This window comes from Lygodium microphyllum, chromosome 15 (assembly GCF_053477565.2).
Source record: "Lygodium microphyllum isolate KBCC chromosome 15, Lygodium_microphyllum_v1.1.10, whole genome shotgun sequence".
In the NCBI taxonomy this organism is placed as follows: domain Eukaryota; kingdom Viridiplantae; phylum Streptophyta; class Polypodiopsida; order Schizaeales; family Lygodiaceae; genus Lygodium; species Lygodium microphyllum.
Window position 1 is genome coordinate 20,146,994 of NC_141149.1, and position 72,089 is coordinate 20,219,082.

Consider the following 72,089-nt stretch of genomic DNA (forward strand, 5'->3'; position numbering starts at 1 on the left):
AATGATAAAAAAAGGTTCTACTAAATTTAGAAGTGTGATGTCTTAGGAAATCCTAGCTGATATGTTTTACTTTAGAACTTATAGGAAATGGACAAGAAGGAAGATTAACTGTAAGAAAGTGCATATGCAATTATAGGTGTTCTCGTACTTTGAAGGGTTGGTAGATGGTTAGCCAAAGTGCTCACTATGAACACTACCAACATGACTTGAGGAATGAGATTCATCCTTCATGTGTGCCAAGGTTTGCACCTATGGTAGTATTGCATACTTGTTCTCCAACTAGGAGCCCTCCTGAAGAAAATAAAATGTGGTGTGATTGTGTATCTTTTTGTCAAGGGGGACAATCTGTAGCTACCCGAACCTTTTACAAACACAAGAAGTTAAAAGAGAAATTTGAGAATCTTACTATTTATCTTGGTCTCAATGTTATAGATGGAGATGAAGAAGACTTGCAAGCTTAAAGTGTTGTGACATTATCAAGTAAAATAGTTAATACACATAAGATGATGATTTGGTATATTTTGAAGGTTGGAAAAAGTAGTAAGGTGCCTCCGAATTGTCATCATAAGATAAATACATATTGTTCAAATGTAAGTTTATTTTTTATTTTATACCTATTTCTTATAGCAATATATTAGTTTTGTTTAATTTAATAATTTTTCATACATAATACTATTTTGTATTCTAGGTTTGTGCAACCTCAAAGATTGGAGTCAATATAGATTATGAGTCTAAAAAAGTAAAGTGACCACGCAAAGTAAGTATCTCATTTTCAATATTTATAGTAAAATATATTTGATATACATTATAAGACAAAAGACATTTCAAATGATTGTAAAGATGCAACAGTGTTTGTTACAATCGACTTCTACAAATCAAAAAGTAAAGAAGTTCAAGGTATGATTTGAAGAATTTTTTTGGTTAAAATAATATTAATAATTATATTTTTGAATACAAATAAATGGCTATTTACTGCAACACCAGCAATAGGAAAAAAGCGAGAAAATAGAAAAATCTGAGAAGCAAGAAAAGGCATAAGGTAGACATGGAGAAGGTGCGCAGAAGAATAATAAGTCCGAAAAATATCCAAAAGCATGGAAACAATTGCCAAAAGTCCAAGGTGCATTGCCAAAGTCTGGAGGAGTTAAAAGCAAGATACTGCAACAGTAGCAATAGGAAAAAAGCAGGAAAATAGAAAAATTTGAGAAGCAGAAAAGGCATAGGGCAGGCATGGAGAAGGCGCCCAGAAGAATAATAAGCCCGGGATAAATCCAAAAGCATGGGAACAACCGCCAAAAGTCCAAGGCACAGCCACCGAATTTTGGAGGAGTTAAAAGCAAGAAAGTGCACCTTTAAATGCAAAGGCGGTCTCAAATCCTTGTAAAAGAGCGCCAGGCTCCCTCCTATGCAAATTGTAAACTTAGAAGGGTGGCAAGACTAGCTAGGAAGTGAAAGAATGGAGAAAAAGGGCCTAGGCCATAGTCGGCCATTTAAAAATTGAGGATGACCGCCCGTGGGAAGTAGGGCATGTATATAAACTTGAAAAGTGAATGAGAAGCTCATTCTTGTGTGTGGCAAAAAGCTTCTTCTTCCTCTTCTCTTCTTCTTGCCTTCTTACTTGTGCTTGAGAGAGGACGTGAGTGAGTGTGTGAGAGTGAGGGATTGAGGAGAAGAAGCTCCCCATCTCCTCTTTTCATCTTCTTCTCTTCTCTACTCTTCTCTTGTCTCACGCGGCTATGGAGGATGGAGCTTGTTGCAGAGTGATTAAGGTTGCTTGAGCTTTCCTCAAGCATCATGGAGCTACCGGCATGCACGGGAGAGGAGGGTACTCGATCGGGCATCAACGTAAGCTCACTACACCCCCTAGGTAGGGAGGGTGTGTCGACTATGTGAGAGGTAGCCATGACCGCTCGACTTGAAATGCTTGACCAATAAGTGGTCCATAGGTCTCGGGGGTTGAGCTTGTAGCTCCCTTCATTTTGGTTCCATTGATGGGACCGATGGAATCAAGCCTTGAGTGCCGCGCACTTGGAATCGAGCATAGAGTAGGGTTTTGAGCCCGAACCGATGCTTGAGATAGATAGGAGATTTAGGTGGTTTGATCTTTGGAACAAGTAAGTATTTTGGTTTGTTGTTGAGTAGACAAGTAGGTAAACCAACCTCAGCCACTATTTTTTATTTTTATTACACTTGGATAGGATAACAACCAAGGAAATAGGAAAAACATGAGGATTTTTTACTGCTGAAAAGAGGCTGAAAACTGGGAGAAAGGGGCATAAAATCTAAATCTTGAGTAGGTGGGTGCAAGAGGGGTAACCATAAGGTTGAAGGATACTTGAGCAAGGCAATAAGAGGCTCAAAAGGTCAGGGGAGGCCTCATTTTGCAGTCAGACATCAAGAGAGAGAGAGCTTGAGAGTGTGTGTGTGAGTGCAAGTATAAAAGGGGTTCGATCTAGTTGTTTTGCTATTGCCCAGTCATTCCAGGTATTCCTTGACCTTCTCTGAGTTGTGCTTGTTTGATCTGGAAAGTTGGAGCTTTTACCAAGACCCCCACGCATAGCATTCATCACTCCTATCCTCGCAACTGCGTCGCAACAAACATAGTCGGACCAGGCTACAAGTGTTTGAGTCCTAGAATCAGACACTCAGACTGTCCAACTCTACCAGTTGGACCACTTGTGGTCCGATCAGAAAACTCATCCGATCAAACACACCACCTTAGACTCGGACCACCAAATCGGATCGGACCAACTATGCGATTGGATTATCCAACTCTGCGAGTCGGACCTTGTCGCATGGCAGTAGGACCCATTTTTAGACTCGCACCCACCTGTCGGATAGGATCAAGACTTAGAGCTGAAACTAACCCTCAGATTCCAATCCGGCCTTGATAGAGTGTAGAGTGTGTATCACAGACCCTAGACAATACGAGAGGACAGCTAGGAAATGTGCTTAGAGCCATATTAGGCTACAAACAAAAGGGGAAAAGAGGGAACTGCATTGTTCATTTTACATTCGCATCCCACGCTGATTTCATAATTTAAAGTGAACTAAAAGGGAGAAAGCCTAATTTGGCACTATGCACTGAAAAGCACTAACCACAAGTGTGAATAAAATTGACAGCTGCTTTCAATAACAAAGAACTCACATAGAATCATAATAATTCAAAGAACCCACCAGTAGGAGCAGACCCTAAGACGTAGTTGGGTGCCACAAAGCCTCGCTTATAGGACCTTGAAGAGCCCAAAGAGTTCAAAGACGACATGATTGAGGGCAAGTCGTTACCCAAGCTGATTGGAATGATCGACAACTTGGTGGAGAGAGAGGCTACAAAAATGCCAAGAGCAGACGTGGACCAAGAGGATGACTAGTTGGGCGTGTTCCCACCAATCGAATTGCAGCGTATGGTCGACCAATACGATTGGCTAACAAGGACCGTGATCCACAGTAGACTGATCAAGGAAGTAGTTATGAGCCTTGAGAAAGAGAGAAAGGCAAATAGGAAAGCGTTGCAGAGCATCATGGTGTATAACTGCGAACAAAGGACGAGGAAATTGCAGCAAGACTTAGAGGTGTACGAGACATGACGCATTCTAGCCTTAGTTGGTAAGGCAATGACACAAACACAGAGAGGGAGAGGGAGCTAGAGGCAAACCTTACCTTGAGCGAGCTTGTCACCAAGCGGCTCATAGACAACACATCAGAACAGAGTGCAACTGCACTAGCCACCTCTTTGCTCATAGGCTTAGGAGTCACGTAGAGGGCGAAGAGCCACAACAAGATCCCTGCAATGGCCAAGCAGCTGGACAAGTACCAACAATGAACCCTATAGCTTCGTGGAGTAGTTCGAGCAGGTTTGTGAAGCCAACAGTCTCAGGAACCTCGGACAACACTCACAGGATTTCAAGTTTTGCTTGGTGATAAGGGAAGGATGTGGTACACTTGCCTAGATGCAGCAAAGCAAATGAACTTCAATCACCTGAAGGATCTCTTCATTAAGAGATTTTCAGAGACAAGATATTCAGGCAACCTCATAGTCCGACTGATGAATGTCAATCATAAGGACAAAGAGGAGATTAGAGACTATGTCACTCATGTATGTAGCCTATTTAAGAGAACCCCTACCAAGGAATGACCAAACAAGAGAGCGGTCTCTACCATTTTTATAAATGGAATTCGCAATGAGGAACTTTACAAGACACTGGCAAGCAACTCAAGCTTGCAGAGAGATGTGCTCGCTAGGGTTTTCGATGAGGCAATAAGGGTAGATGATGAGGCTAGGGAGAGAAGTGCTAGAAGCTCGAATCGAGATGGCTGTAGCCAAAGAACCATAGAGAAAGCGACAACCTATAGCAAGAGATTAACCCCTGACATGCAGGATAAGGACAAGAGCACGGCACAAGACCAAAAGCTAGCGAAGTTAAAATGAAGCTAGCACGATTGCAGGAATTGGTAAAGAGACCCACTAGACTGCATGTCCAATGTGTGCACTATGGAGGCAACCACATCCCTACCGAGTGCCAAGATCCAAGATCCAGGCTTTGTGCAAATTGCAAAAGGTTTGGCCACAACACAATGCATTGTCGATTCCCAAGAAGGTTTCCTTACCCACAATATACAACTCACCATACTATGGGAATAGGCTGCCTAACTTCTTTGGAAAAGAAGCCCCATTGGCCCTTCTAGCACCTAATGATTCAAAGCTGGCAGTTCCTAGATTAGAGATCAATCCCACAAGCATACCTAGACCTCCTGGACCCTTCGTGACACATCCATTGAGTGACGCTCCCATCCACTATGTGGAAGAGACCAGTGTGACGAGGAGTCATATGTGAACCCTTACATCTCTATGATGAAGAGGGTAATCTAGTCCTCATGGACTATCGGCTAGTGCCAGTGATGGCGTTAGGAAGGGGAAGAGGTAGAGGTTTTTGAGGGCCAACCCAAGACCTCGTCACATACTGGACTTGTGGTCACCCTGGTCACATATCGACACAATGCCTAGAAAAAGAGTAGGCTAATAGGGAGAGAGCTGATCTCAGGTGTGCCGAGTGCGACATCACTCATCTCTTCAGGGAATGCCCTAGACAAAATCCATCCTCGAGCTTAGCCGTCAATACCTTTGGGGTTGCTTAGTATTGAGACATTCGACAGCGAGGATATACCCATCCCCCTGCATGTCATGACATGTGCACAAATGTGGCAGGCCGACTGCCTGGGCCTAGCAACTTAGATGTTGCCTCAGTAAGGAAGAAGAGTCGTAGGCAGAGAAAGAAGAAAACCAATGCTAAGATCACTCTCAAAACTAACGGAGAGATGACGTTAGTGAGTGCTGGTAGGAAGGTAAGTAATGCTGAGGCTGAAACCATTGCTCGGAAAATAGTAGAGAAAGGGAGTGCTAAGGTAGGGGACTACAATTGCCCAAAGCGCCAATTAGAAGCGATTGAAAAGGTCAAGGAGTGGGTAAAGGAAGCCCAAGAGAACCTAAAGGATGTTGAGGCCATCATAGAAGATGGAACTAAGTACTTCTCTAGTGTGAGCACCCTAGTCTCACCCTCTCGATCAAGGTCAAGAGATGCGCCTATGCCACGGGTAGCACCATCCGAGAGAAGCTTAGGAGCCACGGGCCAGCAGAACACCCAAGGCCAATGGCCTAGAGGTGTGGTAATGGAAGAGAGACAAATGATGAATAACCTCCTCACGACATTAGTAACCACCCCAGTAACCCTGAGCCTAGGAGACCCACTTAGGCAGCATCTGATGCTTTGGCTGGAACTGAAGCATTGGGTGGAGGAACCAACTAAGCAGATTGTTGCTAACCTACATGAGCATGATGCAGTCACACAGATACTGATCTTGACGCTGCACTCAGTGCCTAAATATCTGCATGTAAATGCTTTTTGGAAGGGTACCGAGATGCACATTGTGCTATCTATCTTGGCCCTAGGAGACATGACGTGGAAAGGAATCGTAGACATGGGTGTAGGGGTTAGTGTCTTGAGCCACATAGTCTTGCAGGCTCGGGGAAACCCTCTCCTCGAGACTGCTAGGTTCAATGTCACACTAGCAAATGGAATGAAGGTAAGGCCATTCGAAGTTTTAAAGAATTGGGCAGTGAAGATTGCAGGTGTCCAGTTCTCTATACACTTCATTGTTATGTAGGGAGTGGACTACAACATCCTGCTAGGATGACCCTGGATGAGAAATGCACAAGTCATCGAGGACTGGGGAAACAGTCTAATCTTCTTAGGAAATCAGAAGGAAGCAATAAGGTTGGAGATGGATATCTGGAAGGCAACACTTGTTGATCTAGATGCCATCTCAGTCACATTGAGGGGTAACACCCAACCAACCACATCATATGGGCCGCTGACCAAGTATATCCCCTACCTTGAGGATGAGCAATATTGGATGCATGTCCTTGCAACCATCGATCTCCCATTCTCAGACGATGAGGAGAAGTATAAGTAAGCTGCACAAGCCATGTGGACACCAAATGAGGAACAATCAATACCACTCTACATGATGGCAAGGAGTGCGTGTGGTCGGCCCAAACCTATCATTGTCCATGTCCCAAATAATAAACTTGAACTCTAGGAAACCCTAGAGTATTTGACAGGCATATTGGAGGGCAATCCTTCCGCTAATCTCTTGCCCCTCAAGGACCTCCTAGGTGAGCAGAAGTGGAAGCGGACCAAAGTTCATGACTTGAACTTGCTATACAATTAGGCTTTAGTCACAGAGGCTAGAAAGGAGGACCCAAGCGACAACGAGCAGTCAAGGAGTGATGGTTCTGGAAATGAATATGAGGATTGTTCCTCCATCAATGAGGAGAGAGAGGAGGAAATGGATACCGTGGAGTACAATATTGATGGAAGGGTGATAGAGCAGAGCAAACTCCAGGCCCCAAGAAAGGAATGCATATGAGATCAAGAGAGGAGTTATGATATTGGATTGCGATCGCTCTTGTTTGGAACGCATAGGGGCATTGGATTATGAGCAGGCTGTAATTTCCCAACCACTAGTGGTACCTGTGTTTAGGACAAATGCACCTACTGAACTACGACCACCCGGGGAGACTCCTTCCTCCAATGAGGGCTATGATTTCAACTTGGAGTTTGAAGTTGGTATGGAGAGCGACCCTGAAATACCCATGCCATCCAAAACCAAATGCACCAGGGGGGACTTGCCAGTCCACCTAAGGCACAATCAGCTAAAGGAGGAAAGAAAGAAAAGAACAAAAGAGTTAGATGCAGAATGACAAAAGAAACTGCAGGACCTACCCAAACACTTAACTAAGTTCAAGAAGGGTGATAAAGTGGTGGTCATGCTAGGAGCAAAGAGGTAGGGCCAAACCAGCGAGCCTATTGAAGGACCCGCCAAGGTCAAGGAAGCCAACCTAGTAGGGGAAGGTGAGAAGCTTCAACCTATATTCATAGCAGATGACCTGACCAAGGATGAGGAGGCTAGCCTTGTTGCTCTCCTATGAGAGTATGTGGATGTGTTTTCATGGTCTCTGGATGAACTTAAGGGAGTCAACCCTAGGGTTGTGACCCACAACATCCCTATGGTCCCTGACAGTGTCCCTGTAAAACAATGCCCTTATCCCATGAATCTAGAGCATGCCCATGAAGTAAAAGAGGAGATTGATAAACTCATGAGAGAAGGATTCATCTACAAAATAGAGCAGATGGACTAGGTATCACCAATAGTAATTGTTATGAAGAAAAACAAAAAGATCCGAGTGTGCGTCAACTACAAGAAAGTCAATGCCACTACAAAGAGAGATAACTACCCATTTCCATACACTGAGCACATGCTTGAGAGGGTGCTAGGTAAAGAAACCTACAATTTTTTGGACGGCTTCTTGCACTACAATCAAGTGTGAGTACACCCCGACGGCACACACAAGACTGCCTTCACTACAGAGGGGGGGGTATTCGCCTATATCGTTATGCCCTTTGGGCTAATGAACGCACCCACAACCTTCCAATGCCTGATGTGCACGATCTTCAAAGACATCCTCAGACGTGAGCTAGAGGTGTTTGTGGATGATCTATGCATACACTCTAACTAGGTGAAACACGTAGAGAAACTATGGGCAGTCTTTGAGCAGTGTTGACTTAATAATCTCTCATCAAGCCCCCTAAAGTACCAATTTTGGGTGAAACACGAATGCATCCTAGGGCATGTGGTATCCAAGAATGGCATCGCCTGATTTCTCAAAGATTAGGGTTATTGTCAACTTGCCACCACCCAACAATTATAAGGGTGTTCAGTGCTTCTTAGGTCACACAAGGTATTATCGACGCTTTGTATTGAATTATGCACTAATCACAAGACCATTGTACAAGATGATAATTGTATTTGAGTGGACTGAAGAATGCCAACATGCTTACAAAGAATTGAAAAAGGCTCTTACCACTGCACTCATCTTACGAGCCCCAGATTGGACCAGAACGTTCCATATGCATATAGATGCATCTAAGTTTGCCATCGGAGCTGTTCTGTGCCAACTTGGCAAACACAACCTTGATTACCCAGTGAGATTTGCTAGAAGGCACAGCTCACTTACATGGAGATGAACTATTCCACAACGGAAGGGAGGGGCTGGCCATGGTGTTTGCCATTAAGAAATTTAGACTTTATCTTTTGGTCACACCCTTTGCCTTTCTTGTTGACCATCAAGCATTGCTCTATCTAGTGAACAAGCCTTGCACTACAAGACACATTGCACGATGGTTGTTGCTTCTTCTAGAGTTTGAATTCTCTGTGGTTGTACACAAAGGGAAACAATATTACATGGCAGATCACATGTCCCGCATACCCACAGGTGAAGCCGCTAGACAAGGCATAACATACAACCTTCCAGATGCACATCTCTTTGGCCTATCTAGTGACAAGGAATTATTCAAGACTGATTTAATGCCATACTAGGCTGACGATGTCATCCATGAGCTTGAACACTATCTGCCCGAGAGACCTATCGAGAAGGCCAAGCTTAGGATGCTTATTGTGAAGATCCAACCCTATCAGCTGATTGCCGACCAACTCTATCAGTTAGGGCAAGACGAGTTGCTACGCAGGTGTGTGTGAGAATATGAGATGCATGACATGTTGAGAGAGGCACACGTCGGAATTGCTAGGGGGAATTTTAGTGGAGACATGACAGTTCGCAAGGTGCTACAATCTCAACTATGGTGTGTGTGAGAATATGAGATGCATTACACTTTGAGAGAGGCACACGTTGGAATCGTTGGGGGGCATTTTAGTGGAGACACGATAGTCTACAAGGTGCTGCAGTCTCAATTGTGGTGGCCCACATTATTTCGTGATGTAGCTAGATTTGTCAAGCATTGTGATGAGTGCCAAAGGACCAAGGTCCCCATGCAGAAGGACAAAATGGAATTGACCCATGTAATAGCACGACAACCTTTTGAGAAATGAGGCATTGACTTCATCAGACCCATTAGTCCTGTGGCCCAGTATTCACAGGCTCGACATATCATTGTAGCAACTGACTATTTGATGAAATGGGATGAAGCAAGAGCCACAAGGAAGAACGACGCAATGACCACATCAAAGTTCTTATCGGAGCAGGTTATCTTGAGATTTGGTTGCCCTATTGAGATAGTGAGCGACCAGGGCACCAGCTTCATCAATGAGGTGATTGCCCTCCTGCTCTCAACCTTCTTGATCATCCATAGAAATTCTTCACCATACTATCCTCAAGACAATGGCCAGATAGAATCAACGAATAAGATCCTGGTCAACGTGCTCACAAAGGTGGTTTCCACTTCTTGGAGCAACTGGGATAACAAGCTCATGGCAGCTTTATGGGCCTATCGAACAGCCTATAAAATGATTGTGTGACAAACGCCCTTTAGACTGACGCATGGAACCAAGGCTATCTTGCCGTTAGAATATTTCATCCCTAGCTTGAGGATAGCAATGCAGGAGTGTTGGGAAGGGAAAGAGGCTTGGACTAACTGTCTTATTGAGTTGGAATGCCTCACTGAAACTAGACTCATCGCCACCCATACTCTAATTTGTGAAAAGGCACAAAGAAAGATGTGGTTTGACAAGCATGTCAAACAACGTGATTTTGATCAGGGTGACCTCGTGTTCTATGTACTTTGTGAAGGGCCATAAGCAGAAAATGAAGTTCCGAGGGTTAGGACCTTTTAGAGTGCGTGCCATTAGTAGAATGGGCAATGTCGAACTTGAAACACTGGAAGGTGAGAGCATAGGATTTTTCAATGGCAATCGCATGAAGAAGTACTACCCTCCCACACATCCTTTACATGAGCCCCCTATGATAGAGGCCCCTGCCAATGTCTACGTCACAACCATCAGTGAGATAAAGGACGATGAGGAATCCGTTGCTCCAACTTATTTACGAATCACGGCCACAGCCCAAAAGACACATTCTTTTGATGCTTTGATCGATAAGGGAGTTGACTTCAATATCCTAACCCATGCTCATTGGACCCTCATTGGTCAACCCCAGTTGCAACCAACTAACGCTTAAGTTAGCCCATTTGGGGAAAAATCCTATGCACTCCTTGGGAAGTGCAAAGTCGTTGTCTCTATTGAGTCTGAAAGTTTGCCAATCATCTTCTATGTGTTGCCCAACACGAAGGAGATAGGCAAGGTGTTGCTATTAGGGTACATTTTCAAAAAAATAACCCATTGTTACGTCAATTACGACCTGCAGAGTATCCATCTCGCCATAGGAAATGTGCGCATCGTGATAACTTTCAACAAGGGCAGTGCGGGTCCCTCTAAGACCGCCACTCCACCAATAGACAAGACCATGCCTAAGGCTAAGGAGGGGGGTCGTGATGTGTCACACCCCACTCGGCCCAAGAAACACCACCCCACCAAACTCACTCCTAAGGTTAAGCAACCTACATTTCAATGGGTACCTAAACATCAACGCAAGCCTTCCCAGAATAAGCAAATGCGATCCCGCAGACCTAGGAACTCTCATGCAAAGCCTAGAAAGCAGCTAGATGCCAAAGCCATAAACACACCCTTAAGCAGCGATGGGTCCCCATAACCCTATTACGTGCTCAAGGATACTATGAGGCAATAGATGGATCTGGGTGCCCAAGACATCAGTCCTTAAGAACAAACCCCTTACACAGCTTGTGGCCACACCTACTTCAACCAGCATGTTCACTAAACAACCAGTCATACCTAAGACCCAAGCTATCAAATCTATGACAACCACAAAGGTCAAAGCCCCAAAACCTAAGCAATCTATTAGCCAAAGCCGCAACCCGCTGGCTCTAAACTAGCCACTAGTGATGCCAGAGCAAAGTATCTAGAGACTCGACCAATCAGTCCCATGCAGCTAAACCCACTATGTCTCTTGAGATCTCACAAACCCATCAACTTACGCAATAGCTAGATGTCTAGTAATCATCTAATGCAACTAACTCTTGCATGGTCAAAGTAGCTCATGATGAAGGTTGCACGTCTTCCAAGCTGCAGGACACATGACTAACCTTCCAAGCGGATGCTCATCCCAAGGAGCAATCTAGTGGAACATCATCACTAATGCATCCATCTAGTTATGATCCACCGCAGCCACCACTAGCAAGTCTTAGGCCTTCATATGAGCAACATTCATTTCTTGCTATGGCAAAGGACCTTGCTGTCAATTCAGGTGATGACTTGGTTACTTGCATTAAAATGCCAGATAGCACATTCACGACCTTCGCTCGAAGTTATGAGCGGCTAGACCTTGGCCTTCTTGATGAGCCACTTGCTTCTGAAGTCCGTGCTTTACCATGCACCTGGGAAGAGTACAAGCTCATAACCATCAAATTCCCCAAGGTTGCAGCTGAGATTATCGCTAGCAGTGAAGTCTCAAAGGTGCAAGCAATCATCGGCAGGATGCTGACCTCATACCGAAAGCTTGCCAGCTCTACACCAATCCAAGAGCTTGAAGAGCTCGTGTTTCTTGCAAACTCTACCTCTTTATTCTTATAGCAATGGTATGCCTTACACCTCCAATGGGAGCGAAAACATTGCCAAATTATGACGAATGACAAGTAGAGACACACAAGCAAGGCTGCGGAATATGACCCCACGTACGTAGCTCCTACTTCTTTTAGGGTTATGGCCATCCTGCGTAACAAACAACTTGACAACCATTTATTGCCCCATCCTTACATCGACTAAGTCCTTACAAAAGAAGAGCTACACGTTGCTAACCACCTCAAATCTGGTGATGTGCTACATGATGTCCTAACATACATCATACAAGCATCCATTAGACCACATGAACTTGACTGTCATACCCAATTGGAATACAACCCAAATTTCTACTAGTGGCTTTTGTCAAATTAAACACACCATGTTGTGCTTTAACACCCTTGCCTTGTCATATTCAATCCTAGGAAGGATTTTCATCTTTCCAAGAGGGGGAGGGGGTAAGGTGATCAGGAAAACATAACACAAAAGAAAAACATAATGAAGAGTTGAACTACACATAAAAACTTAAGAGCAAAGCGCACTTGGAAAATTCATGTCTTTTCTTTTAGTTTTTTATTTCTCAAATTTCACGTTCTCACGTAGCTTTTCTAATTGTTCAATTCTTTCATAATGCCACAATTCAGTTTTGCCTACCCCATCAATACTAATTATGGGTACTATTGCATGGCGTATAGCCACAATGGCAGGTAGCCAGGTACGGGATAGGTGTGGAGACACGAGGATTTAATCAGTTCACCTTCAAGCACACTCTAAACTTGGACAAAGCCATCCTAGAGGAGCCAACAGCAAAGTAGCTAGTGGACAAGTGTACTCTCTGGAAGTATGTGGAGAAAGTGGGACAAGTAGTGGATTACAGTGCTTGCATAGAGTTCCTAAGAAGTTTTGATGATCGTAGGAACTATGACAGTAAGAAGAGGGGATGTTGCCCACCAGGTGGAAGTACCACCTAACGCTGAAGTGGTGGAGAAGGCCCTTGGCTTGGCCCCCAAGGCTGTGAAGCATCATAGAAGAGACGTATATGCCATGCTCGGGATGAATAGGAGTGATGTATGCACAGTGGGATGGAGTAAGTGTGGCAGACATCCCAAACCTGGAAGTAAAGATGCAAGCAAAGATGGTCCACGCCCTCTTCTTAGGATAGAGATATAATGCTTTGATGAACATGATCAGTGTCCTGTTGTTGGAAAGCATAGCGGCAAGGTCCCCTAAGGAAGTGGATTAGAATGGGTTCGTCATAAAGACCATCAAGTTAGTAGCAAAGGCCCTTGCTACGAGTGTAGCAGCAGTTGGAGGAGAGTCCCCAGCCTCTATAGTAAGATCAGCCTGTAAGAAGTCCTCTGCCAAGGCTTCTACCATTAGATACAGTGGTGTACTAACAGCTATTATTCACGAGGCCACCAAGGAAGCAGGGGGAATAGAAGAGATAGTAGCACCCTCCTATCCACTACACCATGAGGAAGACAAATCCAGTGAATGCACCATTAGTGACAGAGAAGAGCCTGAAGCACCATCCACTCAAGCTGAAGCTAGGGCATAAGGAAAAGCAAAGACTACAAAGATCCAAAAACAAAAAAAAGAAAATTTAAGCAAGGAAGAGAAAGCTTAGTTGAAAAGAGCATAAGAAGAAGAGAATGGAGGAGGGACAAAGGAGAAAAGAAGAGGAAGAATTTGAAAGGATCAGAGAAGAGTCAAGAAGAGCTGAGGAGGAGAGGAAGAGAAGATTTGAAGATGAAGCTGAAGAAATGAGGAGGAAGGAAGCTGCGGATTTGGCAAAGGCAACTCACAGGTCCATGGAAGAGACCCATGGAGGGGGAGAGATGAGGAGTGTAGAAACAACCCCAGTGGTTGCCTCTACCAAATCTGCAGCTTCCTTCCTCATAGGTCCATGGAAGTGGGACCTGTGCAGTGCATCCCTCCCCTCTTTCCTTATGCCACTACCAGCTGAAACCACACCCACCATGACACAGGAGTTGGTGCCAGCTATGGACATGGCTCAATTAATGGCAATGATACATCTTGTGGCTAACAAAGTGGCAGAGATTTCCCCCGAAGCAGGAACAAAGAGGCTAGCCGCAACAGATGTAGAATCATAGCAAGACCCTAAGCAAAAAAAGCTAGAAGCATCAACCACTACGGCCCCTCTCACAATGTCACCAGCAGACTACAATGCATATGTGGCTGAACTCCTCATTCGGTTGAGCAAGGCCGCCAAAGAGGAAAAGAAAGCGGCCTTGGAAGAGCTGGACGTTGAAAAGGAAACCCCAATAGCTTTGAGGCTCAACATGTCCAAGCAAGCTACTGATCTCAAAAAGAGCTTAAGGCCCTAAAAGAGTAGTTGGATGCCAAGACCAAGGAATCTCAAGAGAATGAGGATCATTTGAGGTGAAGATTAGAGGAGGAAGAACAAGATGTACTAGCTCTTCTAAAGAGTCAGAAAATGTTAATTCAGTAGTATGATGAGCTAATGGAAAGGACCGCTCGCTTGGAGAAGCACTAGCAGGAAGAAATCTAGGAGTCGAAAGAGCAACGTCAAGAGAAAGAGGACGCCCTGGCATTCCAGCTGTGGTATGAAATAGAGGAGCAAGGAAGACTAGAAAGAGAGATCCAAGTTCTAGAGCTAGAAAGGCAGGATGCCATAGGAAGAAGCACATAGGAGCTGAAAGATGACTTGGAAAATGCAAAAAGAGATGTGGAAGCTCTCATGGCTATGGCAATAATAGAAAGAAGACTGTATTTTGCAGAGTTAGAAATCCGTGAGTAGTTATGGGAAGAACTGTCAGAGAGATTCGCAGAGGCAGAACTACAGTTTACCATTGTGGAACAAGGAAGGAAAACATTAGAAGAGCAGCTGAACTGACACAATAAGGAGAAGACGCAGATGCTAGACATAGCGAATGAGTAGCAACAGGTGGTAGTGATGCTATCTCGAGAAATGGAGGAGGGAAGGAAAAAGATGGAAGAGAAGGCACAGCAATGGGAGAGGCATAACTTTGAAAGAGTGCGTGGACTAACAGAACGCCTAGCAAGAGTGAATGCGAAAGAGTGTTCATGGAATCAAGAGAGCAGAGGCTACTGAAGTGTGCTCAGACACTCAAAGACAAGCCTTCTTGAGCACGGTGATGAATGTCACCCAAGTTGAAGGCGAGCACTCAATGGAATTGACATCTCGTGCCTTGAGGATTTGAAGGACAAGTCTATTCTTGAAACTAGGATTTGAAGGACAAGTGCAATAGCCACCAGCTAAAGACTAGCCAGTGGTAGAGCAAGCCACGGAAGAGGGGCTAGAATTTGAGCAAGAATTTGAGGAAGAACAACACAGAGAGCCTAGTTTGCCCTGCTTGAGTTGCCACCGGAAGAGCTAGAAGGGGCACAAATTCCTGAACACATGGTAGCAGTCCAAAGAAGAAGGAAAGATCTTGTGGAGCAAGCCTAAAGAAAAGCGAGAGTATGGCCACGACAACTCCCTGAAGAGCCCATGTTGATACGCAAGGATCCCCATCCCCTCAACTGGTCTAAAGAGTTGACTATATGGCAGCAGGAGTTCTAGACACAACCATTTGAGCTATCCTTTTCTTATCCATGAGCTTTGGATCCTATTCTACCCTTGGAGATGATGGCAAGAATCAATAGAATGGGTAATGACCTCGCCAATAGATGGATAGAGGAGAGAAACATTATAGTTACTAGATGGAGGCAGGAACCAACAAATTATTGGCAGGACAAGGTGAACCGAGTTCCCAAGACCATCCAAGGCTATGAGGCACAGCCGAAGTGGAGGAGGGGTATTTGGGATGCCAACTTTGATGCCTAGACTGCTTTCTGTAGCTCATTGCCTAAAGAGCGGAAGGACCCCATCTACATGCCTTACCCCTGCAGACATGGAGTCAACCATGACATGACTTGCATGGTCCTCTTGACTTTCAAACAATCTACAATGTCAATGCACATACTCCTTAGGGATGCTTGGTTTTTAGATTGGAGGATATCCTTCCATCCATCAATCGCTTCCTCAAGGATTTCTCCTCGTGTCCAGACCCGGCATTTATAGTAACATGTAATTAACTTAGGCTCATTAAGTTCTTGCTTAAGCAAAAGCTTGCAGCTGAGGATGCCCACCTTCCCCCGCTCTTTTTTTATATCAACTTAGGCATTGATAGTCGCACCATGGCTAGGCTCATGATGAGCATGACCTTACTTCCCTCCTACACGAAAATCCTAGAGGACATGAGCGATACTCGCTTCACAAGGTATAACCATCCCTTTTTGTCATCAACACCTTTGAAGGTAAGAGCTAGCATCAAAGAATATCTACAAAGCCGCACATTTTTGACTAAGTGCCAGAGGCTACCTCGTGGACTATCCAGAGGATGATAGGAATACAACATAAGAACTCTTTTTGTATTCCAGTGGCACAATCATGATCAATAAGTCATGCAAAAAAAAGAGAAAATGAAAAAGAGAGAGAGAGAAAGAAAGAGAAAAAAGAAAAAGAAAAGAGACTAGTACCAGGAATGAAAAGAAAAAGGGCACTAGAGGACAAAAAGGTACAAGAAAAAGAAAAACAAAGGTTTGAGCTCCCCATGAAACATCTTGAGTGCCACATTCACTGCACCTAGGGTTTCCACCTAGCCCCTTCCCCACCTCACGCTTAGGGCACATCAAGGGTAGGACTACCAAATTTGTCACCCTAAGCTCTGCATCGCACCCATGACAATGCATGAACTAGGTCCTCAAGTGTGGAACAACATCGTGGGCTTGCCCAAGGCCTTGCCCAAGGCCCAACTTCCAGTTCTAGCGCCACATGCACTGCATGCACCATGGAGAGGCAGATATACCCCTTAGGAAGTGCACAAATTTTCCTTGCAGGTTAAGATCATGCAATATCAAGGAAAAAGCACATCAACCAATAGATCTGCCCCAACACCATTTTCAATTTCAAGGGCAGAACTTTGTCAAGACAAAGTAGATCTTTGTCAAGACACCTTTCCGGAGGGACCCAATTCAACACCATTTTCAATTTCAAGGATGAATCCCTCCAACACCATCCTTGATAAGGGCATGTATACAAACTCAAAAGGCCACCCAGCCACCAACACTACAATCTTCCAAGCTACCACCCATCAGTGCCATGGGACTGACACTTGACTAGGAGAGGGGTAATGTTACTGCAACACCAGCAACATGAAAAAAATGGGAAAATAGAAAAATCTGAGAAGCAGGAAAAGGCGTAGGGCAGGCATGGAGAAGGCGCCTAGAAGAATAATGAGTCCAGAAAAAATCCAAATTTAAAGCAAGGGAACAACCGCCAAAAGTCCAAGGCACAGCCGTCGAAGTCTAGAGTAGTTAAAATCAAGAAAGTGCACCTTTAAATGCAAACGCGCTCTCAAATCCTTGTAAAAGAGAGCCACGCTTCCTCTTATGCAAATTGTAAACTTAGAAGAGTGATATGCATAGCTAGGAAGTGAAAGAATGGAGAAAAAGGGCCTAGGCCATGGCCGGCCATGTAAAAATTGAGGATGACTGCCCGTGGGAAGTAGGGCATGTATATAAACTTGAAAAGTGAATGAGAAGCTCATTCTTATGTGTGGAAAAAATCTTCTTCTTCCTCTTCTCTTCTTCTTGCCTTCTTACTTGTGCTTGAGAGAGGGAGTGAGTGATTGTGAGGGAGTGAGGGAGTGAGAGTGAGGGATCGAGGAGAAGAAGCTCCCCATCTCCTCTCTTCATCTTCCTCTCTTCTCTAATCTTCTCTTGTCTCACGCGGCTATGGAGGATGGAGCTTATTAGAGAGGGATTGAGGTTGCTTGAGCTTTCCTCAAGGATCGTGGAGCTACTGGCATGCACGGGAGAGGAGGGTACTCTCAACCTAAGCTCACTATACCCCATAGGTAGGGAGGGCGCATCGGCTATGTGAGAGGTAGCCATGGCTGCTCGACTTGAAACGCTTGACCAATAAGCGGTCCGTAGGTCTCGAGCGTTGAGCTTGTAGCTCCCTTCAATGGCTTCATGAAGATATTTACTTTTACATTTTTTAAAGGCTCTTGATGATATATGTCATGGAGGCGATGAAAAGGTTCTCACTCCTATGCAAAAAGTAATATTTTTTCTATAAGTTTATTCTTTTAATATTCTAATAATCCAAATAGTTGATAGCATGATTCGGTTATGTTTTTAGGTGTTCAATAAACATGATCAAGAAACCATTTATAAAATTCTTCAAAGTCCATACAGTATTAGAGATGTACATACAGTTGAAGTTGCAATATCTTGGTTTGAGGAAGGAGATGTGTGCTTTTTATCAAAAATGCACTCAAACTAACATGAATACATTTAGAGAGGACTTCATTAATTTTTGCTAGCTAGAAATAAAGTATGTGTGAGAAAAAGTGGAAGCTAAGTTCTCATACTTCATAATGTCAATATATTTGAGTGATTTATTACATTACAACGTATGTCAATTTATGATAATTGATTTTTATCTCAATTTTATCTTTATTTACTCTTGAATTTTTATATTTTTGAGTTCTAAATAAAAATGTGATTTATACTCTTTATCAAAATTGACATGCCATTGAGCTTATGATAAATTTATTATAGTGTATGTGATATATTTATCGAAAGTTAGATGCTCTATAAAGCAAGACTAAGATTTACTAGAATGCACACTCATTTACCTTTCTAGTAAGATTTTGTCAATATTAAAAAAGTACATCTATATAGTGAGATCTCCATATAGCAAAATTTTACATGTATAGAAAAAGTATATTATCTATATAGTGATATACATCTATATGGTGAAATCCCTATATAAGAAAACATTATCTATCTAAGATATTTTTCTTGGCATAGGAAATAAAAGCCTATATAGGAAAATATTACCTATGTAGGCACTTTTGCTAGACATAGGAAAAAAAGGCCTATGTAGAAAAATATTACCCATCTAGGAATTTTTTCTAGACATAAGAAAAAAATGCATATGTAGTGCAAATTTTCCTATCTAATTTATATAGGAAAAGTGTCATCTTCCCTAGTCCAAAAAATCCCTAGATGTGTGTATTTTTGTCTACTAAATTAGGTAGGAAATCTCATTTTTTTCCTATCTAGTTATTCGTCAAAAGCTCCTTGTGGCACTCTACATTTGTTGCTCTAAATCTCAGCAATGTAGTAGCTTTAGTTTGTAGGTTAGTCGAATTGCCATCAACACATTGATCAACAATATCTAGTAAGGAAGAAAAAGTCGATTGATCATCATCATTGCTAAGGTTGATGAGCTCCTCCAAGATTGGCATCTTTCCTTTACCTTTAGCAATTTTTTGAGATGCCTTAGTAGTAGTTGGATCCATCACAATGGTTTGAATGTGCTCAAGTCATGAAATGAACCTAAAAAATTAGAGTAGTCCAGAGATGAGCCATGGATCTTGTAATGGAGTTGTACTTGGTGATGATATTGAAGTTGTTGTAAATGTAGAAGCCAAAACTAGTGGAGAAGAACAAGGAAGGCCAAGCTCTCTAGAAAGTCGATACTAGGAATGCATATTAGCATATATGTCATTGTTGTCAGTACGAATGGGAGGGAGTGTGGAATATGGATCACGAAGACCGCCCAAAAGCAATGCATTGCCTCATCCAAGTCCTCTGAAACTTGCTCTCGGCATGATTTGTGAAGGCCTTCCAAAGTGTTAGGCTTGACAAGCACTAAGCCATCTTTTGCTTCAAAACCAAAGCATACAAGATAATAGTCTCCTCCAAGCCACATGTTGGGACTCCTTAGCCCCACGCATACGAAATAAAAAGGTGAAGTGCTAACCCCAGATTGCGCACATGGTTTTGATGGAAATGGACCAATTTTCCATCTGCTTGCACTCATGGAGCACCCTCTCTAGTAGTAGGTCTAACCATCTCATGTGTGGCTCATCCTCAAAGAAGAACATGGATGCCACCTTCTTGGAGGGGTTGAAGGTCTTGGCCTACAGGGATAGTGCCTCCAAGAAAATTTTGAAAATCTCAAGCTTGGCTTTGTCGATTTCCTACATCGCACTCATGAGCCTCTACTCTCCCAACACACATGAGCCACCTTCTTGGAGGGGTTGAAGGTCTTGGCCTTCAGGGATAGTGCCTCCAAGAAAATTTTGAAAATCTCAAGCTTGGCTTTGTTGATTTCCTACATCGCACTCATGAGCCTGTACTCTCCCAACACACAAGGGCCAAACAAGGCATCCATCTATTGGATGCTAAGAACAATGGAAGGTTACTTGTCACCACTAGTAGGCAACATCAATCATTCTTGGAGACATTGCACAATAAGCTCATAGTGAGCTCAAGCTTGTTGCAGCATAGGGACCTAATGTAGTTGTGCAATGATGACCTCAACCTCTCGATACACAAGCACCATGCCCACAACAAGGAGATGAAGGTCTCTAACTACAAACACGCCCATGGATGGATGCCATCAAGGCACTCAAGAAGCATAGGGGCCACCTTGTCAAATGTGACTGAGTTGCCCACCATGGCATCATAGAAGATCATGTAGAAGAAAGGCACATGAGAAAAGAGGAAAAATAGCAATAAGGGAGTGATGACAAAGTTAAAAAAGGCAAATGAGTGAAAATGTGAGTGAATTTGGCATTTAATTGTTGCTCGACCAACAATCAAGAGTTAAAAAGTATTCAACAATGCATATCGACCACATCAGCCACCCACCCCGCGAGGTGTCATAAGTACCATTTGCAATGTGAAGACTCATATTGCTACCAAAAGGAGTGATTACCCAAAGTAATGAGTAAGCATTAATGCATGCCACGTAGGCTACTTAAGCTACAAGCAGGATCCATCTAGACTTGAATTGCCACACCCAAATAGAAGTATAGAAGAGAGTTGAAAGACTAGAGGAAATCCTCTAACAAGGGAAAAGGGCACACCAAGTCCTCGGCTTGATGATGCCACATCTAGAACCCATTGAAAATATACATGAGGATATTTCCTTGAAGATCTATAAGGTAAAAGGCATTAGAACTGGTGCTATAGAATACTAAGAATGGTATGCTCCAATGGACTTTGACAATTTTCCCATTCAAGTATTAAAAACCAAGACTACATGTCCAAATTTGAAGAGCTGCTTCTTTGACAAGAGGTCCATTTGGTACTTTTATCCTACTTGCACCTCGAAATGGATATATGAACTCTAAAATTGGTCCTCATCTAGCTAGGCCAAAACTTGCAATAGAATGGGAGAGACTCCTCCAAAAGAAGCTGATCCAAGACCGCAATCCACATCTTGGGAACCAAAAATTCTAGATGAGTGATTTCTTCCAACCTAAAAGCCAATTTATATAGAGAAAGAAGCGGCCACTTTATAATAAATACATTAAAGCCTAAAATTTTGTATCCCAATCCTTCCGATGATGCTCCACCATCTTGGTCAGAATCTTATACAAGACTTTATTGCTGGAATTGGCCAATCCATTCAACTAAGGATAGTAAGGTGAAGATTTGTTATGGATCACCAAGAAGGTGGTCAATCATTTAATTATATTATTCATTGTGTAACTATTATGGGGGTATTAAGTGTAGCCAAGTATGTTATTCATCGATCAATTGCTATAGGGGTCAGTAATTGTGCCAAACATGATGTTGATCTTGTGAAGGAGATAGGAAAAATGATGTGGATGAGCTCTTGTGAGGAAGGCAATGAAAATGTTGATGTTGTTCATGTGAGGAAGATCTTGATTCTATTTTGAAGATGCTAAATCATTTATCTTCCTTTTCTTTCAATAATTGGTTGTTCCTTCTACAAAAGGCACTCTCTTTCCTTGCAAAAGAACTCTCTCTATATGCATTCCTACTACTCCTCTTTTGGTGCAACACATTATCACTACCGTACCACACTCTTACATATTTTTTAATTCTTTTGCCACTCACAAATATGCTTGCAATATCCTTGGCCAATTCTTTACCACTTGTAGTGATAGAATAAAGAAATGTGCTTGGTTGATCCAAGGGTCACATCTTTGTTTCTTTTCCATAAGCACAAATAAACCCTCTCACTACCTAATTTACACTAGGTTACATAATCATCAAAGCTCAATCTCGATGGTGAGCATGCCCATGAATTGAAAATTCTCTACTCCTCTCAATTCCCTTGAAGCTTTATTTTTGTGGGTGAGTGTGTTTTGAAAATGATAGCAACATGAAGTTTTCAAAATTTGTTTTTCTTTTTTGTGTTTTTTGTGTTTTTAATTTTCATAAGTTTTCTTGATGTGCTTTTGTCTTTCCCATCTAGTACTATCCTACAGCTCTAAGTATTTCAATCATAAACATAATTTTTTTTCACAATCCATAAATTAGACAAATGAAATTTTCTCACAATCCACAACCTACAGAGCCACATGCATTTTAAAGTTGTATGTGATGATGGACTTCTATTCTCTAATGCATTGAGATGAGTGAGAGTAACCTAATGGTTGAAATATTATTGCTCTTGCATAATAGAACCAAGATATTATGCACAACATGGGGGCCTTAAGGATGTACTCTTATTCCTTCAAGAGTTTGATGCATGAATGTTGGCGACTACCTCTCACATAACCATGATATGTAGTCTTCTCAAACTTGATCTAGCATATACCCTTCCTATTTAAAAAAATATAGACATATTTTGATATTGACTAGTTAATGACTTACTATATCATTCTGTTGGGGGTTCAAGGCTACTTGTTCCTAGCCACCTACATTTACTTGTATGTACACCCACACACCTACACACTATGGGTGGTAGGCACCCATCACTATCACTATATTCTTTATTCTCTCAATGACAAATAAAATAAGACAAGGTAGACTCTTCTTGGTTCCTCTTATGCTTCCATCTTCTGCCTCTCTTTCAACTGGTATCAAAGTGGACATTCGAGGAGCTTTAGTGACATTAGATTCAGTCCAAGAAGAGAGCTTGGCTTACAGCTTTCATGGCAGTGCCATTTTAGTCCATTTGAGATATGCATTGGCTTACCTACCTTCAATAGTTGTTTCAAGCTCATTCAGGAGCTTCGCTAGGCTTAGCTAAGCCTTGTTGAGTGTGTATATAGAGCATGCTATAGAAGTTATGGAGAACTATGGTAGCTTATAGCACTTTCATATTTTGGCCATAACTTTTGTATAGAATATCGGATTAAGGTGTCTCTATAGCTAGAAAAAAATATCACTCAAATACAAGTTTTGAGGCCTCATAAATTGAGTTTTTCCTTGTGGCCTTTAATTAAATAGAGTAGGAAAATATCTTTCTCATTAGGGCCAAAAACGCTTCAAAAATGGCACTTGTAAGAAAGTGATTAAGTTGCTAATTAGTTGAGGTTTAGGAAGAATAAAACCTCTAAATTTGGTTGTCCAGATGTGATTAATGAGAGAATATTTGGTTCATTGAAGAGGTCGGCCATTAATTGCCCTCATCTTTTAATCCAGGTCAGGGGTCACCTTTTCGGCCATTTATTGTCTTGGAACTCGAGAGATTTTGTATTTTCAAGATTTTCGTACGAACTTCGCATTTGTTTGCTCCCTCATTTTCTTTCTACACACTATTCTCTTTTACCATTCCTTTTGTTGCACTTGCTTCCTATCACTGTGAGATTCTTGCTCGGTTCATTTGCTAGAATGTCTAGCAATACTACTTCAAATAACACAGGCGCAAGCACACGTAAATACAAGCTATCTATTCAGCTAGATCAGACTTATACATCTTGGAGAAGTATACATCATCGAGTATTGATAGATGAGATTGAAGCCAACAGGTTGCGAACACAAGGAATGAAGCATATAGATTTGTGGGTGGATGGAAATATTTATCCCAGGGATCCTTCTACAAGTAAACCACCTCCTTTTTTGAATGTCCATGACTATATAAGATATGCTGGAGAAGGTTACAATGGAATGCTTGGCTACTATATGAGGTTATACTCTGCATCTTACACATATATAGCTCAAATGCACGAAATGAAAAAAGCACTAGAAACTACACAAACAATATTTTAGAGTTGAGAAGTCAGATTGATATTTTGAAAAATGTGAACAAGTCATTGCAGGATAAGCTAACACGCTTGAGAGAAACTCCAGTAGGATTTAGAGAGAGGAAGAGACCATTAAAAAATATAACCAGCTTATGTGAGAGAGCAAAGAAAAGGAGACTAAATCTTACAAAGAAATATGTCTCTAACATACTAGGCATAAATATCCGAGAGAATGAGGAAAGAATCAAACTTTTGAAGAAAACCATGAATAAGAAAGATATTTTGAGGATTCTTAAGTTGAGAGCGGAATTTAGGTACTGGGAAGTGCTTAAAAATAGCTAAAAATTATGAATATAAAGGGAAAAATATTCAACGTCGAAGGCGGCGGCTCGATCTAGGACAATTTTAAGCGCCAAAGTGCTTTAAAGGCGCCCGAGCGACGCTTGTTGATTTTTCATAATTTTTCAGATAGTCGTGCAGGTTGGCAAGAGTTATTGGCCAATGCGGGATGCCAAGCCAGACGCCCAGGATTTTTCAGAGCTCAATTCGGAGTCTGGACGGGGAAATGGCCAAGGAAACGGTCAAGATATGAAAAGGTGGACATTTGAGAGGCCAAATTGGGTGTGCCCTTTGGGAGTTAGACCCCCCCACTAAAAATTTTATGCAACATTGATCAAAAAACGTGGAGAGAGAAAGGAGAAGAGAGTGTGGGAAAAATGGCGCCTATTTTTGTGCCCAATTCTTGGAGATGGAGGATGGAGCCTGCAACAACCCCCACCACTGATCATTGCCCTTGCTTCCCTCCTGGATGATGCCTCTCACCTGTCAAATGATGGTCTCTTTGAAGGTCTCTGATTTCAGTCTTTCTCTCTTCTCCCTCTCTCTCTTCTAAAGGCAAGTTCATGTGGGAAGAGGAAGGAAGAAGAAAGAATGGTGGAGGCTTGTCCGGCATGGATCGGATTGCTCCACGGGCTGGAAATGGTGACTTGTGATCGACATGAGCATGAAGTGCTGCTGATTTTTAGATTTGCAGCCATGGACATGAAACCCGAAACACGCAAATAAGCGGTAATTCAATTTTTTTCAAAGAAAATTTGAGATTTTATGGCTTTTGATTAATAAAATGTTATTCATGTGGGCTAAAAATTGTTTATGTTACTTTTTTCCATGAGTACTTGCTGTTCATAATTAAAAAATCAGAAAAATATGCATCTTGTGGCTCAAAATAATACTCTAAAACACGTAAAATATGGAAAATCAAGGGAAAATGATGGTTTTGGGCATAAAAATGGAAGAATGGATAGGAACACCAACTAAATGTTCATTTTTGTTGCAAGAAGGAACTAAGGGCCACAGCCCACAATCTATTTTGAATTTTTAGTAATAAAATAATGCAAAAAATAAGGAAAAATACAAGGAAAATAGAGAAAAACCATAAAAAATAGGGAAAAAATGCATTTTGGGTGCGGAAAATTAATGAAAATTAAGAACAATGTTTTTGAATGTTTGTGGGGACTGAAGCATGAGGATTTGCCTCAGTTCAACCCCACCTTCTTGTCCTAGTGTGTTTTTCCCGCTTTTTACACATAAAATGATGGCAAAATGCCCTATAAATCCATACAACAATGCAACATTTGATCGATGGGAGGGTAGAGTGGTCAAAATGTGTCTAAATGTGGAGTAAAATGATGAAAAGATTGTTGTTTTTGTTTGCATGCCATATAGGTCGGTGAATAATTATAAAATAAGAGCCTAGTAGCATGAGGGTTTCCTCGTGCTAGGTTTGTGCAATGCCGCATAAGAACGGTGGTTGAAAATCATTGAAAGGATGTTTTGCACATGTGCATAATATTGATTTCATAACTGTTTGAGCACTTGGCATCCACAATATGCATAAATCATGGAAATATTTAAAGGTATCAGAAATCCTGGATGCACAGCAATTGCTTTCATTAGGATCTTGACCCACGTTGAGTGAGAGACAGGACACCCTAAGCCATAGGCTAGTTGTGGGGTCTAGGAAAAAGAGAAGTAAGGACAATGGTACATTCCTGTATACGATTAAATGGTACCTTGAGTGGATTTTGTGCGAAACGTTTATATGTTGAGCAACGCATCGAGGGGCTAATCCCCAAGGTATAGGAGAGTCGCAGAGGGGTGGCGGCACTCAGCCGTTGGAGGATCCCCTATGTCTGTGCTTCGTGCCATTAGGCAATGTGTAAGGGACTCCCTCTGAGGAGTAGTGGGTGAGAGAAGAGTGGACTACAAACGACGTAATACAAACGCAAGACATTTAGGAAGGCAGTGTATGTGTCATCAACGCTCCTGGCCGCGAGGCCGTGGGGTTGTTGAGCGCGTGAGATAGAGGTCTGGCTAGTGCATGAGCCAGTGCCGGCCCGTTCTAGGTTCCATCATAAGTCACCAGAAAATGTGGATTTGAGAGGTCCAACTCTCAGAGAGTTAGTGAAGGATTTAAAAGGCACAGTGAAAGCAAATGAAATCGTAGAGACATGTGATACTGTGGGTATAAGTCGAAAAGGTTATCATGCTATCTCTGGATTATGGTTTAAAAATCTTAAACGTAATAGGGTAACTATATTTGGATTTCCCCGAGCCCTTGTAGTTTCGACTGCAAGAATTTCCATGAATCGCAAGATTCCACATGTTTTTGGAGATTACATTCACATCGAAAGGTCTATGTCCTATGAAAAACAAAAAAAAACTGGCAATTTTTTTATTACAATGAGTTTAATAATATATGAGTTGATCTAAAAAAGGTGCAAATTGCAATGGTTCACATGTATAAAATCACAGTAGAAGAAAGTTATGGTGTTCTAAAGTTTGCCTTGAAGTTGGATGAAGCACAGATTCAAAAGGGACAGAAGATGGAAAGAATTAGCATTTGCCTCATGAACATGGCATTGGACCATGGCAATGGTGAGGGCCAAGCTCCATTGCATAAGATCCAATCCGAGATGGAGATTTGGTGGATTGGTGCAGCCCAGGTACCTATTGAAAATCATCAAACGTTGAAATGGTTGTTCAACCATACAGGTATTCCAAATATCATTAAGTCTCAAAGTGAAGGCGAAATGTTGGTAGTTGATGGGGTTGGTAAATTTAATGTGGAATGGCATATGAGTGCTGATTTGAAAACTATCAAATGTATGCTTGGAATATGTAATGGTGCAAATGCAAAATATCCTTGCATTTATTGCATGGAAAGTATTGGATCCAAAGATTGGAGTAGTTTGTGACCAATAAGAAGAGCCCCAAATAGAGACTCTATAGATTTGAGTAAATTTAAAAACATAGAAAATGGGATTTCATGGGGGCCAAGTTCACTTGAGAAAGGATCCAATACTTTCAGGGAAAACAAGAGATATCTTGGCCGATGTCTCTATGGGAGGCTCAAAAGCTAGACGATTCTTAGGAAACCATTCAGGAAGGCAGGTGAATGCGGCTTGGGAGTGTTGGAGAGAGCTATGTGAGATCACAACAAATGTTGCAAGCACGCCGAGGCTTGCGTTTCTTAGAATGGAGGTCTGGATACACCTTGATGTTTTTCTGAAACTCCTCAGGCAACATAAGACAACATATACATATGCGGAAGAGTTCAAAAGATCAATCACAAAGCTTGTTCAGGCGATAAAAGAGGCATGGGGAGAAAAAGATATCACTTTTTATCTGGTAAAGTAATAATTATTTAATATGGGCTTATTTTGATAGGTTTTTCAATTGGTATAAAATTAGTGTTACTTTATATTGCAGCATATTCTTCATATTCATGGACCTTTCTTTGTGGAGGAGCATGGCCCCTTAGCAACTTATAGTAACCAAGGCATGGAAAAATCCCACTATCAAGCACGCACAAGTTATTTTTGAAGCACAAGGCATGGGGGAGGAGTTACAAAAAGCAATGCTTTGGACGAGCTATTCAACTGGTTTTTTCGACGACAACTTCAAAGAATGCAGATAAAAGACGGCAATGACACATGAGCAATCACACTTTTATATATAAGAAAGAATATATACAAAGCTAGTTTTCCAAAACTCTCACATTCTCTTCCTCCTCAGGAATCTTTCCTCTATAACGTAGAATTTTTTTTCTCTTGTAGCCAACTATAGATTTTACATTACTTCGGTTTGCAGCTAAGGCGTAGAATGAAAACGCCAAAAAGTATCCTGCTCTAGAAGCAGAGTAACCTGGATCGTAGCCAAAAATCCTAATTGCTGCAGTCTTTTCCAAAAACATTACTTTGTGGGCATTATATTGTAATCCTGAGAAACCTAGAAGCCTTGTAAGAGCTTTAATACAAAGTATGGGCCATGCTGCATCCTCTGAGAAACTACTATGAAGTACAAAAAAGGAATCATGGTCAATCCTAGCCAAGTAGTGGCCGAGTGCAATGTCTTTGAATGTGTTACTAGCAGCTCTCGATCCTTTGCCACGCCCCAAGAAGTTATCTGTATCAGCAATCTCCAACTGCAAATAAAACCCATACTGAATGAGCATGAAATGTAAACCTACCAATGTGTAAAAGCAAATTCAAAATTATCTTACCACTTGATTTTCATCGTACTCCAATTTAAATGGATTCCATAAATTAATTGATGATGCTGTCTCATTGGTGTTAGTCAATTCTTTAACATATTCAGACTCCTCTCTTCCAAAATTGGAAATCCCAAGTTCGCTTTGAATGCGATTGAAGTCCTCATCAGTAATACTCAACTCTTTCTCAGCTTCTTTGGCCTTTTCAAAACAAAGAGAGAGGGCCTCACCAGCATCAATAAACTTATCGTCTAGAGTTTCTTTATCAAGTTTGAGAATCTCTTCCTTTGATTCATTTTCTGTGTCAATTATCCCATTTGCAACATCAGAAGCCTTTGCAATAATTGCTAGACAATAATCTTCCCTGAGATTAAAAAGTTTTTGAATATCTGACAGTAAAATGTACTCCTTGTCCTTGAAAGGTATAGATGGTAGAGAAGGAACAATATGGTGAGAACTCTCATCAGGTTGAGGATTTGTATCTCCTTGGCTCTCCTCAATGATAGTCTCAGCTTTGAAGTGAGCAACATCCAAATTCTCAGCAATAGAAGCCTCAAAATCTGCATCTACAACCTCCTCTGTTTCCTTTTCATCTAGCAGATCATCTAACATGCAAAAGCTGGCAGACTTTGCTCCTTCCAACTGTTGCTCCTCAGCTTTCACAAGGTATTTGACAAGGGTGAAAACAATAAAAGCAACAGATTTTCTCATCATCTTGTAGTTTTTGGAATGAGTGGAGCAAAATATATCTCTTGAATAAAAGCAAAATATGTCTCTTGAATAAAACCTCTCCAGAGAGTGGGCACCACACTTTTTAGTAAATACTGACTTTTCATTTCCTGTTGACCCAATGGGAACATGGACATATTCAATTGTGCCAACTTCAACAGAAGGACCTGCAAGATTTTCAAACTCCAAAAAGTCCTCCAAAATATATTTTTCATAAGATTTCAGAACTTTGTCAAGGTCCCAATCAAGATTAAAGACATTTTTCACAACTCCATAGAATGAGAGATCCATTCCATTCTGAAGGATAAAATCAAGTAGCCTCTCTGATGGAGTGATATCAGTGAGCTCTGATACTCCTTGACCTCTCATTACCGACGTTCGCTTCCTTGGAGATGTACTTGGCATTCTCACACTGGTGGCAGAGGATGGAGAAGAAAAAGAATGCACAGGCTCATCACATGTTGATGTCCTTGAGCCTTTTGAAAGCCTTCTTCTTTTACCAATTCCTGGAGAAACCTTGGATCCTAGGAATTCTACGGGTTCAGACATGTTTATAGCTTCTGTCGATACAGCACGATAAGAGAGAAACGATTCAGACAGATGTGCCCCCTCGCGCCGTATCGGTGATTCCAGCAAGAAGTGAAAGAGCCACAACGGTGGTCACACGAGCTTGGGCACTATGAGCTTGGGAGGAAAGTTGAAAGAAGACTTTGCAGAACCTCCAAAACGACGCGAAGAGACGAAAGCAAAGAAGGCAAACAGTCGCTCTTGCGCCGTATTAGGATAAGAGACAGAGGTCCCGAAAAAACCGAAAAAATCCGTACGGATTAGGGACACACCCTTATGTAGGCGCGGGATTATGCCACCTGGCACTATCCGTTGGTCTTCGACACGTGGCAGTAGTCGTTGGCCAACACGTGGCCGATAACCACGTGGCAAACACGTGGACCGGTCGTTAGTTGACAGGTAGCATACGGATGATATGTGCAGACACATGGCACAATCAGCGTCAGACACGTGTCCGACACGTGTCATGATTGACGTGGGTATATAAGGGGTTATTTTTCCTACGTGTACACTTTTCATTTCTCGAGCTCTCCCGCCTTGCTTGCCGATACGGTGCGATACAAGTCTTGTGTCTTCTCCGTTTCTAATCTCTCGCGTTGTATCAGTGGGCCTTTTGCTGAGTCCTTTGCTTCACTGGTCAAAACGAGGTGTGCCGATACGGAGCGAGTACGATCATTCAAGGCTTTCGTAACCTCCCCCTCGCATCATATCGGCCTTGTGTCATTGCCAATACGGAGCGAGGGCGTCTCTACGCTGTCTTCATTTCCTCTGTATTGCCTCGTATCAGCATTGTCGTCTCCAATACGGAGCGAGGGAGTGGTTCCTCCGTCTACGCATTCCTCCTATCACCCCATTTTGGCATCTCTCCTCTTGTAATCTCCAATACGGAGCGAGGGCGGTGTTCCATTCTCATCATTTTGTTCATATCGCGCCGTATCGGAATTGCTCATTTCGTCCCTTTTCGTGCCAATTAGCCTGTTGGGTTTACAAATTTTTGCTATTTCAGTTATTGTCCTTCTGGTTGTTGTATTTGCTTTTCTAGATGGCAAGGACAAAGCAAACTGCAAGAAGAGTGTATCTGGATGGGAAGGACAGTGGGGGTAGAAGAAAGTTACAATTTGATGAATCTGAGGAGGAGCCCTCTTCCAAGTTTCCTGAAGCTGGGCCATCACAGGCCCCAGAGAATTTTACCACAGAAACCCCCCCTACACCAGGTGTTGGCCTAACATCTTCCATGGAGTTAAAGAATTTGAGTGCAGTGAATGTTTCTTCTCCTGAAGTTGAGGAAGCAAAGGGTGAGGCTTGCCCTGTGAAAGATTCATCCCCTACAATTGCACCTGAGCCTACATCTGTTGAAGCCACTGAACCTCCCAAGCCACAAAAGAGAAAGAGGAAGTCCAGGTTCTTCTATATGCAAAGATGTTTCAGTGAGATCACGAAAGCCCAGAGAGCTACACAGCATGTCATTCCAAAGGCTGCTTTTATAAGGGTCGTTAAAGAGATCTCTGATAGATTGTCTCAAGTGGCAACTGTCTCTGGTCTAAATAAGAAGTGGCAACTCTCAGCCATTCTTGCCCTCCAAGAGGCCGTAGAAGATTTTGTTATTGATTTCATGAATGATGCTTACATTGCTACCGCCCATGCTCATAGAATCACCCTTATGAATAAAGATTTCAGCATCATCAGCAGAGTCAGGTATAGGTTTGACAAAGTGCTGAGGCCCTTGCCTTCCAACGATCAAAAAGCCCTTGAAATCCTTAACATTCCCCCAAAATTGTCCAGGAAAGAGAAAAAGCTAAAGGTTGAGGATGTTACTCACCTTTACTCTACAAGGGGTGCCACCCAGCAGGAGTCTTTCTTGAGTGAAAAAAATCAGGAGGTGTTTGAACCTAAAGACGATGTTTACAAGAGGAAAGCTGCATCACTTGCTCCCGTCAACAGTGAGAGGATGGGCAAAGTGTATGGGCAGATTCTTGTGAATGTTTCTGTGGAACCTGAGGGGGAATATCTTAGTATATCTCCCGAGGACAAGCCCATGTTGGAAAAAAGGGATGTCCAATTATCTGACTCCGTTGTTTTTTGTTGCATAAGGTAAGGCTTATATTTTTTGTTTTTTTTTGCATAAGTTAAGTCTTATAGGTTCAAGTATATTTTGGATGAAATTTGTATTGAATAGCTTTTGCTATTGACTGTAGGGCATTGGTCTCCTCTCTCACTCTCGATATCCGAAGAACCATATATATTGTTGATCCACTTCTCTCTGTGGAACTATTTGCAAAATCTGGTTCTAATATTTTACCGTTTTTTCATAGCTTCGATAGTGTGACAAATTACCACATCTTTTTCCCTTATGTAGAAAGGTATTTTTCTTTTTCTGTAGAGGAAATTTTATATTCATTTGCTTTCACCCTTCTACTCACCTCTTTTATGAATTTGCAGAGGGCATTGGAGTCTCATCTACATTAATTGTCTTTCAAGAGAAATTATCTTTATGAATTCTCTCAGTGGTGTTCATGGTCAAGCACGAATGTATGTTGAAAGAAAATTACTTACTTTGATTTTATTTATAAAAAATATTTTGAACTTACAAAGCTTCCTTTTGCAGTGCTGGTAGACTCGTTTCTACATTTTTGGATACAACATACGAGGATCTTGCTGATCCTCAAAGGCCTTACACTTTTCTTCTACAAGAAGTTCCATTGCAAAGCGATGCGCATTCTTGTGGATGGAGAGTTATCTCAAACATTTGCAGAACAGTGGATTCAAAGTTGTTACAAATAGAAGGATTGAATGTAAGTTAATTTCATTTGATGTTTGTGTAACCCTTATCATGATTTCTTTTCACTAACTTATAACATTTATTCTTACAGTGTAGAGACTATCCTGACTCATATGTTTGGTGGATAAGGGAGAGATGCATTGAGCTGATTCTAGACAAGGCAATCACACCATATGATCCTGACTCCCCTCTTCCTCCCAAAACTTCAATGGCCAAGGGCACAAGGAAGGGAAAGGGCAAGGGAAAGGGTAAGGACAATGGCAATGGTAAAGGCAAGGGCAAGGGCAAAGGCAATGGGACCACTGCTGCAGAGTCTAAGAAAAAAGGAATGCCAATGTTCTCTCCTCTGAAATTTGATCCATCCCCTCTTAAGCCCCAAGAAAAGAGACTACTTGTAAATGTGAAATTTTTTCGACAATCAAAGAAAGGCCCTGTGAGAAAAAATATCTTTGAAGAAATCGATAAAGAATCAAAATAGCAAACATAAGCATACATGAGCCTTATTATTTTGGCTTTGTACATTTATATGAAATTTTTGTACCTCATTGTGTAATGAAAATTTTCACTTATAAATCGAATGTAATGTACATTTTATTTATATACATTCGAAAGGCAACTTGCTTCATGATAGCTTATGAGTTCCCATTTAAAAATATCTTAAGGACAGTCTATTAAGATAAATTCCTGCAAAGTTTTCATTCTCAAGGCTCAAAACTCACAATTGTGGGAGACAAACAACTCGTACAAGAGAAAGAGCGCTCGGCACTTTTACCAATTGTTACACCATTCACTTTGAACTTATATCTAGGGGATGTATTGTCTAGCAATTCCAAGGTATCCCTCACATCTTTCAGACTCCAATTGGAAGTAACATTCACCTTCTTTACTTCTTCATGTGGCAAAACGTGCACCGCAAGTTTATATGGTGTGTAATCTGTATCGGAATCCAAGGGAACCCAAATACCCAATCTTAGTTTGTATCTCCTGTAATCAAAGCCCAAAGCAAGAGTTTGGCAAGGAATACTGTAAGCCAAAGCCAAGGATTGAGGGCATGCACTGCACCTCAAGATATCACCCTTATGGTCGCACTCTCTAGATTTCCAATGCGTCCCTATAGTGTTGTCCAAATCCTCTTCCGAAAAGTTTCTACTTAGCCAGGATACCTTCGTTCTTTGTAAATTTGCTGTTTTGAAGCAAGCCACGAAGATATGGAGGGGTACAAAGCATGATAAACGTATTCTTCTTGAGATCCTTCCAGCTGCCATGGACTTTTTAATATCCTGAGATATTTTGAATTTGAAACTCTGCACCATTACCTTGTCAGGAATCTCCCAGTTTAGAGATGAAAGACTTGGCAATGGCAAATCTTCGATATTCCCATACCTATCCGCTTTAGAGGGAACCACATACTGTGCATAATATATAAAAACCTTGCATTCACTAAAAAAAGACACAGTTTGATCGGCATAAATAATGTCTACCAATACCTTATGAATGGCATGGAAAGTCCCACTTAGGCTTTCCACAGGTTGCCATTCAATACTTGTTGACGGAAAGATATCTACAATGACGAACCATTTGTTAGAACTTGCATAAATGGAAAAGAATTATATACGTTATTCAACTTATAACTTACAATGTGTTTGTTGGGGAACACGTTCATTTGGAGGCAAGTGCATATCCTTGGCCATGTAAACATGTTGCACCTTGACAAACCAGCCTTCGGGCATAATTTTGAAGGCAATGATACGCCCCTTCCAGTGATGTTTTATATCATCTCGTTTTCTTCTTTTCACCTTATGAGAGCCCTTGCAAGATGGCAGCATGGTAACCCAATCGTTTACAGTAAAGGTTTTGGGCTCAAAATTTCCATCTATTCCCTGGCTATAGACTATGCAAGAGTGTATTAAACGAGAAGGGCGCCTGGAGGAAGCCATGAAAAGAATGAAAGCGCAGAGAAAGAAGCTCAAAGAGGGGGTGAATGAACTAAAAAGTAGCGCCAAGAACCCAAATGAGTATGTATTGGGCGCCAAAAACAATATTGAAAGATCTCTCGACTTTCAAAAAACTCATTATTAATTTCATCACATCTCTGTCACGTATTTTGTCAAATTTCTAAGTAAATAATGTCTTTGGGACTCCAAAACATGTCAGACTTTAGAGGTTTTGGCTAAAAAAGAAGAGAGAATCACGAAATGGACTCCACTATCTCTAAAAAAGAGGAGACAAGAATACCATATTCTTGCACATGTGGCGAACTCTCTTTGGCCCTTTCCTTAATCCCATGATTAACAAAAGTGCATTTTTTGAAGCGTTTTTGGCCCTAATGTTGTTGAAGGAGTATTGCTTGACACACTTGTCAAACTAGGCCTTTTGTTTGGCCTTCTCGAATAGTCAGGTATGAGTAGCTAGTAGTCGTATTTCAATCAGGAACTCTAGCTCAAGCAACCAATCTTGTCATGCTTTAGTGCCTTCTGACTCCTCTTAAATGGTGTTGTGCATACTAAGGATCCACAATTCCACATGAATAAGGGGATAAGGGCCATATGTCAAACATAATGGAGTTTGTCTCATGTTGTTTTATAGGCCATTTGATAGGCTCAGAGTGCTACCATAAGCTTATGATCCTAGTTAGATGATGATGCAGCTAAGACTAATTTGGTTAGGACACTAATAAGGATTTTTTTGGTAGGTTATGCTTGGCCTTTTGCTTGGGGATAGTATGGGCTAGATTTTGGTGGATGACTAGGAATGTGGATAGAAGGTGATGGATCATGTCATTTGGGAAATGTGTCCCTTAATCACTGATGATCTCTATGGGGCATCCAAATTGTGAAATGACTTACTCCAAAAGAAACCAAGCACTGGTTCGTGCATCATTTTTTACAGGTTACCCTTGCTTATGCCCTCTTTGTCATGTAATCAGTGGCTATGATATCGAGCCTATGAGTACTGAGTGGCTAGGCTAATTGGTCCCATGAAATCTAGAACCCACTTTTCAAAAGGTTGGCACACAATGACTATTATAAGCTCCATTTTGTCCTTACAAATAGGTAATTTAGTGTGATGGTACTCATCACAATGTTTGACAAACAAACTAGCATCCTTGAATAGAGTAGGCCACCGGAGTTGGACTTGAAGCACTTTTTGGACGTGGAAGTTGCATAAAAGTGTTCTCTAGCAATACCACCATGTGTTGTTTGAGCACAACTTTGATTTCATGATCACACATGCATCTTTTGAGAAGATAGATGTGTCATCTTAACTAGTACAATTGGCCCGCAATCAATTGGTATGGTCTAGTTTTTATTAAAAGGTGGGTGAGTTAAGCTTTCTCGATAGGTGCTCTAGGAGGCTTGTTCAATATCAGCACAATGTCATCAACCCAATGGGGCATAAGGTCGACTTTGAAGAGTTGGCTCTCTTGGACAATATTGAGTTGATTAGCATCAAGGAGTTGGTCATCAACTCTTGTAGCCTTTTTTCCACTAGTTACTATGAAAGATGATTAGCAATAAAATGTTGTTTTCCCTTCCACACAACAATTGAAAAATCAAACTCTAACAATGAAAGAAGCCATCTAGTAATGCATCCGATAGCATGGGCTTATTTTCATAAGATACAACAAGGCTTGATGGTCCACAAAGAAAATGAAGGGCATAGTCAATAAATAATTGTGAAACTTCCTAATAGCATATACAACAAGGCTTGATGGTCCACAAAGAAAGTGGTTATGGTCAATACATAATTGTGAAACTTATTAATAGAGTATAGCATGGCTAAGCCTTCTCTTTTGGTGGTGGAATAATTAGTTTCTACCTCATTGAGCTATTGGCTAGTAAAGGTTAGTGGAAAGTCCATATTGTGTTCATTGGGTTAGCATAATATTGCCCCAATTGCAACTTTGGAGGCATCTATATGTACATGGAAGGTGATTGACTAGTTCGCAGCTCTTAGGATAGGTGCTAGCCTTTTTTAATGCTTCATAGGAGGCCTCAAACTCCTCAGACCACTCCCAAGTAACTAGTAGCTTGATGCATAATTAAGCATAAAGCACTAATAGTACTGAGTGTGTCCGAGGAAACACTACACTCCTTGTGGATGGTGGCGGTAAGTTTATGATAACCTTAATCTTAGAAGTGTATATTGCAATGTCATTTTTGGATACAACATTGCTGAGAATGATGGCATGCTTAACCCAAAAATTGGCACTCAAGTGGATTTAGGGACAGGTAATATTGGTGACATCTTTCAAATACAAGTTGGATTCTCTTGAGGTGATCCTCCCAAGTAGAATGGATGCAAAAATCATCAACAAACACCTCAAGCCATTTTCTAAGCATGTCCTTGAAAATGTTTCACATGAATCTTTTTAATGTTGTAGGTGCATTTGTTAGTTCAAACGGTATGACTATATAGATAAAGACTCCCATTCTATCGTGAAGGTAGTTTTCAGTCTATCATTTGGATGAACTTGCACTTGTTTGTACACCAAAAATCCATCTACAAAGCTATTCGCCTCCTTCCTTCCTACTTTCTCTATCATATGGTTAGTGTATGGCAAGGGCTAGTAATCTCTTAGTGTAGCTATGTTTAGTTTCTTATAGTTGAAGGATACTCACATTTTACCATTTTTCTTGAGTACTAGGACAATTGGGAATACCCATTTGGTATTCTTGACTTCATAAATGAATCTGGGCTCTTGGAGTTTCTCAATTTCTTCTTTCACATAATGTGTGTAGCAAGGATTCATTAGGTAGTGCCTCTGCTTCATAGACTTAGCATGTGGCTTGAGTGGAATTGTGTGAGTAAGGAATTGTGATGGAACACCTTTTAGATCCAAGTAGTTTCTATGTAAAAACATCCATATATTCCTAGAGTAGTTCTACAAGTCATGCAGCCTCATCCTCCTTACTGAGGCCTTTAGCAATGTATATGGGCTTGGGGAGTTCCTAGCCTCAACAATACTCACTTCCTTGACTTTCGGTGGTCCCTCACAATAGATTCATTGGATGCATCTTCTCTTAAGGCTCTAAGCAATACAACAACTCTATCTGTTTTCTTAAACTTGGTGAATCAAAGTGGTAAGTCTTGTGGTTTTTTTCAACAATAATAATCTAACTCAATGTGGCACACATTCTTTTCTAAGTGCTTGCTTCTTAGATAGATTAGAAGTTATTCATCATTTTTGGATTAGAATAATTGAGATATTTCAGGATCAAAGTTCTTTTCCTACTCTTAATCAAAGCTAGAACTTGTTGTAGTATCCTCTTGGAGATTATCTTGATTGTGTTGGGCTAGGAGTAACTTAGGGCCAAGACCTAGATCCTCATTTGGAGATCGACTTTGATCGTGATCTAGAATCTGGAGATAGTTTGACCATTCCAACTCAAATGTAATTCTTACCATCCAAGAATCAACGAGCAATGGCTTAGGTTGAGATGGCCTAGGGTCCAATTGAATGTACTCAATAGTGTAGACATCAGTGTCATAATCCACTAAGTCTAAATCAATATCCTCTTTGTGATGCTCCTCCTCAAAGTCACTAAGCTCTTTAGCTTCTACACCTTGCTTGTGCATTAGGGAGATGTAGAGGTTGTTGTGGAAGTCAAATAAGACTTGATGCAGATTTGTGGAACCACTTTTTTGGTAGAAGAGTGGCTCTAGATACTAGACTTCAGACAAGGGGTCTCCTAGCTCTCTTTTTTTTGTTTGCAAAAAAAAAATTGGTGCTCTTGGTGTCGGGACCCAAAATGGTCCCGACACTAACCCTCTAGGCACTAGCCGAGCCTTTTTGCACTCAAAGAACACACCCTCTCGGCCTCGCGGCTAGGAGCATCTAAGGGACACACTGCCCTAACTTCTATCTTAAATTTTGCATTTGTTTTGGAATGTAATCCAATTGTTAAGCCTTCCCCACACTCCTCAAAGGGATTCCCTACACATATCGGTGTAAAACACCATGTAAGCATAGACAGAGGAGGCACCCCTCGGCTGAATGCCACGGCCCCACTACAACTCTCCTACACCTCGGGGATTGGTCCCTCAATGTGCCACTAACACAAATAGCACGTACATCACAAACTCCACTCTTGTTTTCAAACATTAGAGGAGATATATATATATTTTCCTCACTAAATAATCTCCAAGGAAACTGATCGTCTAAACCTATAGCTTAGGATATCTCACATACTCAACGTAGGTCATATGCATGAATATAATTGCAATGTATCTAATAATGATACCATGGGTTGCGTGCAATGCAATTGTGTATGAACCATAGTACTCAATCAATTTATCATTTAGAAATCAGCATTGTGAGGTGTAAAGACATTTCTTTCAATGATTTTAATCTACACGTAATGCTGCATTGTTGAGGATCAACCACTGAGCGTTCTCGTGCTACTAGACCCTCTTAAATTTAAACCATAAACATCCTATGTGCCATACATCAGAAAAATATTAGAATTTAGAATTTTATAAGTGATTAGTTACCCTCAAAACCCCTCCTTCTCCCTACCGCTTAGTTTATGCATGCGTTGATAGGTGTAGGAAGCATTTTTAATGTATTTTTCTTTATAAAAGTAATAAAGACTCCACTTTAACAAAAAGATAAGGATGAAATGAGGCTCATTTCTCATGCTCTAGTCATGTCACACATCCACACATATGAATCTTTTTTTAAAAAAAATCGAATGTAAAAACTTATATTTTTTTATTTTTTCTTATTTATTTATTCATAAAATATGATATTTTATTATTTTTTTGATTTGGACTATTCATGTGTATTGAGAATTAATTTTAAATCATTTTTAATTCCACACGAACCCCATAAACACCACAAAAACCCCAAATTTGTCAATTTTCCTTAAAATAGCGTAATCACGGGTTTATGTTTAAATTATTATGTGACTGATTTTTCTTATTTTCTTTAGCACCTCTGATAGATTACTACATTAACAACCAAAGACAACCATTTCCAAACAATTTCAACCAAAATCTATCATAAAACAATCAAAACGATTACTTACGCATAAAAACACACTTTTTGAGACTCGTATTTCTAGGTTGGGAGGCCATTGATACTCTTTCTTGGCCCCATTGACACTCTTCAAAAGCTTGATCTATGATCCTTTTGCTCCAACACCATCACTCCATTAGCATCTTTCATCAAACCCCACCCCCTTCTCTCATACAATCAAGCATATGAATAGGCAGTACGAGGAGAGAGGAGAGAGGAGAGAGAAAGACTTAAAAATCTTAATTTCATCTCCTTGATCATATTTCACTTGCTTACAATCAAAATCTTGCTCTTGGCATATAGATCAAGCTTCCATCTCTCTCTCTCTCTTCTTGTTCTTCGGGGTGTATTGAAGATGCACAAATCCATCCAAAAATGGGATGCAAAACAAAAAACGCCCCCTCCTCCTATTGGGCAAGAATTTGCATGTGTTTTCTTCATTTACATTTCATTTCATGTCATTTATTAAATATCCACTTTAAAAAAACCACTTTCACACTTCGTGGCATGTTTGGAGGGGCAAACAGACTCAAGATTGCGATTCCACTGGATGGCTAGCTCCCTGACATCGAAATCTATTAACGTTGACCCCATTGCACACTTTTAGGCTCCTCACATAGCTGCTTTAGAGCATTAAACCTTGTGGGGATTAAATGGGGGGTCAAACGACCTTCGATCAACAAACGGAGACTTGCATTGGACTCCTGGCATCGAAATCCACTTGGGAAAACTCTAGCTTGTTGACCATCCGCCACTGTTTAATTTTTCATGAAAATTTGGTCCTTGACGCCTCGTGGCTACTTTTCTACTCTAAGAATGGGCTCAAGCGCTTCAAAAATGGGTCCCAAAATACAACTCTCACTTGGCCACCCAATGGGTTCATTTGTGAAGTTTTATCACATTGTGATAAAAGGTTTTGGGTTCATGGTCACAAGATCAACAATGCGTATGAACTTACATTAATCCATTTTTGGGCTTAAATGGATACAAGTTATGTTATTTGCCTATGCATGATCACTAGTATATGTACTACATGTTGACATAATTAAATCAAATTACATTAACATATGGGAATGTGTAATTAATATACCACACATTATCATCACACTTACACAAACCACATATTTATTCAATGAATATTTATTCATACAGACAAAGAAAAATGTCTTATTTTTATCAATAAAATATATGTGATGGGGTTGATAGTGATGAGAACTACAAAGAGATTATAGCCAACAAGAACACTCATTCAATCCTTGGCTTTTTCATTGGAGGAGAGGAGGGGTCAACTTCTGAGATGAAAATAGAAGTTCCTCCTTTGCTTAAAAAATAATACACTTCCCCTTCAACTCTTCCTCTAAAACAAGAGAAGTATATCTAAAACTTTTGCAAGCTCACCTGCTATGGCAAGCATATACATTATTGCATCATATGCTTGGTCAAACAAGTAGACAATCTTTGATCGCTTCACTAGCACAATCTTTGCTAAGCTAGATATCAAAGGTATTGCTTGAAAGGTCAACGCTTAGTTAGGTCCTGAATTTTCATGATTGTTTCATCCCTTCTTGGTGATCACTCTTGTGGAAGACCATCAAGTCAGCAACAAGGTTGCCAATGTATTCCTTCATAGCTAAAATCTTCTATCGATCCACATGACGAGATTCTCCTTGCCTCCATGACAACGTATCCATATATAGTATATCGTAAATGACATAATCAAATCAAAGAACATGATTAGTAACTTACCTAGAGTTATCACAATGTAAAGAAACTTGAGTATAGGGTGCATTGGATCCGTAGGAGTCCACTGATGAAATATTGGCATAGAATATCCCTCTAGTTTCCCTATCCAAAGTCTATCATATGGTAGTTAGAAATCTCAACTTTTTCATATCATCTTGTATCTTCATTTCCTCGTGTGTTGACGAGACACCTCTCTCTACTGAGTGATTCACAAACTTCTTAGTAGGAACCTAGGGCCTTGGTCCAAATACATCATGTTATAGTGCTTCAAACTCAGCACCTAACACAAGGTAATCTTCTTTAGCCAAGGTAATTGGCTCCTATGTTGCTATGGTGGCACTCACTATATCTAAGCTTGTGCCATTATATCCTCCAACCTCTGCCATTGTCAAATGCACATCCATGTTATCATAATCAATTAAGTCTCTCATTGGATCCCTAACCAACATGGAAAATAACTCTTCTTTCTTTGTTTCCAAGTATTTTAGCACATTCAATAGAAGCAAGTACTATGCACCATCCACTTCAATGGGCATCAAGGATACCAGGTTGGTTTTATTGACTTATGGCTCTTTCAAAGAGGATAGAACTATGAGAGCCAATCCTTTCTCCCTCACCATTTGATGTTCCTCTTGACTAATTATTAGCTCTTGAATTAGCTTTTCTCCCCTATATTTGATAGCAATAACCTGTGGAGTTGTATCTTATTTTCTCTTGTCCTCTATAGATGTATCCAACACAAGGAGGTAAATCCTAATGCACAATCATAGTCCATGAGCTCCAAAAGTGTTGTATGCACTATCCATGGGAAAAATACATACTCTATGCAAAGGATCCACATGGACTAAACACCTATTCACCAGTTTTAGGTGGTTCTTCCCTACTTGAAATTCTCCCTTGGCATGCAATCAAGTGCATGCATCTTATCTCAAAATTTAAAGTATATGTATACATGTTTCTATAGTTTTGAATATAATTACATAAATATACGACAAGTTAAAAAATAATAATAAGTTAAAATATTACAAGTGTTTGATTTTGCACAATGAAAATATTCCATTAACTTAAAAAAATTGAAAGTTTACAATAAGTATTGGATATTACAACTTGTGGAGTTGTAATTTTAAAGAAGGATCTACAATTTCTAAAATATGTAGATCCATACACTTTCCACTCATAATAGTACCCTCAACTTGGCTTCAAATCTTGTTGCCATCTAATTTAAAATAGAAACTAGGTGGATTCTCCATTAACAACGTGATTTCATGGTGCATTATAATCAAGGACCAATCATCCTCCATTTGTAGCACTTGGGGATCACGAGCCTCATAGATGATAGTAACATTCACAACTATATTTACATACATGTCTTAATCAAAGCACAATCATTCAGCCTTGAGCATCCTTTATCTCAGTACTTGAACACTAGACATAAAGTCTATCATGTGAGAAAGTACTTGCAATTGGGAAGAAAAGTTAGTTGGTTCATCCCAAAGCAATAAAATTTCCAACTAAGAGAGTAAAATTTTACGTGAAAGCCATGTCCCTTGTTGTGACTCAACACTCTATTGTGTCAGAACTAAGAGTGATTTTTTATATCTAATTTTTGCCTAAAATCCTTATTACATAATAATTTGATGTAATTTTTATAATTTACGTGCTTTTGGTGCATCTCAAAACCTCACATTCCTTAAGCATATGTACAAGGAAATCTTTGTGCTACACGTGCAAAATATCACTACTATAGAATAGCCATTTTAGGCTAATCAGATTTGATGCATGCATACATTCAAGGATTCCATATTCTCAATCCCCCTTGGGAAATATGTACTTGGAGTCATTGAAGAATAAAAGATCCTCCTTGCTTGGTTGTACACCCCTCAAAGAGCAATCTACCAATTTTAAGGTGGTAACACTTATAAGAAGTGAAATTCTTGATGTTTTTCTACTCAGAGTAATCTGAAGGGTATACTTCTGTAAATACAAAAAAAATAGTTACATTTACTTCCATGATATTGCTCATTCTCAATGTGTTGTAAAGACTTATTGTTTGCAATGTTTTGTTGAATGGTTACAATGGATGCAATATGTTTTTTTTTTTTTGGCTTTAATACATATTGTATCAATGCCTTTTTTACAAAAAGTGAGAATCAACCTTTCTTTGTTTAAGAGCTAAAATTTTACCATTTTAGTGCTTTGATAGATTTCTAATTGCAATTTTTTCACCTTGAAATCTCCCTTCATACTTGGATACATATGTATGTAGTCGGATCTATGAACTATTGCCACATAATGGGGTGTCTTCATACTTAGAGTCAATTTAGGTGGACAACAATATCCTACTCTACAATTAGTATGTCCAGAGTTTGGAGCTCGACATAGTTACAACAATGAAATCAAATACCAAAGTGTTCTCAATCGATCAAACCAAAATATATATTGATATATGAAAGGAATAATACAATTGTCTCAATAGAGATGGAAAGTAATATTGACACAATAATCAGGGAACAACTAGTAAAGAATCACAGAACCTTCATGAATTTAAGGCAAATAAGGAATACACAACAATGGTAGTACTTCTATCAAATGTTGTGACTGAGGGCAAAACAAGAGCTAGCTTTGCTACTAGATAGTCTCAAGATTCCAATCAAAGGATTGACCAAAGGGACTCACGAAAGGTCTAATAATTGAGCATGGGATCCCTTTGCCTTTGAATCCTAATTTCCCTTGGATACTTCATCCTTGAGCTCCTCGATTGTGCAACCCTTGATCTCCTCACTCCCTTCCTTATATAGTCTAGTAGCTGTTATGACATTCTCTCTGCCCATGTTGTTGAGATGGCAAGCTCAACACATGTGGACATGGATGATGGACCGCCTGGTTAGATGGGTCCACACGCCTACACTTAGCATGTCGGTGGTCATTATGACTCTCACATGGCCACTGACTCATTACTTATTATATTCAGGTTGTTACACCTATTTACAGCTGGCATAGTTATAGCGCCAATCGACTAGTGTAGTTGGTTATGCATTGTTTGACTTAGTAGGCCACTTTCCTTTTATGTTGTATCTTATCTATACTTTGTGTACACTGTAAAGAGTGTGGAAGAAGAAGAAGAAATCAGCAAGAAAACGTTTTGGCCTCCATCTCTCTTCTTGTCTCTTGAGTGAGCTTCTCCTTGTGCATTCTGTGTGTGTTCGGCGCAGCATCTTGAGCAACCCCCTCCACCACGCGATTCTTGACATGGTATTAGAGCCGCGCCATTAAGAGAGGCTGATTTCGAAGGTTGAAGTGAAGGAGAAGAAGCAAGGTTCGAGCAAGCAAGCTACGGGGTAAGAATCTCTCCCATTCTTCCACTCCTTCTCTTGGATAGTGCCTATGGAGGCACCGAAAGCAGGGCAGAGCAAAAATCTCAGATTGCAGTGAGATTTGATGTGCGCGAAGAGCGCTGTATTTTGGGCATTTGAGGCCGTTTCAGGGCCCGTTTTAAAGCCGCAAGGTTGCGGACAGTAGTTTCAGGGTACACTGTGACTTCGACTGTATTGACCGAACGTGGGTGCGCAGGTTACAGATTTTAGATCTGTAAGTTCAAAGGTGTTTACCAGTGAGTAAACACAAGGTTTATCTGCAAAAAGGTTGCAGATTGCATGTATTGTTGAGCAGACAGTTAAAAAGGCTGCCTGGTGTATTGCTGTGCACTACAGGTCCAGGGTTGCAGAAGATTTACTTACTGTTGGTATTAATTTTGTGATAATGGCAGAGAACAGTGGAAGCCCTATCATTGAGAAGCTCGACAAGAACAACTACCCTTCATGGAAGTTCCGTGTCACGAACTTCCTTATTGGAAAAGGCCTCTACGAGTTTGTTTCAGGTGAAGAAAAGGAACCGGAGATGAGTGATCCTCCAATTGCAGAAGAGACAAAGGCACGGAAGGAATGGAATGCAAAGGATAAAAAGGTCATGTATTGGTTGTCTGCATTAATTGACAATAATATGCTGGGACACATTAGAAATGCAGAGAATTCATATGCAGCTTGGACCATACTTGAAAGTATGTTTTCTGTAAATACAAAGGCACGAAAGATTCAACTCAAGCAAGAGTTGAATACATTGAAGAAAGGGAAGATGTCTATCAATGAGTATGCACTGAAGGTAAGAAGCATTGCAGATGCATTGGCAGCGATTGATGCAATGCCCGATGATGATGATTTGGTGTCGTCTACCTTGGGTGGACTTAACAATGAAAAGGCTTGGAAGTCTTTTGTAACTTCTGTATATGTCCGAAAGCCATTTCCAGATTTCGATGAGTTGGTCTCCCTTATGATCACTGAAGAGATCAACATGCAGAGTGAGACACCTGAAAGAAGTGGTGAACATGTCCAAGCTTTCTACTCCAGTTCAGGAAGGGGACGTGGCAGGTTCTCTTCAAGAGGCCGTGGTACAGGACGTGGTAGTGACAACCAGCAAAACAGATTGAATCAGCAATTTGGCGATATGCAGGTTTCAGGAGGTCGTGGTAACTTTAGAGGCAGGGGGAGCTTTAGAGGAAGAGGTGGATGGCAGAACAGAGGTTCTAACAACTCTGGTATTGTGTGCCACTACTGTGGCAAAACAGGTCATATTGCAGCCCAATGTTATGCTAAGAGAGATGATATCCGCAGTGGTAAGTTGCAGCAAGGAAACTATGAATCGTCTTCACGACAGAATGAAGATAAAAATGAACGTTTGTTCGTTATGCAGCATATGTTGAATGCTGTTACAGGAAAGGGAACACATGAAGATGTTTGGTATGTTGATTCAGGTGCATCCAATCATATGACCAGCCATGCAGAATGGTTTGGGGAGATGCAGGATTTGCAGAATGCAGGTTATGTGCAGACGGGTGATGACTCATGCCACCCAATTTCACACATTGGAAAAGTTCCCTTGTCCTTGCATGATGGTAAGACAAAGAGTCTTTCAGATGTATTGCATGTGCCATCTATTACAAAGAACTTGGTGTCAGTCGGTCAAATGGTAGAGCAAGGGCTGCAAGTCAGATTTAATGCAAAGGGCTGCTTTGTAGAAGACTTCAATGACAAGTGCACGTTGGTAGCAAAGGGAAGTAGAGTTGGACGTATGTTCACTCTAGATGCTGGAATTCCTACTATGAATGCTGCTATGTATGCCAAAGGAAAAGGTGTTGTTGCAGACATTGAAATTTGGCACAAACGCATTGGACATGCAAATGTACAAAGGCTGAAATTAATGCAGTCCAAAGGGTTGGTTACAGGTTTGCCTACTTTTAAAGTTGCAGAATTTCAGAAGGTATGTGAAGCATGTCAGTTTGGTAAGCAGGCAAGACAACCCTTTTCACTTGACAGAGATGTAAGCAGAAATATCCTTGATGTTGTGCATACAGACATTTGGGGGCCTACACAAAATGTATCTCTTGGAGGCAGTTCATACTTTGTCACATTCATTGATGATTGTTCTAGAAAGCTGTGGGTATATTTTATGAAGGAAAAGAGTGAAGCTTTTGAGCACTTTAGAACTTTCAAGGCTGCAGTTGAAAGAGAAACAGGCTTGAAAGTAAAGTGCCTGAGGTCAGACGGAGAGGGAGAGTACCTCTCAAATGAGTTCAGTGATTTTCTGAGGTCTCATGAGATAAAGAGACAGTTCACATGCAGGTATACCCCACAGCAAAATGGGGTTGTAGAAAGGAAAAACAGGCATATTGCAGAAGTTGCACGCGCCTTGATGGCTGAAAAGAATATGCCTAAGCATTTTTGGTCTGAGGCTGTTCATATACTATTGTTTATATTATGAACAGAACTCCCACAGCTGCAGTTCATGGTATGACCCCCGAAGAATGTTTTACAGGTAAGAAGCCTGATGTTTCACACTTGAAAGTATTTGGCTGCATTGCGTATGTTCATGTGCCAAATGAGTTGCGGAAGAAACTGGATCCAAAGGCTGAAAAGTGTATCTTTATTGGATACTCTTTAGAGCAAAAAGGGTATCGCTGTTACAACCCTGTCACATGTAAGTTCAGAGTGAGCAGGGATGTCATCTTTGATGAAATGAGCAGTTGGTATGCATCTAGTGGTGATGCATTGGATGTTGATGATGATCATGACACTCATGTGCAGGCTGAAAGGCAAGAATCACGGACTCTTAGTGGACCAGAGACATCATCTGGTAGTCCTTGGTCTGGGAGACTAAGGAGTACCTCTACATCTTCAAGTGCATCTAGTAGCACTACAGGTAAAGACAAAGGAAAGAATAAAGTGTCAGAAGGCATTGATGCAGTTCTTGATGGAGACTCCAGTGGCTCAGAGAGCTTGGATGATGAGCTTGGCATTCCTTCAGTGAGGACTCCAGGTGTGCAGAGAGCACGTGTTAATGCAAAGACTCCATTGAGTGATCCAATGGTACGCAGGTCTAGCAGGGTGAGATACCCTGTTAAAAGATTTGGTTTTGAGGGTTATGCAGCTCACCATTATGCTTATATGGTGAAACTAGTTGAGGATGTTGAGCCCACATGTTTTGAGGAGGCTGTTGGTCATGCTCATTGGGATGCAGCAATGGATGAGGAGATGGCGGCATTAGAGGCCAATAAGACTTGGGATCTAGTATCATTGCCAAAGGGAAAGAAAGCTATTGGATGTAAGTGGGTTTATACGATTAAGCACAATGCAGATGGTTCTATTAGCAGGTACAAAGCTAGGCTGGTTGCAAAAGGCTATGCCCAAACATATAGCATAGATTATGATGAAACCTTCAGTCCAGTTGCTAGGATGGCAACTGTCAGATGTGTGATTGCTTTGGCAGCAGCCAAAGGTTGGAGGTTGCAGCAAATGGATGTAAAGAATGCCTTCTTGCATGGTGATTTGCAGGAAGAAGTGTATATGGATCAGCCAGCAGGTTATGAAGATTTAGAGCATCCCACGTATGTGTGCAGGTTGAAGAAGGCACTCTATGGGCTCAAGCAAGCACCAAGAGCATGGTCTGACAAGATCAGAGAGTATCTTGTCAATATTGGCTTTTATGTTTCTGATGCTGATCACTCACTTTATGTGAGGAAGGGAGATGCAGGTTTGGTCATCATAGTCATCTATGTGGATGACTTGATTGTTACAGGTGATAGTGATAGTGGGATTGCTGAAGTCAAGGGCTATTTGAAGAATAAGTTTGAGATGAAGGATTTAGGTGAGCTAAGGTACTTTCTTGGCATTGAGGTGATCAGATGTGATGATTGTATATGGCTGTTCCAAAGACAGTATGGCTTGGATATGTTGTCCAAGTATGGTATGACTGCATGCAAACCACTTTCAGTCCCGTTGGAGCAGAATGTAAAGCTAAGTGCTGATGTTGGGGATGAGATAGAAGACCCTACTATGTTCAGGAGGATAGTGGGGATTTTGATCTACATGACCATTACAAGGCCAGACTTGAGCTATGCTATTGGTCTTGTGAGTCAGTTTATGCAAGTACCTAGAAAGCCACATTTGGATGCAGTTAGACGCATATTGAGATATGTGAAGTCCACATTACATTATGGACTTTTCTATGAGGCAGGTACAAATGTACAGGTGTTTGGATACACAGATGCAGATTGGGCTGGTAGTATGTCTGATAGAAGATCTACCAGCGGATACATGTTCTCTCTTGGTAGTGCAGCAGTTGCTTGGAGCAGCAAAAAGCAATCTACAGTTGCTTTGTCAAGTACAGAGGCTGAGTATAGAGGTGCTGCTGTTGCAGCATGTGAGGTAGTATGGCTGCAAAAGTTATTGGCTGATTTGGATGTGCAGGTGGAAGGTCCAGTTGTCATTTATTGTGACAACATGAGCAGTTTACAGTTGGCTAGGAACCCTGTGTTCCATGCCAGGACAAAACATATTGAGGTACACTACCACTTTGTAAGAGAGAAGGTACTAGCAGGTGAGATTGACTTGGTGTATGTTAGCACACATAATCAGATAGCCGATATCTTCACGAAGGCATTGGGTACAGAGAAGCTTCAAAAGTTTCGAAGCTTACTTGGAGTTACAGAGATGCAGTTGAGCTTGAGGGGGAGTGTTGAGATGGCAAGCTCAACACATGTGGACATGGATGATGGACCGCCTGGTTAGATGGGTCCACACGCCTACACTTAGCACGTCGGTGGTCATTATGACTCTCACATGGCCACTGACTCATTACTTATTATATTCAGGTTGTTATACCTATTTACAGCTGGCATAGTTATAGTGCCAGTCGACTAGTGTAGTCGGTTATGCATTGTTTGACTTAGTAGGCCACTTTCCTTTTATGTTGTATCTTATCTATACTTTGTGTACACTGTAAAGAGTGTGGAAGAAGAAGAAGAAATCAGCAAGAAAACGTTTTGGCCTCCATCTCTCTTCTTGTCTCTTGAGTGAGCTTCTCCTTGTGCATTCTGTGTGTGTTCGGCGCAGCATCTTGAGCGACCCCCTCCACCACGCGATTCTTGACACATGTGCCATGCTAGATGGACTTCATTGTGCCTATACCCGTCGGCTCATTAATGCACCGCTACTAGCTCCTAGCTTTAAAGACCACTAACTACTACCACCTTTAACATTGGTATGCATGCTAGACTCAAAACCATAAAATTACTCACTCATGTGCCTTCATCCTTTGTTTTAGGCGCATCCACTTATTGGATCTCATCCAAGGGCAAAGGTGTGGCAATGAGGGCCAAAGGTGAGATGGGAGGCGGTAAGGGGTGAGGTTGTTTGGAGTTTGGTGGAGGTCATAGGTGTGGTGTTGCTAGGCCAGGAGGTTTTGGTGTTAGAGTGGGGGGAGTAGATTATAATAGAGGTGGTGCACTAGTGCCAAAGATCCATATGAGTCCAAAGGGAATGCTACAGGGACATTGTGGTAGATGAGCTTGGTCGCTAGCTTCTCTAGCCAGATAACTTTGAGCTAGATATTCTTATAGTTGGTCATGTTTGAAAGTAATCCACATAAGGTGGGCATGGACTCCTTCAAGTTTTAGTTTATGCCTAGACTCAACATTGAGGAGAGTATGGATGCAGTGCCCAGACTTAGCATTGAGGAGAGTATGGATGGAGTGCCATCGTTTGAGGGAGAGGGCTTCAAAATTGGTGAGGTGGGCCCATAGTTGGTTAATACTAGCTAACTTCAGGATGTCATAGATGGTCACGGAGGGGACTTAAGAGAGTGGATCATCAAGATTAGGATCTCCACCTCCTTGCATTAGGGGAGTTTTGAGGTCTCGAAAACGCCTTTTAGGATGTGGAGAGAGAGTGCTCTGGACCAATAAGAGCAAAGCCTCCATAACGGAACTTCTATTTTTTAAAAAATTAAAAATCATTTTACAAAAATATATAAATATAATAATATTACAAATTTGTATTTGTATTTTCTATTTTTAGTCTCTTATATACGTGATTATGACATCTTTTGCATTAATGGCATAGAGTCTCAGCTACTTTTATTTAATGATATATCTAGATTAATGATAATGACTGATGTAATCGAAATTCAAATTAGTGAAAAGCATGGCTCATAATTTTTTCCCTCCTTTCTTTTATTCCTCTATTGTTTTTCCCTCCATTATGGTAGCCTAGCCTCTCTCTCTCTCTCTCTCTCTCTCTCTCTCTCTCTCTCCTACCATGGATACAAAAATTTGACCTTCAACGAGACATCCAAGCTCCCAAATCACATCCATATCAGTGTTTAACTCATTCCAAATTGATGGAAGATGGATTCCTACTATCATTAGCAAAGGTAGTTGGATCACCATGCAACAAGCAAAACATGGAAAAAGGCAAAGACATGAGAGCTCATTTATCTCTGCTTGGAAGGGTAGAATCCGAGATTTTAAGCTTGGAGCAAATAAGAATAGCATCAAAGAGGTACTAGTGCAACATGTGTTCATGCATAGAGAGTTGTGTTTGGAACCTGGGTCTTCAAAGCTTTCAATGCATAGACCAAATTGTAAGAATTTGATTCTTAAAGTTTCTCCTTTCTTAAACATGGTTTAGGTTTTTCCATTATAATATTTGTTTGTCTTGTAGATGTCTATCCCTCTAATCTTGAGGAATGGCAACCAGTGGAGCCTATTATTGATGTTATTGATGTTATACATGGTTCAATTGGAGAAGAAATGTATAGAGGCAGAAAGGAGACAGAGCTTGCAGAGAATGGAATATTCTTTTATGACCATTCTTATGTTATTCCTATGTGGCGTTGCCAATGGGGATCAATAAACCTCCTTCCTTTGCCAGATTTTTCAAGCTTTGAGTGGCCTTTGCCAAGTCCAACTACTAGTGAGGGCTATAGATGTAAGATATTTTCTGAGATCCAGAAAGCATTAAAATCTAATATCTCAAGTAGGCTAAGAAAAGTTACTTTGTCTTCTCTAATATGGAGATAAGAATAACAAAAACCATGCTTTTAGTGAAGAGACTAACATATGATCATGTCATACAATTTCTTGATGAAGGATGGGATACAAGGACAGAAGGAAAATTTATATGTAAGAGAGATCAAGACTCTATAGCTTGTAAATATATGATTGCTACTCAAAATTTTATCCTTAGCTTTTACTATAGTCGATGGCATTTTGTTGGTAGTAGTCTAGTTGCTTTAGACCAGAATCTTGATGATTTCAGCAAAGATCCTATAGTGGATCTTGATATTTGGTTCAACGAGGATATTATTGCAATCTTAAAGATTAGAAAATCATGTACGCTACATCAAGTGAGGATGGATTTACAAAATGAAGACATTGAACTACCATGCTCCTTTGTAAAGTTTTCACATCATATTATATCTACTTAGATGTATATCAAGATCTCACTTCCTAACTAACAAACATTTGTAATATATTTTTTACAGATATCGAAAAGGAGAGAAAAGAATATACACTAACCACATTGAATCCTTTTGGATTAGCTGCTTCAAGAAGGGTGACCAGCTCATTTTCAAAGGACTCTAGTTGCTCTACTTCCCTTTCTTCAGCCCTTTGCCTCCTATACTTTCTCCATTTATTTGCATGTTCCTCTTTAGCTTTCTCCTCTTTTTCATGTTGCCTTATATCCCTCTCATGGGTGACATCCTCAACCTTGGGACCAGAATCATCTTTCTTTCTCCTAGCTGGGGGCACATTAATGACATTAAATGTCTTCTCATCAGTGAGGGGAATTGGCCCAAGGACCTTTGAAAATCTATATCTTAGCCTCCTAAGAATTACCATGTCCTTGTCCATGAGTGTGAGCCTATGAGCATGAGCAGCACAAATATAGGCATCTTGAAAAAACTCAACTAAAAAACCCTCTATGGCTTCTTGTATACAATTAAGGGCTGTTCTTGTCCATCTAAAACTATCCAAACTATATTTGTCACAAATCTCCCTGACAAGCCTTTGAAAATACAACTTTGAAATTGCATTGTTAAGAGCCTTTATTGCCTTCCTAATCTCCCTTAGGCACCTGACATTTTGAGAAAACTTTCTCTTTGTCTTTGACTTTCTAGAGAGCTTTTGAGGCTTTGAAGATTGATGAATCTTTGATGAACCCCTAGGATCAATCTTCTCATTCCTTGCTATTGCTTTAGTTCTAGCCATCTGCCAAAAAAAGACATGTTACTTCTTGTCCAGTGTGTCCAGTGAAACGCGAGTTTCAGATAAGAGACCTCCTTGTAGCATGTTGTTTTCGCGTTTCACCAAAAAACACATAAATAGCAAAAGAATCAACAAAACGAAGAAAAACAAAACATTAATCTAAGGAATGCCATGATTACAATTACCTAAAATCTCCACACCATTAAAGCCATAGAAGCAATGTTATAAAACATTAGGGAAAATAACTCTTTATAGTGCTCATAGGCTCACACTAGGGAAAAAGTTGGTTTATAGTGCTCATAGGCTCATAATGTTATAAAACATTAAGGAAAAGTGCAGAAAACCATACCTTCTTTGGCGCTTTGCTGGGAAAAATCCGTTTAGAACCAATTTTGTCAATAGCTCTGGTGAAACATGAATACATTCTTCACAATCACAGCTCGAAGACTCTACTGCATGACCACGAAAATGTGCTCCATGACCATAAAAATATGAAACGAATTTAGTCGTTGTTTCCCTTTATTGATGAAGAAGGTCCTCTTGCATGTGTTCCAACATTTTCCACTTATCTTATCAACAAGAAGAGATATGTGTTGCTAAATGATATTCAACATCTTTTTGATCTTAGAGAAGATTATTGCTTAGCAATCCTTGTAGGTTGGGGCCAAAATGACATGAATTTTATAGGTTATGAACAAGAACCACTAGCAAGTCTTGATGTTGAGGGAGAGAATTTCCAAGATAGCTCTATAGTCTTACATACATGTATTAATCAGATCGTAGAATATGAAAAGGGGGAGCTACCAAGAAGAGTTCTTGCAGGTCCAGAAGAAACTTCGTATTGATGATGTAGGGTATGAAGAGAGATTGAAGTCTCCATCAGATAAGAAACCCAAGAGTTCAATAAATCTTTATGATGATAGTCTTCTTGAAGAAGACGAACACCCTAAGGTATGAAATATAATTCGAAGTTACCCATTGAGTTTATGTTAGACTTTATTATGCATTATAGATAAATATCTTATATCTTATACTGTTGTGGTTTGTTGCGTAGATTGAGATTGAAGATCTGGACAACTTTCTTGGAAGGGCCAAGGGCTCTAGGCCAATGAAGCTTGGAAAAAATCAAATCCTTGGCCATTATATTGGAAACTTAAACAATCAAACAATTGTAATATATCATAGTAGATTGTCAAGCTCTCCAAGTCTACCAATGATGGCTTTGAGAGCTATCTCAAAGGTAATTGGATCTCAAGTTTTTAGCAGAGGTTTGGATAAGATCATTTTAGTGGAGAAGGAAGAACCCATAAGAGTTTTTAGCTTCATGCCTAGATACATTGGATCTAGAGCTAGATATTTTGGAGTTCTTGGCTCCTATTTGCTCTCTTATGTAGGAGATATTAAGCATTTGAAGCTTCTTCCAAGCTATGGAAAATAGGAGTTTTTGAAATACAGAGGTCTTATTGAGTGGGATGAAACAAAAGATTCCTCTAGAGGCCCTGTCAAGCTACCTGAAACCAAGGACTCCTCTGAAGGCCCAGTTGAGGTGCTTGAAACTAAGGACTCCTCTGGAGGCCCTATTGAGGTGCCTGAAACTAAGGACTCTTCTACAACACAATTAGACTAGAAGATGCTAAAGATCAAGGGTTTCTTGAAACCCATATTTTCCCAACTCTTTGTTTGGTTTGTAACCATTCTGTAAATCTTTGCTTTGCGCAAGAATTTAAATATCTATCTTTTCTTCTTTGGGTAACACGTTGTATAGTCCTTGCTAAAGATGATGTATTGCTTGATGTGGTTGTATCTTTAAGCTTGAATTTATGCCAGATTTGTCGATAGAACCATTGAAAGACCTCTAATAAACTATTGGCTTTGTGTCTTCCACCTCCATGTCTTGTGTGTCTGAAATATTTTGTTCTTGCTTGATAATGTGATTTTTCCATACCTTGGGTTGACCAGATAGATAGAAATCCATATTGTTTAATAAAGTATGGAGCATGGTTGTATAAAATATGTTGCATAGTCAACAAATAAAGAAAGTTATTAAAAAACATTATATGAGTTCATATACAAACTTCTTACCATATAGTGAGTAAAGTGTTGATCACCCCAAGTTTCTGTCATCGCCTTTTTGAAAAGGTTCAATTGGTTTTTAAAGTCTTTGAGATCATCATCATTCCATTCAGTCTTGTCACAATAAAAAACACTTTGTCTAGTGTTTCCCAAACTTTAGCTTTTCTATTCTGAGCTTGTCCATTATCATTGTGATCCTTAACTGCATTATGTAGGGATTTCCACTGATTAAATCTAATAGTTGAGCCACCATTTCTCGAGTTTATCTTGCCAAGTCTCCCATGAAAGCCTAGAAACCTTCTAGCCTTCACTCCACCAATAGATGGTTTTTTTGGGACACAATTACCATCCTTAGACTTCTGAAGATCTGGTTCAATAACTACATTACCACCATGCAAACCAATTGTAGAGAGAACTTTTTCAACTTTTGTTATAGCATCTGTTCTAGTTGATAATGGCTTCAGCTTCCATGCAAATCCTATATAGAGATGAACAAGCTTTTCAATTATCCTGCAAAGTGCATGAAGTGTACAAATATGGGCATTCGCTAAAGGAATGTCCAAGTCTAGTTTAAACTGTGGATCCTTATTGTGCCTAGAGGGAGCTCTATTCCAATTGCTTAAGTTTAACTCTGCAGCTAGCAACATGCAGTATAAGCAAGGAGATCACGAGTTGGCTCCCTTTGATACATTATACATACATTTGAGTGTCTTTAGGTCACCAGCTATGTGCCACTCAATCCTGTAGTTCCCAAATCCTTCAACAAATAGCTCTTCTTCTACTTGTTGCCTTTGAATAACATTAGGTATTGATGTTTGATGAAAAACCCAATATAATAGATCAAAATTCTCAGTATCTACCTCAAATGCTCCTAGCCACCAGATGTTATATTCAGATTGAACACTAAATGATGTTGAGTGATTGCAATGACGTGACAAAAGTGCTCTATTCATCAAGGTGATAGAGATTCTCTCCAATTTTTTGCATTTCAGAATCTCACTTTCATCAAGTTTAATCACAAATCTAGCCACTCCCTATGCCTCTGCCTACTGAAAAGTCATAAATTTTGATCATTAAGCATTGTAGGGTGGGCAAGTCAAGGAAAATATTGTTAAATTCAATGAATGTAACCTCCTTTGTCTTGCCTTTGAAGGTAGCCTTGATATGAAAAGGCTCACCTAGAATCCCCATCACTTTGTTATTAACTCTCTGTCTGATAGTCCTAACCACAAATGGCTTCGAAAGTATGCAATTGCATACCTATCCTTGCTTCATATTTGATTGTAAAAGCTAGAAAAGTTGCATATAAGCATCTCGACTGATACCAATACTATCCACCAGTGTCTTCTATACTAATTCAAAATCCAAAGAATGATCCTTTACAAATGACTCCAAGCATTATTTCTTTACCTTTTTAAATTTTTTCTTCTCCAAAATATCCTTTGAAACTATTGAAAGAAGAAGATGATAATAAAACTGAGCTGCTTTTAAAGAATCTCTTTCACTTGCATTTGATTGTAGAAGAGATCTAAGAAAAATTAACATCACAAATCAATGCAAGTAATTTAAATAAAGCCATATTTAAGATTTTTCAAGTGAAAAAAAATACATTGTTGATTGGATTCTTTTACCACAGCCTCCTCCTCCTTGTTTGAGATTCTTAATATTTTTAAGAGCTCTTTGTCGATTTCAAAGGCCTAATAAAGTTTTCTTTCGTTGATAAGCTTTGATATGCTTTTTCAATGAATGAATTTTTTGTTGACAAATCCTCTAGCTTCTGCAACAACTCTATATTGTGTTTCATCAAAAGATGATTCTCTAGTCCAAGGATATCCTTTTCTGCAACAACGTTAAGTGTATAGCCTAAAAATCCATTGTAGCAATCACCAATAAACCTCATTAATGATGAACTATTATAGAAAGGAGGAGTGCTATTTCTGCTAGGATCTTTGGGATATAGCTTTCCATCTAACCAAAGATCAATATTCTTCTTTCCTTCAAACCTTAGTATATGTTTCATAGACTCTGTAACCGTGATAAATTTTGTTCTCTTTCTTATTGGTTCATACTCACTATTCAACTCAATATGAAGATGATAGAGAGGTCTTTTATGAGAGCTACAGAGATCATTGGATGATTGATCCATAGTTGAGTTATAGAGTTCATTGGGTGATTGATCCATAGCTAAGGATATGATTAGAAGCAAGAATGAAAACAAAGAAGAGACTACTAAGGAGGAGAAAAAAAGAAGAGAGAAACGATGGAGGGAGGCAATCGAGTATCCACCAAAATTCAAATTGAATATTAGTTATCACCTTAATGAGGAGAGGTAAGATCTTCATTATGACAACCTTTGCCAACTTTATGGCGACCTAGATTTCTAGGTTTGATGTGACCACAAGAATATCACGACAATGACTTATTAACGAATTTTGATCTTTTAATTTACTAAAATATAAACCTTTTAAAAATTCTATAAAATGATTTTATTTCTTAAATTGTTTTCTCTTTCTAGGATCTCTTACAGGGCATTTTTGAGACCTCAAAACTCCCCTAATGATTTGTGCTTAGATTGTTAGGATTTAGGGATCCTTCTCTCTAATCCATGTATGGTTCTCTTGGTGGCTCGCACTCTGATAATGTGGCCTAGATGGAAAATACTGGCCTTCTTCATCTCTTAGGCTACTCTAACCCGATGTTCCTCTAGGATGTGCTTTCAAAGAAGGTCATATTCTACCTTCTAGTCTTGATTGAGGTCCAAGACTACTTGTAACACCTAGATCCTCTCCTTTTGCTTTGGCATTCCATTGCTCCAATGCTTGGCAATGCTTCACCATGTGTTGCTACTTCGAATCGACAAAATGAGTGCTGATGGAGAAGTCAATGAAGTCCCAAGTTGGGGGTTACCAAAACACATCCTCATCATTGGAGGAGGCTTCTTCATAGCAACCTATTTACATTTTACCCTAGGTAAGGGGTGCTTGTTGCAGTTGCTTATTTCCTAGACAATCTATCTAGAAGGATCTAGAGTGTGGGCAATCTAGTCCAAGGTAGTAGTTTGAGGTAAGGTGAAAAGTTTGGACTTGGCTCTGTAGAGCTTGATGCAAAGTGGGAGTGGGAGGAAGTAGAGTTGGTAGGGGCATTTTTTCCTTACTGTGGTAGATATGGTCAAGTTGTGATGAGCTAGGGATGGACATGGGAAGTGGACTTGGCATCAAAGTCTAACTCATCTAGTCTTTTTGGTAGAGATGGGATCTTAGAGCAATAACCATACATGGTGGCCTAGATTTCTCTTCAAAGATTTTCTTATTGCTCGAGATACTCTACTTCATAGTCATGTTGGATGTCTTCAATTATCTCCAAGGAGAGTAGGGTTGCATCATCCAAGTTCTAGCCACAAGTTCTTGGAAATAAACATTCTCCCACTCCAACTACTACGCTCTACTCCTAACATCATTGTTGAAAAAGGCCAATTGTGCTTGTTGGCATGCCTCCAGTCTTTACTGATATTCTCGAAGAGCGACATCCTTATGTTGGAGTTACTCGAAGAGGGTAGTGTTGGCATGCTTGAGGTAGTCTACCTAGGTGGCAAGGTACTACTCTCTCAATGCTACTCCCCAATCAAGAATCCATTGATGAAGTTGAATGATTGTTGAGCCCTCTCCCAGTAGAGATCTCAGAAGATTAGCACCAGTTCCTTGGACAAGTTGCTATGAGGAGGGGCATGGTAGTAGAGGATATGCCATCTTGACTAGTGAGGGTAGAAGTAAGAGCATGGGCCTTTTATTCATCTATGGTCTCATCCTTTCACTATCTCTTTTGGCCCTTTGACTTGACAAGGGCAATTTTGGTAGAGAGCCTAGTTGTAGAGGTGGACTTCTTGGGGGACTAGGGAGGTTGCCGCTCTTGGGGTGGCAGGTCTTGCTTAGCAGACTACTGGGCAGTGGTGTTTGTAGGCTAGTCCTCCTTTTTGAGGACTTGGTCTTTAGAGCATTGCTCCATGGGATCCTCAATAGTGATAGGGGTGGGTTATAGTGCAGTATTTATATTTGGGTGACACTAGGAAATGTCCACCATCATAGGGGACAAAGTTGGGGTTAAAAAGGGTGGATGGGGGAAAGAATAGGGTGAAGTGTTGTCCATACATCACCTTCATGGTTTTGATGAAGGAGGCCTATGGGATAGGTGCCTAGCCTCCATAAAGAGGCATCCCCAAAGTACATGGACTGAGGAAATGGGGATATTATTGAAGGAGAGAAGAAAAGAGAGGCTACCTTCTTTCAAATATTAAATTCATTGGCCTACATGTAGAGGGCCTCCACCAAGAACTTGAGGGTGTCAAGATTGGGTTTGTGGGCATCAACGAGTTTGCTCAGCCCATACTCCTTTTTGAGAATGGGACTAAAGACATCCTTGATGGTTTGAGTGGAGAGTGTGGGCAAGTCAACTTTACCATAGCTAGGGAATCATAGCTTCTCATGCACTCTCTTTTTTAGAGAGGGTATATTTGTGGCCCTAATTATGGACCATGGAACTTGTAAGGAGCTACTTGAGTATGATTTTGGGTATCTGGGATGACTTGGATAGTGCTCCATGGGAGGTTGATGAAGTTGGTGAGCTGCAAGGAGTAACTCAGGGTTTGGGGGTGAAACTTTCTCAGTGGTGAGTTGGAAGTATGCTATGGTAGGGAGATGAAAGAAGAGCAAGACACAAAAAAAATGAGAGAAGTGAAAGTAGGTTTGCACACAAGTTTTGGGCAAGAAATAAGAGCATTGAGAAGAGAAAAATCTTTCTTTAAATATTGTGTAATTAATGCAAAATGATTATGGCCAATGCATGTGCATCATACCAACAAAACATGCCATAACTAGACATAATTAGAATGGGTTTTACCATCGCACCAAGGGGTATCAACCAATGAGTGGGCTTTATAGATCAACTCCATGTAAGCAAGAGTAGTGACTTATGATGGCCATTTGATCTGTGGGTGGGAAATTAGAGGGAAAATAAATCTAGAATTCATTTGCAAAGGATTGGTAAGGGAATTTGGTTTGCTGGGAAGGGGTGGAAGCCTTCAACATGATAGTGATATAGCTATAATCCATTAAGAGGATTCGATAAAGCTTACCTTGCAAATTTGTTAGATCAAATGAGTTAGTATCGAAATCATGAAAGATCTAGAAAGGACTACTCCATTGAAACTTGAGCTTGCCCATGCAGTCTTAAAGACTAGGATGAGTTGTCCCTTTTAGAACAGTGGTTTCTTGGACAGTCGATCTACCTAGTGTTTTTTTTAGCTTGGACTTTGGATTTAATGTAGGTGGTACACGGATCCAATCTTCTTTCTAGTTGGGCAAAGGCTTCCATCTATAATGGAAATTATTCCTTTAGGATGAGTCAATCTTGTACCATGAGTTGAAAGCTTGGTACTATATACTCGAGGGGTGTAATGGCTTCCAAACTTAATGCTAGTTTGTATGAAGTCATGGTGATAGAAACCTTGAAGGAATTCCAAAAGTCCCATAGTAGAATGAGAAGCTTAGTATCCCAATCTTTTCTATTTTGATTTGCCAACTTGGTTAAAATTTTACAAAGGACCTTATTGGTTGATTTTGCTAAGCCATTATCATGCAGATAATACTAGGGAGAATTTTTTTATGCATAATGAGAAAAAATGAGGTGAGATCTTTGATGACTTTATTGAAAAATTATATACACCTATCATAAACCAATTCAATCGGAGTGCCATTATCAAGACCAAAAACAGGCCTAACATTGACACTAAGGCTCTAGCTAGGCCTCAACGTTCAACCAAAACACCCCACAGCCTTGTGGCCAAGAGCATCCGAAAGCTACATACACTAATCCAACCTAGACATGCATTTGTATCAATTATAGTTCAACACATTCCTTCCCAACTCCTCATAGGGAGTACCCAAATAGACTAGTGTCTAGCACATCATAGCATATACATAGAGGGGCACCCCTCAGCTGACTGTCGCAACCTACTTTGGCTCTCTTTAGCTCTTCTACACCTCGGGGATTGGCCCCAAGATGTGTTGTTCAAACGTATAACACATAAGATACATAGTCCTCTATTTAATCAATCATTCCAAGAGATAGTTTGTGTCCTCACTTTGTTCATCCCCAAAGAAAAGAATATACTAATCCTACAGCTTGGGACTCCTCAACCTCAACGTAGATCAATATTCATAAAAGTAGATAATATGCATCCAAGATATATATTTCCAATGCCATGTGATGAATGCAATGCAAGAGTGGATGATTTATCATGCTCAATCATTTTATTTATTCAAAATAACATTGTGACAATGCACAAATAGTTATCTTCATGCTTTTCATACTAATGCATTTCCTTCATTGCATAGGGAATAACATCGAGTATACTCGTACCAATGAACCCTTTAACTTTCAAACCAAACATGTCCAATATGTAAAGTGCATTTAAAAAAATCAAATTTCAGTCTATTGAGCACTCACAAATCCCCCTCTCCCTACTGCTTAATGTTATGCTTGCAGTGGTAGGTGTAAAGAATGTTTCATATCATTTTTTTGTTTGAAAAGCAATAAATCACGCACTACAACATGAAAATGGGGCTAAGCTGAGGCTAAAACGCATGCCTCAAACCCATCAAATACCCATAAACACATCATATGGTTTTGAGAAACTTATGGGCATGCTATCCGGGTGCCACCTTTTTAGTATTCAAAAAATGGGAATTGGGAGATTCCCAAACTCACTAATATTGTATTCTACGCTCTCTATTTCCTGTCTTCGCCCGTGGAATGGTTGCTTGAAGATGAAGAACAGAAACCATTCTTTCTCTCTCCTCTTTCTCTCTCCTAAAAGAGGCAATTCATGTGGAAAGAACTAAGAAGAGAATCGAGTGGTGAACACTTGTCTGGCATGGTACTAGATCACTCTCGAATCGATGGAGGGCTAGAGTTGGCTGTTTGAAGGTGGGCTAAGACTTTAATGAGGGCTGATCTGCAGTCCCGTATCAGATTTTAAAACCTACAAAGAAGGAAAAAACCGGTAACTCTATTTTACAAAGGAAAATTGTTTTTTTTTTTTAAATAATTGATTGAGCCAATGTTGTTCTTATGGAGTGAAAATTGGTAGACATGTTGTAGGGCTGATCTGCAGTCCCGTATCAGATTTTAAAACCTACAAAGAAGGAAAAAACCGGTAACTCTATTTTACAAAGGAAATTTGTTTTTTTTTAAATATTTGATTGAGCCAATGTTGTTCTTATGGAGTGAAAATTGGTAGACATGTTGTTTACTGTTTATTCTATGCTTGCATACTGGAAAAATAAAAAAACATAAAGTCAAAATGCTAGAAATAATTTTTAGAAACCCCATAAAACACGGTTTTTATAAGAAAAATGGGATTTTTTGTGTTTTTGGGTGGGATAAACTAATACACATGGGATAAAATGCCAATAAAATCTGTATTTCTACTATTATAAGAATCAAGAGCCACAACTTTGAAAATGTATCATTTTTAAAATAAAAAATAGATAAAAATGGAAGAAAATAGAGAAAAAAAAGAATACATCTCACAAAAAAAAAGAAAAATATAATAAGTGGTTGTGAATGTATGGTAGTGGCAAAGCATGAGGTTTGGCCTCAGTTTGCCCTATCATTTTGTCACAGTGTGTGATTTATCACTTTTCATGCATTAAACCATGACAAAATAACCTCTATACACCTATGCAACGAAGCAAAACCTAAACGATGAGGGGGAGGAGGATTTTGTGCAATAGTTTAAGGGCTAAAATAATACAAATTTTGATTGCTTTTTCCTTGCATAGCATTTAAGAAACGTTCTATTTGGAAATAAGGGATCTAGTAGTACAAGGTTTGCCTTGGTGCTAGATTCTTGCAACAAAGCATATACGTATTAGTTGGAATTCATAAAAAGACTATTTGCGTACCAGCACATAGGCTGATTTCGAAACATAATTGTTTGTGCACAATGAGACATCCATTATTGCATTGATCATACATATGGTATCAACTCCTAGAAATGCATAGTAATTCTTTGAATTATAGTTGACCCATGCTTGGGAGGGTGGGATTTCCCTTGCCGTAGGTTAGCCGTTCATTTCTTGGGGGAAGTTCTTGGTGAGGAAACATGGTATCTCCTAGATCTCACTAAAAAAGAGGGGAGTCTTGTGCAAACGTGTTTGTATGTAAAAGCAGCGCATCGAGGGGCCAATCCACAAGATGTAGGAGAGCTGTAGTGGGGCCAAGGCAATCAACCGATAGGGTGCCTCCTATATCTGTGATACGTGGCACTTATTGCCAATATGTGTGGGATACCCCCTTTGAGGGGTTTTGGGGAAGGTGTCGTTGGACTCTTATCTAGCTAAAAATGCAATATTAGATGTATCTAGTGTGCATTTAGTTATTATATATGCTCCTGGCCTACGAGGCCATGTGGTGGTGGAGTTGGTTGTTGTGTGCATGAGGTCCGACTAGTGCCATAGCTAGTGTCGGCCCATTTTTGGTCCTGTTAGTGGTGCGTTTGTCAAAAGCCTCCTCAAAGTGGTGGTTTCGGAATCTAGGGTCTCTTGGGACCTACTTGTTAGTTGATGTCTTTTGAAGAGATCCATCAAGCCGAACTCCAAAAACACAAGAGAGCCGAGAGGGCTTGACGGAGGGCCAAAATCAATAGGCATTATTATCCTAAAAGCATAGTCCTGAACCTATTCAAGGGCGGGGTCTTAGTAATCGTAGCCTGAATCAAAGTCCATCAGGAGGTGGAAGTTCTTGTACTTCCCTCCTCCCGATTAATCTGCCCACTTCGAGTGGTGTGACAGCTTTTCCTGTCCCGATTCGATTAGAAAATCTGATCATTGCCATGGCACAACCTATCGCAATCCCTGTGGGAACGACGGATTTGCCAACCTTAGGTTTCCCCCTACCCATTTTTAATGGGTTAGTGGAAGAGGATGCGGATCTTCATATGAGGAAGTTTCAAAAGCTGATGTTTAACTACCGTATCCAAGATGAAGGGCATCTAATGATGTTCTTCTACATGACCCAGAAGGGAAGCTAATCTATATGGTATCACAGCCTTGATGTCGAAACCATAACCACTGTGGACTTATTTTATGAAGCCTTCAACATGACCCTAAAGGGAAGGGTATCTATATGGTATCACAGCCTTGACGTCGAAACCATAACCACTGTGGACTTATTTTATGAAGCTTTCCGAAGGGATTTTGCCCCTAAGAGGGGTGGCTAATATTGGCTACGTGTGTTGAATTTGACACACCAAGAACCGCATGAAGATACACGAGCATATGCCAAGAAGATCAAAGAGGTTTTCTGTAAATCCTAGCTGATCTTAAATCAACTCAATGAGACATATATAGTCCAAAATCCTATCCTTCGTCTATATCATCGAATTGCTATAACCCTACTTGATGAATTTGAGAGCATATCTCTTCAGCTGATTCCACATTCTTGGAATCAATTTGTGAATTCACTAGCTAATTTGGCTTATGAAGAGGACCTCTTCTTCAACTGTGATCCTAGGATGTTTCTCTTGATAATAAGACAGGACCTGGTCGTTTGTGGGGAATATTATTAAACCACGTGTTATATGGCAGGTGATGGTTGATACGTGTAATGCGAAGAGTAGCCGAGACCCATCTACCACTATTATGATATACTCGTAGGTTGGTCAGACGACATGTTATGCGTACGCCTCTTGCTATATATCCAGGAGTTATGGGTCACAACTTGATGCATTTAGTTTAGGGTTGAGAGCCTTCTTTTTCCCCTTGGAATAGAGCGTATTTTCATATATCTGCCTTCGTCCAAGGAGGGATCTATATGAGTTGGTTTGATTGATTTCTTTAGGCCAAGAAAGCCAAATTTTTTGAGGTTTTAATATTTGATTTCTTTAGAACAAGAGGGCAAGTTAGTTTGCAGTACAAATGTGATATTTCTTTAGGCCAAGAGGGCCCTATGTCTATTTGGTGCAGGTACGTTTAATGGTTTTTTGTTTTAGTGATTGCATCATACATGTTGATGAAGTTGCTGGAGAGAACCTTTGCTGCAGAGGAGCCTCTTGTGGCCATTCCAGGTGGTTTCGTCCCCTTTCCGAGTCTTTTTTACCTTAAGCAAATAACGATACATGTGTAAGGGGGTACTTTCTTTTTGTTTGTTGGGGACCGACAATCAAGGCATGGCATCCTAGGTTTAGGTTTAGTATGTCTGTGGGAGGTGTGAGTAGTCATTGCCTCCTACAAAGGCATTGCCATGCATTAAAAGACTTATTTTACATGGCAGTTCTAGTAACCCTGTCCTGTAAGCCTGCTAGTCAGCTAATCTAGGAGATCTTGTTAGTGTGCGGAAGTTAGAAAAGCTTGCCAAACAAAATTATGATACAAAGGAAAAATCCCTAAATATATAAAAGAAAATATATGAATATATGGAGGTGTGTAAAAAGGGATTCTAACCCCTATTAAGATAGAGAAGAAAGCAAAATCTTTGAGTAATTGCATATCACATTGCGAAGGCTTGGTAGGTTCCTGGGGGCAAGAGAAGACCCAGGGACGATGCCTTGTCTTCCTAGGAGTGGCAACTAGCTGAAAAGCAAAGCAAATAAAAGAAGGTTGGAGTGAAAATAAAAGTGAGCACTAGAAAAGGATTAAGTGTCACCTAGCAAGGGATTGGTAGGTTCTTGGATACCAAGACAGGACTTGAGGCCGATACCCTATTCTCCTTGGGTTACTACACTCAGCTCTCTCCTTTTTACATGCCCGAGTATGGAAAATAAAAGGCTAAACAAAAAAGTGTGCTAAACGATAATACCTCTTGCTCATGCTAGGAGTGCTCGCCTAGTAGGAGCTCCTAGTTGATTTGTCCTTAGTTCGGTAGGTAGTTCAAACCACCACTTAGGATGACCTCTCTGATAGTTCTTTTTAGCTTGGCTGTATTGAAGCAGTTGGTTAGTGACTAGCTTGGGCTTTCTGTCAGATTATGCTAGGCCTACTCCTTGTGGATTTCATGCCTTGGTTTTGTCAGGGGGTATGATGAAAGCTGTGATGTGTTTTGTTGCTTATTTTTTGTATCAGCTTGATGCTCTTTGTGGTTGTGTGTATGCACAAATTTGTTCGTGGGATTCGATGAGCTGAGTCGCCCTATCCCGCAGTCGCCAATGATAGATGATTTTTTACTCTGAGAAGTCCTTAAAAATAGCCCAAAAATTTGAATTTCAGGGGAAAAATAGACTTCATCAAAGCCGATAGCTGCAATCAGTACGATTTTAAGTGGCAAGCCCCAAAAGTGATTTAAAGACCCACTGAGCAACATTTAGGGAGTTTTCATAAATTTTTTGACTATCATATGAGACTCTGGGAGAGGCTCCATAGTGGGGGACTTCAAGACAAATGTGTAGGATTTTCCAGATTGTGAATCGGACACCGAACGATTAAAGGGAAAATGGACAAAATCAAGTGTGAAAAGGACTTAATGGTTTTGGGGGGGGGGGGGGGGTGACCTTTGGGGTCTCCACCCCCCAAATTGATTTTGTGGGGGGGGGGGGGGGGGGGGGGGGGCGCTATGGAGCTTCAAAGCACCCATCCAAACTAATTAGATACATGATCTTCCTCTTGTCTATGCTCTCTATCGCCTCTCTTCGCCCCTGAAATGACTGCCTGAAGATGAAGAATAGAAACCAATCTTTCTCTCTCCTCTTTCTCTCTCTTAAAAGAGGCAATTCATGTGGAAAGAATCAAGAAGAGAATTGAGTAGTGAACGCTTGTCCAGCATGGTACGGATCACTTCCCAATCGATGGTGGACAGCTAGAGTTGGTTGTTCGGAGGTGGGTTGAGCCTTGAATGAGGGCTAATCTACAGTCTCACATCAGATTTTAAAACCCGTAAAGAAGGAAAAAACGAGTAACTCTATTTTACAAATGAAATTTGCTTTTTTTAATATTTGATTAAGCCAATGTTATTGTTATGGACTAAAAATTGGTAGACATGTTGTTTACTATTTATTCTATGCTCGCATAATGGAAAAATCAGAAAACATAAAGTCAATGCTGGAAATAATTTTAAGAAACTCGTAAAACACGATTTTTATGAGAAAATTTTGGTTTTTAGTGTTTTGGGGTGGGATAAATCGATACACATAGGATAAAATGCCAATAAAATCTATATTTCTGAAGTTCTAAGAATCAAGAGCCACAACTTTGAAAATCTATCAAAATAAGTGGTTGTGAATGTATGGCAGTGGCAAAGCATGAGGTTTGGCCTCAGTTTGCCCTATCATTTTGTCACAATGTGTGATTTATCACTTTTCATACATTAAACCATGACAAAATAACCTCTATACACCTATGCAACGAAGCAAAACCTAAACGGTGAGGGGGAGGAGGATTTTGTGCAAGAGTTTGAGGGCTTAAATAATACAAATTCTGATTTCCTTTTCCATGCATAGCATTTAGGAAATAATCTATTTGGAAATAAGGGATCTAGTAGCACAAGGTTTGCCTTAGTACTAGATTCTTGCAATGAAGCATATGCGTATTAGTTGGAATTCATCAAAAGACTATTTGCGTACCGGCACATAGGCTGATTTTGAAACATAATTGTTTGTGCATGATGAGACATCCACTATTGCACTAATCATACATATGGTATCAACTCTTGGAAATGCATAGCAATTGTTTGAATTATAGTTGACCCACGCTTGAGAGGGTGAGATTCCCCTTACTGTAGGTTAGCCATTCATTTCTTGAGGGAAATTATTGGTGAGAAAACATGGTATCTCTTGTATCTTGCTGAAAAAGAGGAAAGTCTTGTGTGAATGTGTTTGTATGTAAAATTAGTGCATCCAGGGGCCAATCCCCAAGATGTAGGAGAGCTACAGTGGGGCCACGACAATCAACCAATGGGGTGTCTTCTGTGTCTGTGATACGTGGCACTTATTGCCAATATATGTGGGGTACCCCCTTTGAGGGGTTTTAGGGAAGGTGCCATTGGACTCTTATCCAGTTACAAATGCAATATTAGATGTATCTAGTGTGCATTTATTTATTACAGACGCTCTTGGCCTGCGAGGCCGTGTGGTGGTGGAGTTGCCTGTTGTGTGCATGAGGTCCGATGCCATAGCCCTTTCTTGAAGGTATATTTCTTTGATTTTAAATTATCAAGTTCACTTAGCTATTCTTGATGTTGCAAACTCTACAATTTGAGCTCATCGACATGTGCTAAATTCGTAAAGCACTCAAAGAGTGCATCTTCATTCCCCAAAGAATGGTTAATTGCAAATCTTATAGTTAATAACTTGATCTCTAGGGGTAGTACACACTTTTCACTATAAACTAACTTGAATGGGGTATGGCCAGTAGCTCGCTTAAAGAACATGTTATATGCCCACACCATCATCTATAGCTTCTTATCCCAATATTGTTTCTTCTCTCATACTATCTTTGATGGAATATCTACAAGTTGTTTATTGGTACTTTCAGCTTGCCTATTTTCTTAGGGATTATAAGGTGTCATTTTATTGTATATCTACCATGCTTCAATCAGGCTCATAGTTACCTTATTTAGAAAGTGGGTTTTGCGGTTCAACACTAACTCCTTTGGCGGACCCAATTGGCAAATAATCTACTCTCCAGCAGGAAGCTAGTAATCTTCTTTGCATTGTCCTTCCTCATACTTGTGCTTCTAACCACTTTCTGAAATAATCATTTGCCACTATGATATAGGCTCCTTTGTGTAGAGGATGATGGGGTAATAGGATCTAGGAAACCAATGCCCCACTTCTCAAATGGTAGTATAGCTAATAGAAGTTAGGAGGTGCTTCATATTCTCCCTATTATCATGTCTTTGACATACATCACATCTCTTGATATATGCAAATGCATCCTAGAAAATGGATGGCCACTAATATCTAGTTCTTAAAGCTTTTTGTGTTGTCAATTGTTGAGCAAAGTTGATAAAGCCTTCCAAGCACAAAAAAATCCTTGGAAAGGGAGGCTATGAGTACTCTCATAGATCCAAGAAACAAAAAAGAAGTACTTAAACACTCTCCTTTCTCACACAAAACCATGAACCTATGTACATAAGAAATAATACCATGGATTCCATCCTCACTCCTCTCAGAAAGATAGACATTAAAGCATAAGAGAAGAGCAAGAGTTGTGTAGAACGAGAGATGAAAATAGACATGTAAGAAGTAGTAGTTGTAGGCATATTCCTACAACCATCTCCTCATGAAACTCATAAACCCTCAATCTTTTTTTTCATATAAGAATTTCAAATACAATGTTTTTGTTCTTATTCTTTAGACTGAGATTCATAGCCATAGTTTAAGTTCACATTGATACTATGTGTCCAAAATGGTTTGCGATTGCAATACATCATAGAATACCTAGCATTGTACAATAACAAAATCTATACCAAAATTAGACTTCATCACTAAGTGTCCTATACACGTAGGCTCATGACACTCTTCCTAGATAAATGGAACCTCATCACGCATAACACATTAGTGGTAAACATCATCAACTCCCTACTAGTATAATATTCCTGGAATCAATGAAAATTTCAAAGCATGCTGTTTAATTTTCCTCTTCTCAAACTTTGACAAAGTGGCTGCATTCTCTCCTATAGATAGATAGTGCATTATGGCAACATACGAAGATGGAATGGAAGCCGTATCAATTTTGAATAGACCCTCAAGGTCACTATCTTCAGCCAAAACTTCCTTCGGCTCCCCGAAATCCACAAGACATTCAATGATGCTCTGCAACTTTAATGGCTTACTCTTAATTTCATAATCAAACTCCTACAAAGTGATTAACCACTTTTCCATGCAATCAGGTAGCTACAACTTATTCATCAATAGCCTCAATCCCTCTACCATCATATAGAATACTACACTTTGTAATGTCTAAATTTCTTTGTCACAAATACCATCCCAAGATACATCTTCTCCATGTAGGTGTAATTAATATTGGATACCCCCAATTTATGACTAGCAAATGCAATTGGATACCACTTCTCCTCCCAAATCTGGGCTAAATGGCAACAACAACTAATGTTATACATTGTGGCTACTAAGAATATATAGAAGACCTCACCTCTTTTGGGTGCTTTCAAGAATGGTGCTTTCACTAGCTCTTACTTTTACATCCTCAAAAGATACTTGACATGGGTCACTCTTAACAAACTAATAGTTAAAGGATAGTAGATTTATCAATGGCAACATTCTCTCTGCCAATGCATTGATAAACCTTCAATAGTATCCTACTAATGATAGAAATTTATGTACTAATTTAGGAGTATGTGGTGGAATCATAGCGACAATAACCTTTATCTTTTTGGGATCCTAATACTAGCCAAGCTAACCATATGGCCCAATAGCAATCCATAGGGCACTCCAAAGACACACTTCCTTGGATTAAAAGTAATGTAGAACTATCTGTAATGTTGAAAACACTTTCTTAAAATAATCATTTATCTCTCCCTTTTGATGGCCACCCCTGGATCATCAATAAATATTTTTAACTTCTTTGGGAAAATACCAAAAGTCTTATCAACTATATGTTGCCAAGAACCTGGCACATTGCATAACCTAAATGCCATAACATGATATATAGAAGTTCCAAATATAGTAATAAATGTCATTTTAAACTTTTCTTGCTCTAAAATAGCCATTTGATTATATCAGGCAAAGCAATCCATGAATGAATAAATATCTCTACCTGCTAATGGTCCAAAATTTGGTCAATAAATGGGAGAAGATACTAATCTTTGATCATCTCTTTATTGAGATTCCTAAACTATACACAAAATCAGATTTGATTATTCTTCTTTTTCCTAACAACTAGCATTGAATACCACTCTGTGTATTGTAAAGGAATTATCGGGCCAGTCTTACACAATTTCTCCATCTCCTTAAATAGTCCCTTCCTTAGTTCTAAAGGCATACACCTCACTTTTTATCGCACATGGCAGCTACCTTCCTTTTAGGAAATGGTATGCACAACTAAACTAGGAGGAATAACCCTCAACTCATTATAAATCCAAGCAAATATGTCACAGAATTATTGGTCAAGGACACTAGTACTTTGTTTCTTCCAGACTAAGCATGGACCCTAATTTAATCCGTTGTGGATCATCCAATGTACCAAGGTCCAGCTCAATCACATCTTCATCTCTTATTCTATCTAGAGCTTCTATTGGCTCATTTAGAGTCACTTAGTGGACATCCCCTATAATGGACCCATATTTTGATTCATTGCTTGATGAAGTCCCACTAACAAATGGATCATCCAATGCATCTAATTCTGACAAAGATAAAGGTACTCTCTTACTTTGATGAGACTTAGGGTATGCATCCATTATCACATGTCAGGCACCTCTGCCAAAAATTAAATGATGAATAGGTATATCAACTTAACAATCAGATTGCAAGATCCATGGCCTTCCTAACATGACTTGATAGCTTGGCCACCCTACAAACCTAATAACCCTAAAGTCCACAATGCATTCCACATTAGCAATAGTCACGCCCATGGATTTTGGTAATGCAACCTTAAGGTTTTTTAAAATTATCATCAACCATTTGGAGAATTATGGAGGCATCCTTTTGGATTTCCAATCCTAATCTTTCCATCAATTCTAAACTCATAATGTTGATGGAGGATCCCGTATCCACAAGGACATGTTCTACTAATATGCCATCAACATATGCTACTACCCTTGGGAAATGCTTTTTAGCATGTCCAAACCAATCATTTCCAACTTGAGCTATTCCCAAGGGTTCAATGATATACGAAATGTGAAGAATATTCTTGAACTCTTTACGCACTCAAGGAGATAACTTGATCAAGTGCAAGAGATTCACATCAGGCTTTACCTCACAAAGAGAACTTGCTAAATCAAATTCATGATAGTTAGCAATGGTTCTCTTCTTTCGCTAGGCCATTCTTTCTCTTGGTTGTTGAAAAAGATTTGATTCCTCT